At 38.0% G+C, this 72,089-nt stretch overlaps 1 protein-coding gene across 1 annotated transcript; it reads right to left on the bottom strand.

Moving 5' to 3' along the window:
* Positions 1 to 39,387: 39,387 nt before the first annotated feature.
* On the bottom strand, positions 39,388 to 43,576 carry LOC145166904 (uncharacterized). The gene is made up of 4 exons (XM_079085955.1): positions 43,200 to 43,576; positions 42,791 to 43,072; positions 42,578 to 42,714; positions 39,388 to 39,588 (listed from the first exon to the last, which is right to left on the bottom strand). Exons 2-4 carry the CDS (start codon positions 43,038 to 43,040, stop codon positions 39,487 to 39,489), a joined length of 489 nt encoding a protein of 162 aa, XP_078942081.1. The 5' UTR covers positions 43,041 to 43,072; positions 43,200 to 43,576; the 3' UTR covers positions 39,388 to 39,486.
* Positions 43,577 to 72,089: the final 28,513 nt, after the last annotated feature.

Raw genomic sequence — 72,089 nt, 5'->3', positions numbered from 1 at the left:
CGCCAAGACTTGATGGAATCCATAATTTTCTGTTCACGAAAAAATATGCACATTAAAAAAATCCAAAATTGTTCATCGGCCCTTAAATTAGTAAACATTTTCGAAAATTGGGCAGAAACTGTCACTTGCTGAAAGTCAGGGACCTAAAAAGTAATTCTGCATCATATTCCCTTTTATTTGTGACAAAATCTGGAAATGGTCCAAAAATGCCAAACTGTGAAAGCAATAGGGACCAAAAGTGTCAATTCGCTGATGTTGCAAGGACCATAAATGAAACTTTGGGTTATCTTCTTCCCCATTTAGACTTTGACATACGAATACAGCGACTCAAACGAATGGTCACAAGTGAAACCACAGATACGATTCCAATCAATTTCATCTACTTTCGTTCCAATCTCACTGATACAAATACGAAACCAGGTTCGTTCTGAGCACACCGATACCAAAGCGAATCCAAGTTTGTTCCAAGCATCACGATGCGAATCTGATTCCATGACCTTTCGCTTCAAATCAATAGATCACAGACCAAATGCGAATCCTTAGCCAAACCAAATCCAATCACAAGTTCGCTTTCTGTCCTCCCCTCTTTCGTTCCAAGCACAAACACACGAACCCAAGTTCGTTCCAGGTTCGTTCCAAGTCCGTCGATTATACCCCAAAGCGAACGTTAGCAGGAAGGACTTTCAAGGCAATTTTGACTTTTCTGAATGTGCCTTTGACTTTCAATTGCGAATAAGCACACAACCATTTTGATTCCGAGACCTGATTTTTAATTCTGAATTTTGTTCTTGTTCCGAATGCCAAATAATTCTGATCAATTCCTTTTATTCCAATCACGGGTCCTATTCCGATTGAAGATTTAAGTCCCAATTCCAATTGTGAAACCAATATGCAAGAACAGATGCGACAAGCTGCAATACTATCTTTCAAAATTAGATTGCTTTCTGATCACATTCGTAGATGAGAGCACCGTTTCAAACAAAAAAAAATGTCAAAGTTCCTGATTCAATCTTCGTAACTTTCAATTTTGACTTTTCTTGTTTGACAATTCAAATCCAATTGCCGACAAACACCAAATTTTAATATCCACGTAACCATTTAAGATGAAACGACAAATACATAATCATTATCAATTGTTCTTGACCGGTCTTCATTAGGAATCAACAAAACACCATTTAATGAGATTTCTTCAAAATAATCCTCAGAATGTAATCGAGAAGAGGAACAGATTGAGCAAATCGATTCAAACAACATAATCAAATAACAAAATCAAAATCGATTTTGAGAATGGTATTGCTTATGAATATCGACTCAAGAACAGAAGAATTTAAAGGACCAACAATTACATATTCAAGATGAGTCGATGCAGTAAACAATTTTAAAGAACAAGATCTATGGGTAGGTCAAACCATGAATAGTAAACGAATGCACTTGGGCTTAAGAATACATGAACAGTATATTGGATCGGTAGAATCAATAGTGCAGAAAAAAAAATAAGACTCAATTATTTTCCCTCAAACGTGAATCTATAGAAAATAATTGAATCAAAAGACTTTGATCTCAAAACAAATCAGATCCAAAGAATAGAAAAATACCATGATGAACACTAGAATACACCAAAAAACTTCATGAACAGTAGCTTGATTCCAAAACGCCAAAATACCTAAAATCTTCAAAAACTTGTGCAGAAAATCATCAAATCAAGAACCGATACTTCGAAAATCAATAGATCTTCAAAGACCTGCTCTGATACCACTTGTTGGGATTAAAACCCTAATTGTGATTTGATGAACAAGATGCGGAAAATAAGAACAAACACAAATATAAAGATATATCAAATGATCACTCGATTTATTCAATTATGAGGAACAGATTACACTTTAAGGAATAAGAATCTAACTCTACAAGAAACCTCACAACGTGGCGGCTACATTTTGCCTCACTCTTTACCCTAATTATGAATAATACATGACTATTTATAGGGAAAAGACAAGTCTTGGGCTTTTAACCTACACTTCATCAAGGGGGCCCATTGCCATCATCCATGGAGTACTTTGAAACCCTACACATTTTTTTCCTACTCTCTCCTAATGGTGGTCAATGATGGAATTCTCTCAGTTGTCACACAAGAAAGTTAGATGTTCTAGATTTGAAGTGTTATGTAGTTTTGAGCTCATGCATGGGTTTTTGGACTCTATTTCTCTCATTTTGACCCATGTTGAGTAAAGGACATGCATTGGACGTCCATGTCCTCAAATCAAGGATTTTTATGATGCATATGAGTATAAGGAAGCTTTCTGGAAGGTATGAGTATGGGGCTTAATAGATTAAGGGCTTAATCCATTAAAATGTTCTTGACAGAAACCACGACGTGGTGGCAGAGCTCCTCACAACTGTTTTTTTGTTGAATAGCCACAATGTGGCCAGTAGTTGGCCATGACGTGGTAGTTTGTCAAGTTAACTTTGACCTTGACCATTAACTTTTGACCAGTTTGACTTTTAGTCAAACTTAGAGAGGTTTTGAGTGATAGCTTAAGGTTTGGTTTGTGATTGTTTAGGAGGTTCATGTAGCTGATTCTGTGAGATTTTCGAGTAGAGGATTCCATCTCATTGATCAAGTGAGTTTTCTTACTATATTATATAGGACACTAGGTGTCGTATGTGCTTATTGTCTTTGTGAATCTTGATGTTATGTTTGCATGAAAGTCCGTGGGGAAGGCCATGATAACTGCAGGGGTGTTGTAAGACTATAGCTAGGCTGTAGCATTTACTTGGGATGAAATAGGCATGTTGACTGAGATAGGTCGTGCATGAGTGATTATAAGACGATGATGTAGCCCATATCATATCTCTTGGGATGAAATAGACCCATTGGTTGGAATAGGTCGTATTGCATGGTTACGATTATGTATGGTGTGCGGTATTTTTGGGAACTCGCTAAGCTGCACTTTCGATTTAAGTTTTAAATGTTTCAGGTACTTCCAGTAGTAAGGGAAAGTAGCCAGCTTGATTGCATTACATCCACCGATGATTTCCTCATTACGAGATTTTGGGATTCACTCTGATATTTTTATGAAAACTATATACTTATGTTTTTGATTATTTGACTTGTGATGTTTATGAATGGGTTTTATTACTTAAAAAGCAAAAAAAAAAAAAAAATCTTGGTGTTTTTGGGATGTTACAGTTGGTGATTTTAATGTTATCAACTTATTTTACTATAGTTAGTATTACTATTGAGATAAAATGAGTTCAATTTCCTGTTCGAGATTGGAGGTGCGAGGTGCCCACTCGGATTGATAAATGTGGACTCGGGAATATGGGTTTCCGAGGGAAGCGCCCATAGCAGGGTCAAAGGGGCAAAATTTTGTCTTGTAACTACCACCAACCGCCATTATTAGTTGGTGCTAATTTTGTCTTGTAACTTCAACGAACCTCCATCATCCATGTATTTAAGGAAGATTGATGTGGAAAATAACATATATAAAAATAAAAATTTGCATCATTACTCTATAGAAATTTGTCTCTGAAATTCACAAATCACAACATGTATTATGTGTTTCTAATTCTGATTAGGCTTGTAGTCATAACTAAAGTATTGGATTATCCCACTTCTGAATTTGTGTACCCCAGATAATAGGGACGAATTATAGATTTCGAAAAGTGATACAATCAGGATCCTTAAAATATCCAACTCAATTGTTGTTCTAAATCCCTAAAGTTTAATAAAAATATGTCATGAGAAAAAGGAAGATAGGTTGTTCTATAGAGATTTAGAAAAAGGTTGGTGAAATGGGAAGTTGTTTTTCTGTATGTAGGAGGTAGATGCATGCTTGTGAAGTCAGTGGTAGGTTCATTGCAAATGTATTACATATCAATTATCAAAATGCCAGAGCAGGTTATTAAAGAGCTTGAGTCACTTAGAGCAAAGTGTTTTAGAGACAATAAAGATGGGAGAAATTTATGTTTCATTAAATAGGACATGATTATAGAATAAAGAAGAAAAGTGGAATAAGGATTGGTGTAACATCCTATATTTCAACCCAATTTTTTTTTCATTTAAATATAAAGTATTTATTTAATTTACAACAACAAGGATCTAGATAAGACCATTTGATTCAAACATTTATGAGATTATCGTTGAATATTATCATGTGCGGAAATTTCCAATGGATGCGATGCAATCAAGTCGTGCCCCTCCTTTAATATAAGAAAACTTGAAAACATTTAAACCACAAACCGTAAGCACAAAGCTTCGTGAGTTCCTCGAATTACCACACATCACATCACCAATAAACAACTATGGGTTATCAGCAACCCTGGAGAGTACCCGAAGTCTAAGTGGGAAAACAGCATGCCCGGTGGGTTATCAGAAACCCTAGAGACTACCCGAAGTCTTAGTGGGCAAACAACATGTCTGTTGGGTTCTCAGCAACCCTAGAGACTAGTCAAGGTCACGACATACACAGTACCACATATAATAATAACAACAAAATAAGACCTAGTTGGTCAGCACGTATATACACATGAAATCATGCAAAAGTCACAAAGACAACAAACATCCTACATACACAAGTTAGTGGGTCGGCATTGGTGCCTTCGACCAACAAGCACAGTGAGAAAACTCACTGGAATCGAAGAACTCTGAAACACTACGATACAATCCCTTTTCTGCACTACTTGCACCCGCGAATCCACTAACACCAGAACCAGATAAAATCTTAATCAATAGCCCAAAATCCTCAAGATTAACCCAAGGTCAAGCTTTGTCAAAATTCAACGGTCAACGAAAGTCAAAGTCAACAAGTCAAGAAATCAACTTCTGGATGAGTCACCTAACGTACCCAGCTCGTACGCATGGCGTACTCACCGTCTAGAATCGGGACCCCATACGAGTACTCGCATCGTACTCGGTTAGATGGTACTTTTCCATTAAGTGCTTATTCTCTTAAGTCCTTTCACCCAACACTTAGATCTAGAACCATAACATCATTCTAAGTCATAAAGGTCCCACCTTTATGACTTTCCATGCCTAGAAAAGGTCCAAAAGCCAAAACCCTAACTTATTAATCCATTAAGACATCATAACTCTTTCATGGAAGGGATAGAAGGACCAAGATCACATTTTTATGGTTCCTTAAAGCTCCATAATGGATAAAGTTCCGAACTTTATCCATTAATTAGAATGGTCCAAACCACCAAGATCTAGTTTTTGAGTCTCAAAGGGACCAAAAGTGCATCTTTTTCAACTTAATCCGTTAAGTCTAAGTCTCCAACGTTTAGATCTGAACCAATATGATGTTTAGATGGATAAAGTTTCCAACTTTATCCAGTACAAGGTCACAAACTTTCAAGATCTAAACTTTATGCACTAAAGTGACCAAAAGCTCATAATACTCAAAACTAGCTAGATCTAACAAATACATTATCAAGATTCAAGCTTTATACCTCCAGAAGAAACATCAATGTGAGAAAAGTCTAGATCTACAAGCTCCAATGCAACCAACACTTCTCCAATGAGTTCCTTCTTCTCCAAGATGCACCAAGCACACTCCAAAGCACTCAAAAACACCTTCTTTAGCTCACAAGGCTCAAACTAGGGTTAGGGTTTCATGGGAGAATGTTGAAGGGGTGGAGGCTGAAAATGGAAAGGGTTTGGGGGAGTTAAGGAGCTTAAATAGGGCTCAAAACCCTCAAATTAGGGTTTGACATCTGATCGCGTATGCCCAGCGTACGCTCTTGAATACGCGACCTGATCAGTTAGTACGCCCAACGTACTACTACCTCCAACACCAGATTCAAACTGCTATAACTTCTTCGTTTCAACTCCGATTTTGGCGTTCTTTATATCTACGAAAATGTATTGAAGAGCCCCACAATATTATCTAGATATCTTGGACTAAAAAACTTCTCGAACAAAAATCCATATTTAATGCAAGACCCCAGCCCATGATATTCCCTTTTTGCCCTTCAGCCCAAAACACAATTCAAAGGTTAGGATCTCACAACCATCATTACCTCCTTCTACAAGGACTAAACTTCGCTTCCTTAAGGCCCAAAGACTTTACACAATCGACTTCCGGCCAACGGCCCTGAATAACAGAATGATCTGGAACAGGGTGTTACAGTTGGAAGCTGATAAGCTTTTAATGTTGTTATCATTCAAAATTAGAGATAAAGATTTATCAGTAATATAGAGGTTTTGTGGGCGAAGTGCATTACAATGATACATGATATGAATAGATTCAACCCCTTATATGATGGTGCTATAATGGGTGGTGTCTGGATGAGGATTGTTGGCTCGATAAATAACCTACATGATAAATGTATTATCATTCACTTAAATATAAAAAAAAGAGGTTGGCATTGGTTGTTTACCTTTATTTTGGAAATATATATGGATTGGGGAATATCTCTTGTGACATGTGTTTTCAATTTTTTTAAGAGAATAAGCTAATATAAAAGATCCTTTGATATTGAGTTAGTGGCATTGTAACTAGTGCAAAAGTATGAGGGGGGGAATTTTATAAGAGTAACTCATGATATTGAGCCACTTCTTATCCATAGTTCAATTGAATTATAAGGTAGATAAATGGCGCCAGGATTTAGATGGAAGTGATGATTTTATGGTGGCTATGGTGAGAAGACATTGATGATTGAATTCTTAGAGATGGTCAGGGCTCGACTAGATGATGTACATTTGTTCCAAAAAAAGTTAACATGATAATATGGAGATTTTTATTGGATCATCATGGAGATTATAGTGAAGTTATATAGTAAATGTATTGATATTTCATCAGTTCTTTGTCATATATTCTCTTTGAATGTCGAAGATGTGGGGAACTTGTTCATTAAGTATGAAGTCGTTGCTAAAATTTGGAATCGTGTTGCTATTTGGTATGAGAGTTGTTGCCAAATGTTCAATTTCTAAATAGAATTTTGATTGGGTTGATTTATTGCAGTTGTCCCGCACAAAAAAGGATGTTCTTGAAGCTATTATTTTGACCACGATGTTTGTTCTTGCGAAAGTACCAGAATTTAATCACTTTTTGAACGAAAACCATTAGAAAATACTTGTTGTTTGATAGATAACATTTTAACATGTTCTTCTAATTGGTTTACTTTTAGAATTAAAAAACCGAAATCAAATTGGGTTACATTGTTGAAAAATAGAGTTATGTTTATTATTTTGTAATTCGTTCTCTAACATCATGCTAGTTTTTTTAATCTATAATATAAAATACTCAACTGTTCAAGAAAACTATATGGAAAATAGTTGATAAACAACATTTTTTTTAATGACGGTTTATCTTAATGTTTGTTTAAGCTTGTGGAATTTGAACTTGGGACTAATCGCTCTAAGTGTTTATCACAAATGATCACTATTAAAAACATTTTACTACGTTGATGTTGATTAACCAAAACAACCAAAAGAGAAAATGTGAAGTTGAAAATATGGATTTTTATGGAATTTTAAGTTTTAAGAGTTTTGACAAAGGTGATCAAATGGACATGAAGAGAATGAAGGCAAAATTACTATTCTATATCTAATACTTCTTTTAAACTATACAAATGCCATGAAGTAAAAGCATGTGATTAAACGATATTAGGGACTGAAAAAAAAAAAGGCAAACTAGTGAACTATAGTTATAAGTTTTAACAAAACACATGGAAGAAACTTGCAATTTAGTCATTGTATTAAATTATGTCATTTTTAATAAAGAAATGGAGTAAGCTTGGAGTTTGGACGGTTAGGATTTAATTAATGGTTTATTGGCACTTCTCCCACCTGAGTGTTTCATTGTACACGTGCACGAGGCTTTAGCACGTGAGGGCTTGGTGGAGGTGTGTGTCAGGTGAGGATCTCAATCGCCAGCTACTTGGATACACGTGCGCTGCCACCTTCAACCTTCACTCCATCAACTTGTACATTAAAATACCAAAATACTAAAATTGAATGTTTTTTAAGGAACAATGTATACAAATTTAATGATCACTTGAAAATAAAATATGAACATAATTCTAAAACTTTAAATTTACTTATATTATAGAGCAAATGCAAGATGGTGTTTATGGTTGTCAATTTCTATGGTTTCAATCTAAAAAATTTTAAACCTATATCGATGGTCCAAAATCAGATATTGTTTTGGTATGTCAAATTTATTTTTTGTGAATTTTGTCCATAACAAACTTGATTTCCATTTTATTATTATTAAAAAAGGTAGGTCACACAAGCACCCCTAACCTAACCCCAATAAAATAAAATCGATTAACACATACCCCCATCTTCATTCGTGTTCATCTTTATCACGGTACTCATCTACATACCAATCATCGAAAAAACTTCATCCATGGGCTTTTGTGATCGGGAATCAATGAGAAATTGCTGACAATGGTTCCTGGTGCAAGAGGTAATCGAGGTACATAGTAGAACAAATCAAAATCGAGAGTGCAATGGGATTGCATTGGAGATGGCACCGATAAGAGGAAAGAGATGAGTACGAAGGGTATCATTTCATAATCGAGTTCCATCTTCATTGTTAGATTTGGATTTGAGTTTCGTTTTCATATATTTTTTTTCATTGATAACATACCCACCATGGTGGAATTCATCACGTGCACTTCAATATGAAGAATAAGAGAATGGATAACATGCTTGATTCAAATAAAATGTGACAACCCGTTATTTTCAAATCTGTAAAAGTCAACAAAAGTCAAACTTGTTAAATAAAAGACAAATTTGTTGATTTATTAATTTATTAAAGCTAAACCAATGTTTTAATATAACTAAACCTTTTATTGGATAAGTGTTGCAAAAATATGAACCAAATGCGAGGACCGAAATCCCCACCGAAAACCCTCGCAAAGGATCACTAGCCTCGGACCAAAAACCGATTTCGATCAGGACTGCAAACATGCGAAGGACCCACTGGCTTCGGACCGCAAACCTGTTCTAGGCCGAAATCTTCTTTTCTCGGGTAGAGTTCCACACCGACATCTGCCCAAGTTCTATCCGTTGTCACGCAATTCTAGGTGTTTATGCGAATTCCAATGTAAACATCCCATCACATTTCATCCCTATTTATATGTCTAACCGAAATCAACACTTCATTCTTACCCTTCTAGACCGAAATCTCGTATATCTCTCCTAAGAACATCACCCTTTCTCTCAAGTATCATCCGAAAACTCTTGGATCTTCATAAAATCTGACCGAAATCACCATCCAATCTCCTTATTTCCAACCGAAAACACCCCTATCTCCTTGGTTCCACCAAGAACACCAAGAACACTTTACATCTTCATCAAGTGACCGAAAACGTCTTTCATGCTCTCGGTTCATTTCTAACACTTCTTTTTGTAAGTGATTCTTACCTAATACTCTATTCCATAACATGTTTATCACTATTTTCACTAATTATACACATATTATGCGTGAAATACTACTAGGATACGGATATTTATGCGGGTTCTAACTTGTGGAATTATCACTACTACTCGGTATCCCTCGTGAGCACTCACTTAAAGGTGAGTTCATACCCCTATGTTTTACCATTTTCCAATGCTTTTAGGGGGAAAATACAAGCGAAACACAAAGTATTTGTGTTAACACTTAAATACGGTTACAAATCATCTCAAGATATTTAATGCTTTTATAAACTTTGTCAAACCATCTTAAACTTATTTTAACTACTTAAATTACTATTTTTATCAAACTATATTCATATATATATATATATATATATATATATATAATTATGATTTAACAGGCTTAGTACCAGTGTTTCTGCCTTAACTCCTGTTCCTTGTTTGGTTGTAGGCTTAAGATAGGAATGCTTGTCCGACTGTCTTTTAGATTATATAATTATACATGCAACATATATATATATATATATATATATATATATATATATATATATATATATATATATATATATAAGTATAAAACTTATTTCAACAACTATTTCTAACCCTTTTGTAACATGTCGAACAAAGGGGTATATTTCCTTGAATCATTTTCAGTACAAACATAACAACCTGTAACTATAACAGGTATAGTTTTGAAATCAATTCACACTATTTTCTAGTTCAAAGATACATTGCATGAATCATTACACAAGTATAAATTACTTTTCACTACAGGTACACTATTCATTTACAAGAACAAGAAAACATATACACACTATACGAAAACAAGTTAATACTAAAATGTGAGCCATTACTTCATAGTACCTATTAGAGTACATGCTAAAAGTCGTAAATTATAACCAAAGTTTTCTGGAGGGAGAGCGTGAATTTGTGTACAGATCTATACGGGACTGACAATCCCACACCTAAACTGTTAGCTACAGTTAGACCAGCAGGTCTGGGGTGACAAATGTCATAACATTCCGACGCCTGAAGAACGTCGTGCAGGCCACTAGTCATTTTAGTATGGTTATAATTGTTGGATTAGATGTCTAAACCCATAACTATAATTGGTAGGTACTTGACCCGAGAGTAGCATGGTCCATTTGGGTTGCCTTCAAGAGAACAATCTGATAGGTTGGATATTTGAGAAAGAGGCTATTTATGATTTACTAATATATTATAAGTATAATATATTAATTGAGAGATCATAATATTTAATTAGTATTGATCAAGAATTAATTTGGAATTAATTTAGTGATCAAAAGAGACTAATTAAATTAACGGGGACTGATTATGTAAATCAATGAAATATATATTGTTTGGGCTATTGATCCATGATGGGCTAAGTTTATGTAAGTATCCATGAAGAGTTAGCCCACATGAGATATGGATCGTAACCTAAGTGTATGGATTAGGGTTTACCCATGACCCTTGGAATCCTACACTATATAAATGTTACCCCTTAGCCAAAATCGGTTAACCCTAAGTATTCTAAGATAATCATAACCGATTTTAGAGTGTCTAGCCTCTGTCTCAAAGTATTCCTTTGTTCATGGTGTTTGTGAACCATTTGAGGCATCACACTTGAGGTGCTAATCTCTCGAAAGGCCAAAACTACAAGCTACAATAAAGTGGTATTCTTCTAACTTGATTTTATGATTCATGTACTAAAATTGTATGCTAGTTGTAGGCTTCATGCTTTGGAATTTTTATTGCATGTATAACTAGAGAAAACTTAGATCCAAAACTATTAGGGTTGTATGTGCACCATAAGAGTGTTATAGTACACAAAACCCAACAATAATCTCACTCACATTAAACATTAACTAAACATTTTGGTTTACCAAACAAACATCACTTCACTGGTGTTATTTTAAGTAATAAGACTACACATCATTATTTTCCATTACATGCATACAACAGAGTTCATACAAGTACGTTACACTATTTTTCTAGAAACGAAAACATACATTGATGGAAAACATACACTTACACTATTTCAGAGTACAATAACATACAAACATTTTGGTCTTAAGGCCTAAGACTACATTTCATTTATTATAGAAAATATTGGATTTTCTGGAGAAACACACTAACATTTTCATGAAACAAAGATAGATTTCTAATACTAAATGCTTATGAGCTCACCAACTTAAATATTGATACTCTCTTTTCAAAATAACTTGTATTCTCAGGGAACCAGTAGACAGGTACACTCACGCGGGTTTTTGAGAAGACGGAGCATATTCAAGACTCGTCTTTTGTTTTTGCTATACATTTTGGTGTCATACAATCAATACTAAGAACACAAATGTAATAACTATATTTTCAATACTATGGATGTTCTTGCTTGTTTTACTGTTACTCATTGTTATGATACTGTACATGACGTCATCCGCCCCTGAACGTTTTCACCGTTCAGGTTTGGGGGTGTGACAGATTGGTATCAGAGCATTGTTTATAGTGAACTAAGTATATCAATCCATATAATATATACAACTATAAACACAATGGGACTAAAACACTCTGACCAAGTATTATAACTGGAACAAAACAAAAGTATTATGATTGTTGAATAGTACGAGTAGGCCTTGGGATATATAATCAGGTCTGGGATTAATATAGCATGATCAACTATATCTATTCGAGAAGTGATTAGCATATGCCTAGGAATGGTCGTGGTGTTGTAACAAGTCTAAAAACTTACCAACTCTTACTACAAAGGAACACTAGAACTTAGCATAGATTTAAATACCATAGGAGTATTTATAGCACGATAACACCATTTATAGATTTATTAATATCTCTTACACCCCTATTCTCGCATAGATAACATGGCTGGATTTCATCTGCCGGGAGACCCGTACTTTTCCAATCAGGGGAACGGAGGATGGCTCGAAGAGGAACCGGAAGACGACCCTGTGGCTCCAGTAGAAGGAGACTTCGAGGAAGTTCTAATGGAAGAAGAGGATGAAGAAGAATTTCAGGAGGACGTCGACTCAGAACCAGAAGTCTATGATCCACCTCAAGTTGCCTAAAACCCCAACCCCGACAGAATTTCCAAGGCCCGACACCTCAGTGGGCAGTAAACTTAAAGAGGTGGAGTCATGAGCAGCCAGTTTTGGTTGCTAATTTCTCAAACTCTCTCCTACTTTTCTCATCATTAAACCTACTTTTAGCCCCCCGAAGTCCCAATATCATCCCAACACCTCAAGCAAGTCCCGAAGCCTCGAAGATCCCGAGAAAAAGAGTTTTCGAGCCGAAACTCTGCCCGCGTGAAGCTCGATTTTTGAAGATATCCCGGTTTCATCAAATAATATTACTATAAGATCCGTAGTGTTGTCCGATCATCGTTTTATCAAGTGAGTGTGTAGTCACTTTCTTCTAACACATAGATATGAAGTATCTGCTATAAAATGCGTGCTATGTGTTTTTATATCATTTGTTTATTTGATATGGATGTTGAATGAATATTTTATACATGTTTTAAATGATTTAAACTGTATATGGATTTTTATATCTACGAATATGTTGGGTAAAACATGGGTAGATTACGAATGAGGGATGAAAGACGGAATAGATGTATGTTGGTAGCTATGGATTTAGTATCGTATAGATGTACGTTGGTAGCTATGGATTTAGTACCGTATAGATGAATATTGGTAGCTATGGAATTAGTACCTTGGCAGTTATGGACTTAGTGCTTGTTGTATAAATCTTGGGTAGCGATGGACTTCGTGCCTATTCCTTTGGTTACCTTGGCAGCTATGGACTTAGGGCCTGTTGTATGAATTTCGGGCAGCGATGGACTTCGTGCCTATTCCTTAGGATAATCCTTAGGAATGAATGAGTGAAGGATGATTGATTCTTAGGGTAAATTCTTAAGAATTAAATGAAATAATGGGGATGGGTAATTGGGTTGATTGTTTGATGATTGAATATAATGATTATATTATTGTGGGTTGAAACCCTATATGCTCACCAGGTTTCCCAACCTGACCCACTCAAGCTTATTTTTATCACAGGTGTCGATATGAAGCTACTTTACACTGAGAGATTTAAAAGGGATGTAGATCACTAGTGTAAATGAATATAAGTCCTGTTTATGCTTATGTTTCTATATTGACGATGACATCCCAAATGTTTCAAAATGAATAAAAATACATTTCTTCGGAAATGCTTTGATAATGTATTTATCATGTTTTTTTGGGAACAAATTCCGCAACTCTTTTAAATCAAAAGATTACTCTGGTTTTATTTTAAAAACATAAATTAAATCGGTCTTTTCTGGCCGTGAAATTGGGGATGTCACAGTTGGTATCAGAGCATTAGTTTAAGCGAACTAGGAATTTGTAGGATTTCTACACTTAAACTTAGGATGCTAAGTGAAGATTGTGAGATGAGTGTCTGTTGTATTTTATACACGAGCACTGGTATATTTTAGGAAAGATGCCTAAAATGTTTTTATGTGCTAAATGTTATATGTTTGCCATATATGATATTATTTGTTCGGATCTATGGTTTGTTGCCGACCGGATCTAGAAATTTTATGTGCTCAGGATTCTAAATGTTTAATTACGATATTAGAACAGGCATGTAACTTTTCAGAGTAATAAGGAGGATTACATGTCTAAATCTTCTCTATCTATATTTTCGTCTCGATGCAATGAACGCATGCTTCCGTGAACGTAATGTCATGGTGAAGGCTTGTAGCAAATTGAGTAAATGGAGGAAATGAGAAGGCTTATGATGTTGAATGGTACCTATCGGAAGATATCGTAAGAGTGATATCTTGCCTTTAGAATACGTCTAATAAATAATACATGGTATGAGAGAAATACACTTTCGATGGGAAAAAAAATAATTTTTGGTATAATCGATAAAGTTATTCCATGGTCTGGAATTTCCAACATCAACCGAGTTGAAGCAAAGTTGATGATCGAAGATACGCATGGAAGAAGTCCTAGTAGAGTCTAGGGAAAATTATATGATTGTTTGGACACATTTGTATGTGTTAAAAATTGTTTATGTGATAGTAACTTGGAGAACTGCGAGACAATACTTGCGACGAGTATGAGTACGTGTGAATGGTAGTAGAGGCCTATACTATCGGAAGCACAGGACTCGGACTTGGATCAGGAAAACTCACAAGGTTACCAAGAAGCTAGTAATTGATTCCGTTTTGTTCATGTATGCCAAGACCATTGTTTCGGTAATGACTAACAAGATGATTGTTATTCCAACCCTAGCGGTCATATCAAATTGAGTCCGACTACGATGAGTATGTTACGTGGTTCAGAGAACCAAGTTCGATGTAACATCTAACTTAAGTCAGAAGATTGAAATCAATGCGATCAATAGAACCGCGCTCGTTGTTAGAGGAATTGGTAGCTAGAGATGCTACATGTTAAAATGTAATTATATCACATTAGAACATAAAGGAATGTATAGTTTGTTCTGGAATTTGACTCTAAGAGACTTGAGTCTAAACGTTGCATCACACGATGATAGGTCATTAAAATATGACACATCGATCCATGGTAGTAATAAAAGAACTTGCCTTAAGTTTGTTAAAGAAGAAGAAGGAGTCTCCAGGAAGGATCGAGATTGTGACTTGAAGGTCATAATTTGGAGTTTAACATAAGATAAAAGCAGGTGCAAGATTTGAGCACCGCCTGCAATCAAGAAGTCCTAGAGTTAGATACTCGTTCGAGGAAACATAGAAGTTACAGATATTACCTAGGATGAAGAGATAACGTATGGAATCATTATACCAGACCTATTTTGTTGATGATTTCGGGACGTAATCATCCTAAGGGGGAGATAATTGTAACGCCCGTAGATCCGGGCTAGTCAATTTAAGGACAATGAGCGTCAAAAATGACTTTTTGATGGAAGGTTATTTGGAAGGAGTAATCTTAACTAAGTTTTAATATATGTTACAAGGATTCCGTACATGTAAAGAATGCCGAAATCCGAGTCATAACGAATAAGTTATGACCTGTCGAAGTTTCGCGACAGAAACGGCACGACACTGAGCGACGTAAATAGTGAATTTACGATAGAACGATATTTGGGCTTAGCGATCTAAACGAAAGTCGTCGAATACGTTAAACCGAGAGCGTGCATAAAAAGAACGTCTAAACCTGACTTCGTATGACGAAGTTATGATTTTTCTAAGTTTTGACTTAGCGGTATGCAGCCCAAAGTTCGAATATGAGATCGAGTGATTTCTAGCCAAAACAATCTAAACGAGAATCGAAGATCTCGTCTATAGTAGTGCAACAGTAGAAATACAGACGAAAACGAACGACAGATGAAAGAGTTATGATTTATTAACGGAGTTTTCCTGTCCCGACCTACTAAAATTAATATAATAAAAATAAAGTCAAATTTAGCCGACACGTGGATGGAGTCTAAACGAGAGTTGTAGAGCATAATCTCACCTACACGTGGATAAAAAGAACGGCGAAAACAAAGCTCGTATGCGAAAGATATGAATTTCTGAAGTTCGGGGCACGAACTTCAACCTGTGTCAGAACTCACGACGTGAACATAGAGTTCACGACGTGAGCTCAGTGATCGACACCTTCAGAGCCTGACAGACTGATTTCGCGACTACGCACCTGATGACGACCAAGTTCACGATATGAACAAGCCTGGTTCACGACGTGAATAGCGAAATTCAGCCCTATAAATAGAAATCGAAGGCAGCCGGTTTTGGTTGCTAATTTCTCAACCTCTCTCCTACTTTTCTCATCATTAAGCCTACTTTTAGCCCCCCCCCCCCCCCCCCCCCGAAGTCCCGATATCATCCTGACAACCGAAGCAAGTCCAGAAGCCTCGAAGATCCCGAGAAAAAGAGTTTTCGAGCCGAAACTCTTCCCGCGTGAAGCCCGGTTTTTGAAGATATACCAGTTTCATCAAAGAATATTACTATAAGATCCGTAGTGCTGTCCGATCATCGTTTTATCAAGTGAGTGTGTAGTCACTTTCATCTAACACATAGATATGAAGTATCTGCTATAAAATACGTGCTATGTGTTTTTATATTATTTGTTTATTTGATATGGATGTTGAATGAATATTTTATACATGTTTTAAATGATTTAAACTGTATATGGATTTTTATATCTACGAATATGTTGGGTAAAACATGGGTAGATAACGAATGATGGATGAAAGACGGAATAGAAGTATGTTGGTAGCTATGGATTTAGTATCGTATAGATGTACGTTGGTAGCTATGGATTTAGTATCGTATAGATGTACCCGGTACATTGTCTACCAAGTTCCAAACTTGATTGTCATACATGGATTGGATCTCGCTGTCCATAGCCTCTTTCCATTTAGCAAACTCGGGGCCTGCCATGGCTTCCCTATAGTTGTTAGGTTCAACCAGATTTACCAGTGTACTATCACTGATAAATGTATCACCTTCCGCAGTAATATGGAAACCATAATAATGCTCAGGTGGATTCCGAACTCTAGTGGAACGTCTCAGAGGTATGGGCTCGTTAGTTGATTCAACAGGAGTTTCCTCCTCAGGTTGATTGCTAGGGTTTGAGGTTCCTTTACCGCTTGACTCTTGAAGCTCTTCAAGGTCAATTTGCCTCCCACTGTTTCCTTGGCTTATGAATTCTCTCTCACGAAAGACTCCTCTCCTTGCCACAAAGACCATATTCTCATTGGGTCTGTAGAAGAGGTAACCAAAGGATTTATGTGGGTAACCGATGAAAATTCACCGCTTTCTTCGAGGTTCGAGCTTATCATGAGTCTCGCGCCTCACGAAAGCCTTGCAACCCCAAATCTTGATGTGGTCTAAAGTAGGTACTTTCCCATTCCACATCTCGTGAGGTCTTTTGGCAACCTTCTTGGTAGGGACTAGATTAAGGATATGGGCGGCAGCCTCTAAGGCATACCCCCAAAATGAGATTGGTAACGAAGCTCAACTCATCATGGAACGAACCATGTCCAACAAGGTTCGATTGCGCCTCTCAGCCATACCATTCAGCTGTGGTGTCCTGGGAGGTGTCAATTGTGAAACAATTCCACATTCCTTAAGATAGTCAAGGAACTCGATACTAAGATACTCACCACCTCGATCGGATCGGAGCATCTTTATCTTCCTGCCCAACTGATTCTCCACTTCTTGTTTAAACTCTTTGAATTTTTCAAAGGTTTCTGACTTATGCTTGATTAAGTAGACATGGCCATATCTACTATAATCATCAGTAAAAGTCACATAGAAGCGATTAGCATCCCTTGTGGCGGTTCTGAATGGTCCACATACATCTGTGTGTATGAGATCCAACAAACCTTCACCCCTAGCACAAGTACCAGTGAAGGGTGACTTTGTCATTTTTCCAAGTAAACAAGACTCGCAGCTATCATCTGACTTTAAGTCAAATGACTCCAAGACTCCAGCCTTCTGGAGTTGGCCTATGCGCTTCTTGTTGACATGCCCAAGACGACAATGCCACAAGGATGCCTTATCTAAACTAGTGGAAGAATCAATATGCAATACATTATTTCCTAAGTTATCTACAACATTCACAGCTTCATATACACCATTGCAAGCTAATGCTTTAAAATAAAACACATCATTATAAAAAACATTAATAGCACCACATTCATTATCAAATGAAAAACTATAACCTTGTTTGTACAAGCCATGAAAAGAAATAATATTTCTCGCCGTTTCAGACGAGTAACAACATTTATTCAAATCTAATGTTAACCCACTACTTAGCAATAAAGAGTAAACTCCAATCTTGGCGACAGGTGATGCTTTCCTATTCCCCATGATTAAGTTTATCTTCCTGTGCTCCACTTCCTCACTTCTTCTTAGTCCCTGCAAATAAGAACAAATAGGAATTCCACACCCTGTATCAAGTACCCAAGAATTAATATGTGGTGAGTTATTAGACAATATAGTGTAAATACCTGCAAAGGAGGGCTTGATCTTCCCATCCTTTATATCCTGCAAGTACTTGGGGCAGCTTCACTTCCAGTGCCAATAGAAGCATTGTGCTCTTTTGGGTTGGAAGTGGGAGTAGCAGAACGACCTTTGGTTCCACTTGAAGAGGAGCCTTCAAGAGACTTTTCATTGGTATCCTTCGAAGGGGTCTTCCTCTTTTTCCCTTTTCCATGAACGATTGCCAGAACAGGGGCAGTGGTAGGAGTAGAAACAACATGTTTCCCTTTGAGGTTGCTTTCAGCAGTCCTCAAAAGTCCCTACAGCTTCCTCAAGGTGACCTCCTCCTTATTCATGTGATAGGTCATGCGGAACTGATCATAACAGGGAGGTAAGGAGTGAATTATGATGTCAATAGCCAGCTCTTCATCAAAATTCACATTCAGTTTGAGCAGACGGTCCATAAATATTTGCATTTTTTGTAGGTGGCCCATGATGGACTCTCCATCCTTCATCTTAGTTGTTATCATGGAGGCGATTATTTCATACCTCTCTTGACGTGCACTCTGATGGTACCTTTCCATCAGATCCTGGTGCATCTCAAAAGGGTAGAAGTCCTCATAGGACTTTTGGAGTTCAGGTGCCATAGTGGCAAGCATGATACAAGCCACCTTGGTGGCATCTTTCTCATGTGCCCTAAAATCAACAACCTCCTGTGGAGTAGCAGATGACTCATCAAGTTCCTTCAGCTCCTTGTCAAGGACATATTCCTTGTCCTCATAGCGTGTGACCATTCTAATGTTCCTAATCCAGTCATTGAAATTAGTTCCATCAAAAATGACCCTCCCACAAAGGTTCATGAGAGAGAAGGGATGTCGTAATCCAAGCCATAAAATATTTGAAGGTAGGTGAATGACGATTCACCAATTTCCACCATGAAAAACAAAATAAGTTATTAAGTTTTAATGAATTGAAATTCCTAGATTCTTTTGAGATTCATTGAACTTTTCAATGGCATGTTTAAATCTCGATTGTGCCCTCTCAAGTTTGTGACTGGGATGCCGAGGATCACAAACAAGGTGTGAATAACCCTGCAAATTAACTTCGTACCCTTAATTTTATCACCTAATCGATGTGTCAGTTAACCACACGCGCTCCACCAATCTATGATAAACATTAAGTTACCCTTTGCCACTCTTACTAGTCCATGTTAGTGTGCCGGTTAACGACACATGCTCCACTAACGAATTGGTAAGGTACAAAGTGTAATTTCATGGGCTAGCACCAAATTCACATTTTGCTAAGTAACTAAGATTGGGAATTTATAAAAGGTTTAGTTACTTTATATTTATCAGTATACTTTTAATGAGAATTATAGTCCTTGTCCTACCTGTTCGGCTAACGACCCTCCACCAGTCAAGGAAGCGGTGGGTGAGAGTGGACACCCATTAAGCTGCCATTTTATAGGCAACAACCTTATACCCCCCTTATAGACTGGCTTCATGCATGAGGCCTACTAACGGTAATACTGACTTGATCTTATATATATATATATATATATATATATATATATATATATATATATATGTGTGTGTGTGTGTGTGAGAGTGTATTATTAACTTATAATATTATAAAGTATAAGGGTTGAATTTTAAGCTTTTAAAACTCTAGGGTTTTGAATTAAAGTGTGTGTGAGACTTTACAAATTCCAAAACTTGAGGGCAAGTTTTGAAACTATTCAAAAAAATTTCATTTCTATAACTTATGAGTTTTAATGGTTTTATAGAAAAGACTTTTGGAATTCCATAACTTGAGGACAAGTTATGGAGTCCATTAATTGGCATTTAGATCAAGAATTACTCTAACAAACAATTTGCAAATAATTCCTATGATCTACTAAAACTCATAAGCATGAACATTCATATCAACAAATTTCAAGAATCATATAAACATATATAAAACTTGAAACTTTGATAAATATCATTGAAATTGGATTAGCGTAATCATTACCACATCAAAAACAAATTTTACAAGTCCAAAATAGTTTAGGGTAATGATTCTAATCTAATTCCAGCAACAAAACTCGAAAATCTGCACACAGGGCCTCCTACTCGCCGAATGCATGAACCTACTCGACGAGTAGGATGAATTTTCCCTTGGACTCGTCGAGTCCCCCCATGGACTCGGCGAGTCCACTGAACAATGAGCACAATTTCGACTTTTTCAAGCAATTTTCATCAAGTATAATGAAAACAAGCCTAGGCTCTGATACCACTGATGGGTTTTGAGCATTCTAACACTCCTATGGTGTACATGCAACCCTAGAAACCTTGGATCTATGTTTTCTCTAATATACATGCAAATTTGATTTTTTCAAGGTTCACATCCTAACTAGCATGTTATGGGGTACTTGTAACATAAAATCTAGTAGAATGACATACCTTTTTCTTGTGGTTGATTTCTTGTAGTTTTGAGAGCCTAGCACCGATAATGTGGATGCCTCAAGTGGAATCACAAATCACCACACAACTTGGAAAAGCTTGAGATAATAGTAATGCACACTAGAAATCGGCCCACCTTCTTTATCACACACACTAGTGCCATTTCAAGTGCCAAAGACTTCTTTATATAGTATGGTGGATTATGGTTACATCCATGTAAGCCCTAATACCCATAACTTATCATTTCCATAGGATCCATGGGTTAAAAGCTCCATGGACTATCCATGGACTTCAATGCAAGCTTAGCCCATCCTAAATAAACATTGGCCCATTCTATATATAAAAGAGAATCCATATCTAATTAGTTTCCTTTTGATCACTAAATTAATTCTTGATCAATACTAATTAAATAATATGATTTCATATTAATATATTATAACTTATAATATATTAATAAATCATAAATATACTATTCTCAAAAGATTACCCATACAAATTGTTTCGGTGAAGTGTAACCCAAATGGACCATGCCGGGTCGGGTCAAGTACATACCAAATATAGTTATGGACTTAGACACCTTATACAAAAGAAAGCTGACCCAGTCATCTAGCGGAGTATAGATGACGATCACACACTATTCTAGACAGTCTAGTGGAACGTTAGCAGGCTCGCAACCTGTAGGTGTTTGTGAAAGATGTGTTCACCCGGTGTACTCCATCCCCCTCATGGTTGCCTTACTGACATATATTGCTAAGAAATCCCCTGTGCAGTATTGTCTTCCCGATGATGATCCTTAGGCTAGGTCCCTTGAATTAGATGCTTTAGGGACAGAAAGTGAGGATAACGGGAATGGGTAATCGGGTTGAATGATTTGATGAAATTAAAGAATTTAATTATTGTGGGTTGAAAACCATATGTGCTCACCAGGCTACCAAGTCTGACCCACTCAGTTTCTTGTATTACAGGTAGTGGCAAAAGAGCACATGAATGTTGATCTGATGAGAGATCTATGGATCATAGGCCATTAGAATAATAGATATTTATAAGGCATGTACTATTTCAGTTTATGCTTATGTGTTGTATTGACAATGACATCCCAATGTTTTTAATATAGTTAAAATACATTTTTCGGAAATGCTTTGATAATATCTTTATCATATTTTTGGGCACAAATTTCGCAACATTATTCTTCAAAAGGATACTCTGATTTTCAAATAAAGCATAAACAAATCGGTCTTTTCTGGCCGTGAAATTGGGGATGTCACATTTAGCTACATGTTCCTCAGCTACTTGTTCCTCAATACATGCCATAGGATACATTTAGTTGTTGGATTCCCTACCAACAGTTAATACTAGCTCACATATGCAAGTAACCTTAAAAAAACCATCCATCAACACCAATTACCCTCCTACATCCTTCCATCTAACCATCTTTCACACCCTTCAGGAAAGCATACATCATTTTAAAGTAAAATATAGAATCAGGCATATGATTCACCTGTATTGAGACTGTTGAACTCGGGTTATCCCTTAATAACTCAACACCATAATTCCACAACTTTTCATAGCGTCCCACCAAACTGATTAAATTCTCATCTTATGCAAAACTCTTGGCATTTCTACACTGCCCAACAATTTCATTCAGAACAAAAAAATTCTTCACTAATGCTACCATTTTCTTGTAACTAAGGCGGGGCCTTTCCAAAAAGTCATTGATTAACATATTATGAATCCACATGTATGTCACAATAGTACCCAAAATAAGTGCTCCACGACAACTATGTTCATTAATTAGATATTTGATATGGAATGAATCTTCACTACTCATCGAAAATAACCCATATTCTAAATGCACAAGTTGCCTTTCCTTCCTTATTTTTACAGCACCTCATTAACTATCTAGTTGATTAATTTTTTTCATAACACAATGCAAAACCTTTAAACATAACATAATTTTGTTAACATTTACTTGAGTTCATATCGTTCAGAGGATCTTATACCTAATACAAGTACCATTATATCCTATTTCTGGTTGGGATCATAAATACGAAATTGTACCACCTCATCATCTACCCCTCCTTCTGGAATAAGATTCTTCTTGGACAAAAAAAGATCAAAAGATTTCAGAATTTCTATAACCTCTTCTTCAACTTCATGGTCTACCGATATATCATCTGACATGATTGAGTCCACATCATCTTCATATGTTTCACTAGCATTGTCCCCTTTTTCGGATTTCTCTTCTTCAATCCATTCCATAATTGTCTTGTGGTAGTGATCAATGTAGATATTGGTTTTACAATCATTAATATATCCAACATCAAGAAACCTCACATAATCATCTTTATATCTCAGCTCCTTTAACCCATCTATTATGGCCTGATTCGGAAGATAATAATACATATCACAACATTTATCCTTTATCAATTTTCGAAGGTAGATATTAACTCCATTTTTGTAAATTTCTACCCATAACAATAGTCTTATAAGGGTTGAAGTAAATCAAAGGCTTATGAACAAACACTCATTGGTGGTAAACATTTATATGAAGTGCACCATCAGTTGAGAACAACATTCTTGATGTAAAAGCCAAAGTCAAAGATCACCAAGTCACGTAAGAGAACAAATACAATATATAAACTATAAATGCAAAATTTTATAACTTTACATATGCAAAATGACATCTATACAAAATAAGATATCCAAAAGTTAAATTGTTATACTTTTTTTTGAACGTTTTTGAACATAAGTGTTAGTTTGATTACAAGTTGAAGTCATTACAAGAAAAAGTAAGGCATAATGTATGACTCATTACAACAATCTACTTTCAAGACCAATATACCCTCTGTTAAGAATCATACTAAAACTACAACTTAGCAAACAAAGCTTGGTCTATTAAAAAACATTCAAAAACACCATCAAAATGTAACACCATAAGCTAAGTCTTTCAAGAACATTCAAAAAATGACATTACAATTCATATGTGGACACGAGAAATTAGTAGAAAATACACCATAAAAAACAACATTTTATGAAAACACATAAGTTGTAATATGGAGAAATTCGGAATCAAAAACATACGTATTTACATAATCCTTCACAATGTGTAGAAATCGATTTCAAAAGAGACAACAACTTACATGAAGAAGAACATAACATGTTGTAGATGTAATGCCTATTCCAGGTAAATGTTTCATTTATGTATTTGGTTAAATTAAAGATGTAAAATTATGAATATTGAGATGACCATGATGTGATGAAGGATACCTCACAATGTGACCATCAATGTAGAAGCGCACATCCATTTTCGTGGGTCACGACCAGGGGCGTTCCAAACATATTTTGGGCCCAGGGCAAAAGACAAAAATGGGCCCTTAAAATACATAAATGTCATCAAATTTTTTATGATAAATCAATAATTGAAAGAAATTACTTGTACTATCTTCTAAATATAACAATTTCCATAAAAACATTTGGTCCCCTTTAAAAGATGGGCCCTGGACGGTCGCCCCTATCGCCCACCCTCTGGGACGGGCCTGGTCACGACATGACAAGCAGGTGGTCATGATGTGAAGGTCACCTGAGGGTTAACCCTAATACCGGGTTTTACGCCTATATAAGGGAATTGAGGGCTAGGGTTTACACACCCTCGACCTCCATCACCTCCCTTCACCCTCAAGAGAACCCTAATCCTCCATTGTTGATTATGAGCCCCTTTTTTGTGATTTCTAGCCTAGAAGAAGAAGAGAAGGAGTTTTGGAGCACCTTCTCAACTATCAAGCCTCTTCCTCGTCACCTTGAGCTACCTTAGGACTCTCATAGGTCCTCAAGTTCCTGCCTTTTTAGCTCAAGCATGTTAGATCTCGATTTTTGTCCACTTTTCTCAATGTTTTAGGAAGTTTGAATGATGGGATCTCATAAAGTTGGCAACTTTATGAGTCCTTGAGACTACTTTGTGACCCCTTGCTCAAGATTTGGAAGATTAGTGAGTTATGGATTCCATACATGAGATTTGGTCTCATCTTCCCTTCATTTTGATTTAGTTTGTGTTCAAGACACACATTAGACATGCATGTATAAAAAGCAACGATTTTTATGGTCCTTTGGGTTGGAGAAATCCTTCTGCAAAGTTTGAATGCTTAACTTGAAGGAGTAAGAGCTTAATGCTTTAAGCTGTCTAGAACGGTTCTCACGACATGACGACGGACTATTTCGTGGCTAGTTTTTCCTTAACTTTTTCATGACGTGACCAATGGGTAGCCATGACGTGGCGATAAGTTGGGGCTGACTTTGACCGTTGAATTTTGATCATGGTTGACTTTTGGTCAAATTAGGGTTTTAGGGTGTAAACTGAGAGGGTACTTCTATATTGATGTTAGGTATATCATCGTACCTGTCTACTCTGTTTGTGAACTATTGTGTTTCTCTTCTATCCGCGAGGTCGGTATTCTCATTATATTTACCTGTGTGGTAGTGTATACATACTAACTAGCTGGGTCTTAATTGTTAATTGTTGTTATATGTGAAACTGGGTTACTCATAAGTCTTGTACTGTTGTGAGTCCGTGGGACTGCTGAAAGTCTCAAGGGTTGTTGATAACCCGTGAGGTGTGTTGTTAATCCACATGGCATGTTATTAGCCCACTGGGATTGCTGAAAATCCCCAAGGTTGCTGAGAACCCATAATTGTTTATCATGTTGTGTTGTATGTGATATTTTGGGAAACTCACTAAGCTTCGTGTTTACAGTTGTGGATTAAATGTGTTTCAGGTACTTTTGATGATCGCGGGTGTGACAACCGTCATTTTCCGGTTAAGTCAAAGTCAAATAAAGTCAACAAGTCAAACCGGTCAACTCAATTAACCCTTGTATATTAGGGTTTTACATCGTGTTTACTATTGTACAACACACCATCGTAATGCAAGTATCACTTTAAGTCTTCCTATGTTCAGAAAAATCTAAACCCTAATCAGGGTAAACTGCTCAGTAAAACATTAATACATACCCTTCGGGGGCGTATAACGCTCATAACAAGGATTACCGGGTCTTGCGAACCTTGCATTTCAAGGATAAACACTCACAAAAGTCACAAATAACGTCTCTCTAAATCTCTCTCGCTCTATCTCTCTCTCTCTCTCTCCCAAATCAATCTCAAATCTCTCCCAAATCTCTCTCATAACCTCCCTCAACTTTTTATGATCATTTAGGGCACCCCGACCCTTAACTTAGTCAAAAACCGCTCAAAACGGGAAGTTTATGCAAAAAACAGCTCTATAGAAGCGAAACCCTCTTAGAGGCGAAACCCTAAGAAGCCTCCTGGACGGAAGCCTCTCTTTAGAACCGAGACTACTCATTAAGGACCGAGACTAGCTTAAGAACCGAACTCTTGAGGACCGAACCTGCCATGGACCGAACCCGAACTTCGGAGGACCGAAGGTCCCATCGGACCGAACTACCCTTCGCTTCTGATCGCCTCCATTCGCCCCATTCAGCTTCGGGCCCGAAGGCCTGGTTCGCGTCTCCACCTCGGACCGAGGGCTAGGTTCGGGTCTCACCCTCTAAGGACCAAACCTTCGGCCTGACTTCGGATTTTACCATTTCTTCCCGGTTTTCGAACCCGATCTCGTTTTAAGCCCGTTTTCGATGATTTTCGCACGGGATTTTCGTATAAATCCATATTTTATTATTTTTAACTTTCCAAGATCATAAAATATGCATATTCTAAGGATTCTTGTATTAAAACCCACACTTTTCTTAAGAGCAAAGGCAAAGTACAAAAGGTGGAGTGTTGACTTTTCCATAAAGCAAAGACACAAGCTACCTCCCATACCCACTCCATGACACCCTCAGTCACTATTCACATCAGCCTTGTCCACTCATTGTACTCTTATCCTTCCCCCACAAGTCTCCTTAAACTGTAACATCCCAAATTCCAAAAGTATTATTGAAGGGCTTAAAGTGTAAATAAAAGAAGAGACTCGACGTGTAGGTATGCTTACTCGCCGAGTCGGAGCGGGATTCTGTCGCGGTTTAAGTGGCCAACTCGCCGAGTCGGCGGCTTAGACTCGACAAGTTGGTGCTGTAGAGAGAAAACCCTAATCCCGGGGGTTGTGCCCTATATAAAGAACATTATAACCCACCCTTAGCCTCTTTACTACCCTTTTAAGATCCAGAAACCCTAAAATCGAGTGAGCCTCCATTATTAGAGAGAATAGAGCTTTGGAGGAGGAAATCTTGGAAAGAGGCTTGAAGATCAAGAGGCTTGCTGCAAAGGAGTGGTGTAGATCCGGGATCTACTTCAGTTGGAGCTTATATTGGAGGTAATAATCTGTTGCTTGGGCTCTTTTGCATCTAGATCTATTATTGTTTGAGATTTGGGGCATTTTTGGTATGATTGAGAGTTATTTCCGGTTTGGAGGATAGATCTGAGGTTGCTACCTCAGATCTAGACTTGAGCAGGTCCAGAATGTCATAAAGTATCTGTCAATGAGTTGTTGGTGAAGCCTATTTGTCATAAACCCTAGCCCTAGAGTGTTTTGGGCCTATATCTCCTTGGTTTCACGTAAATTTTGCCACTTTATGTGAGGGTTAGACTATAGAAGAGTGGATCTATGGATTGGAGCCCCTGCATGGTTCGAAAAGCCACTGTATGGATTGAGAACTAGAGAGACTCGGCGAGTCACATGGGTGTACTCGACGAGTTGTATGAACATGTGCATGGACTCGGAGAGTTGGAAGAACAACTCGACGAGTCTGTTGAAGATTGCCTTGGACTCGGCGAGTCTGTTCTTGGACTCGGCGAGTCTGGTCGCAGAACCCCAATCTCTTCTGGTTAAACCTCGAAGCAGTGAGTCGGGAGGTGACTCGGTGAGTTGAGCAGGATGGGACTCAGAGATCGTTGGACTCGACGATCTTGGGGTGACTCGGCGAGTTGAGTCATGTTCTAAGAGTTTTCAGAGTATAAGGACTCGACGAGTCAACGGGTTGACTCGGCGAGTAGGGTCAGTCATGAAGTTTGACTTTGGCATGGACTTTGACTTTGACCTTCATGGGTGTTATGGTAATTGGTTATTTACGTCAATAGATCATTGATGGCTATAGGTGTTGGAGTTTGAGGCAGTGCTTCGGGATTGTGCTTTCATGGTTCGGCTCGGCAGTTGCAAGGTGAGTTATCCTCATTCTACCCAAGGGTCTAAGGCACCAAGGCCGGCCCTTTGATTTGTTATTTGAGTTAGTTACTGCTGTGTTATGTTAGTTGGCATCCTGGTAGATAGGATGGTTATATGATGGTACGCTCTGTTAGATCGGTATTCTGGTAGATTGAATGTGGCTATGCTTAGTGACCGGTAGTTGGTCTGACTATATGTATGTTGGTAGGAGATTACCTGTTACATGTGCACGTGTTGAGCAGTAGTAGAGGGTATTCCATCCTGGTAGGATGATAGGGCCCTAGTATGTCGTTCTGTAGATTGTCATGTGATTATTTGATAGGTGCGCATGTTTGATAGTAGGTGGGCATTCCAACCTGATGGTTGTGGGCCAGGAGTATTCCATCCCGGTAGGATGATTGGACTCATAGTAGGTTGGCACTCCAACCTGATGGTTGAGGGGCCTGGGGTATTCCATCCTGAGGGATGATTGGACCCATAGTAGTAGTTTTTGTATGTATAGGAAGTGGGGCATTCCAACCCGATGGTTGTGGGCCAGGAGTATTCCATCCCGGTAGGATGATTGGACTCATAGTATGTTGGCATTCCAACCCGATGGTTGAGGGGCCTGGGGTATTCCATCTTGCGAGATGATTGGACCCATAGTAGTTATTGTTGTACGTATAGGTGTATGGGCATTCCAACCCAATGGTTGTGGGCTGAGAGTATTCCATCCCGGCAGGATGATTGGGGTCGTAGTATGTAGGCAATCCAACCCGATGGTTGAGGGCCAGGGGTATTCCAACCGGAAGGTTGATTGGACCCATAGTATGTTGTTCATTGTTGTACGTGTATGTTTATGTGTGTACGGGTATTTTGGGGGAACTCACTAAACTTTCGAGCTTACGGTTTCAGTTTATTGTTTCAGGTACATCAGGTGATCGTGGCAAGGCAAAGGCGTGATCGTACCGCTCCTCATATTTCATGATTTTGTGATTTGGTTATGGGGATACTCTGATGTTTAAACTATTTTGAAAACAAGATTGTATGAACTTAATGGTTTTGAAATGAAATAAAATGTTTTAATTTGGCATGAATTTTATGGGTGTTACAAGTTGGTATCAGAGCCTTGGTTTGAGTGAATTGGAGGAACACTCGTGTAACTCCAGTCTCAAATCAAGGAAAGGATTTTTCAAAAGGTTTTCAAAATAAGTAAAGGAGGATGCAGGGTGTACGATCAGCCGGAGCCAGTAAGTAGACCCCAAAATACCATACAAGTTATTTGATATTATGTGATATGTTAGAATAGCATGCTAGTAATAAGATAGGGATCCTCAGGACTCGTATGATAGAATTGCCTGATCTTTGATGCCTTATCTTATGTAGAGTACCTTAATTGATTGTTTGTGACTCTTTCGCGTGTGAACTAACTATTGGGTGAATACTCTAAGTCACATGCTACATGGGTTAAATGGTCTTAGGGTAAGGGATTTGGTCCTGCTGCGCAGCTCTTGTCTGAGTCCAACCGTTGTGGGGTTAAATCTTTTAGTCTAAGATTGTTAAGTCGTGTGGTATGTGATTGTATTCATGCAATAGTTAACTGGCACCAATGGAGGGTCGTGTGGCAGTTCATGGATGGGTGGGTAGTGAGAGGACGGGAGGCCAGTGATGAGATATTTAGCATTCGTCTAGAGTGAGGATTTATCGCTCGCTATGCATAGGTATATTGTAGGGTGTTGTGGTGATACTTGAGATAGATATGGGTATGTGTGGAAGGTAGTATGGGCTCGTACTACTGAAAGCACAGGACCCATACACGTATCAAGGAAGTCACAACCCCCAGGGTTGGGTTGGAGTCGGTTCCCATGATTATGGTATGGATTATTCGAGACGTTTTGAGATCGGGTCCGGATCAGGATCGAGAACTGGCAGTCAGGATAGGCCGGTGTTGTCAGAAAGATCGTGTCAGGAGGGGATCATACGGGAGTAGGTGATCGAGATCGTTCGGGGACAGATTCCGGAGATGATTGGGTCTTTTAAGACCGTCATGGTTGAGTATTTCGATGAGCGCTATGCAGCCATTGCCGAGACGGTTGTCGTGGCAGCTTTAACAGCTGTAACGACGACAAAGGGAGGAGTTGGTCGAGCTTCCTAGTTCGGGGACATATTCTGATGAGCAGAGGGCTGCAGTTATTTGGATCGGGAAGATGATTTGTACTCGTTATATTTCCGCGGGTTGAGCGGGAGAGGTTAGCACGTGGGTTTCTAGATTTGAGGCTCGGGGGTTTGCTCGAGGCCGGAATGTGAGTCGCGGGAACTCCGGAAGGGAGTGATGATTATGTTCAGCTGGGGTTCTGCAGTTGGAAGATGAATGGTTAATTGATGGATTGGATTGTCGTTTTATAGGGCAAGGATTGTGCCCTTTCAGTTTTCCGAGCTCGAAGGAGTGAGCAGGCTTGTGACCCCAGGATCAGGTGGTATTCTTGCTCGGGGTCAGTTGGTTGAAGGGGTTGGCGATATTATTTCAGTGCCGGTGAGCTCAGGACGGTCGACGTGGCATAAGTATTTGTGAGGTCCGGTTTGCCTTGGATCTCTTGTATCGGGCGGAAAGGATTGATTATGCGATCTATTGCACTTTTGGGATTGTAGACTATGTCTTGGGAGTAGTTATAGCCCGGTTTAGGGCATAGGTTGTTTCAGCTACTGCAGTTCAGCGGTGGGCGGTTGAGCTGGTAAGTGAGTCAGGGTGCGAACCCTGCAGAGAATGACTTCTAAAGCCCGAGAGCGGGAAGCTTGTTTGGAACACCTTTAGGAAAAGGGGTATTAGGTGTGAAGTCGGCGGATAGGGTTCCACAGAAGGGTTATCCATCATCGTCAGGATTTAGTGGTTTCAGCAACCGTTAGTGATTTACAAATGAAAGCGCCAAGGGAAGTGGTTCGTTGCTGAGGTATTATTTGCAGCATTTATCTTTTGGTCTCCAAGACATGAGGGTGGGACCATTCAAGCATTACTGACTGTCGGTTGCACTGGGATACAGAAAGTGTTCATCTGATTATTAGAAGTGTGTGATCAATTGGGAAAGAGTTGGTTGTCATCGGATCGATTGTGGGAAAGTGAGAAGGGTTGGGAACTTCCCCAATGTCCATGTATTGTGAAGACTTAGTCGAATCTAAGTGGGGGAGAATTGGAAAATTCTCCGGTGAAACAACATGCATCCAAGGATGGTTAGCTTTTTGGACTTCAGCAGTGTTTTGCTGAGGGTGTGGATCGGTGAGAGCAAGTGGTAGGCAAGTGGGATGGAGAACAGCCCATGGTTTTTCGGAAAAGGTGTCTGATTGTTAGGCCTAGGGATAGGTCGGGAATTGAGTATATGGAATGGAGTTGGAGTTCGGAACCCCAATAGGGCTAGAACAGTATGCATGGGAGAGATTCCCAGGAAGAATGGTTCAGGATGGTGTACAACAATTTTGAGTGGTCCGGATAGACTGAAGGCCGGTGGGCGTACCAGTCAGGCCGAAGGCTCGACGAACGATCCAGACAGGCTGAAGGCCCAGAAGGGCGGTCCAGACATGCTGAAGGTTCTAAGAGTGGTCCAGATAGGCTGAAGGCATGGTGAGGCGGTCCAGTCATGCTGAAGACTCTGTATGTGTTAGTAGACCTGTATGCGGAGAATGAGTGAGTATATCGCTGTGAAATAGCAATTGATAAGGTCTGGCCCCAAGTATTGATCATGATAATGGAGTTAGCTAAAGGCTGTGTATGGGCTTCGTTAGCTGTGTGATCGGATTCAGAGTATATGGGAGTTAGGGAGTAGCAGTTGCTCTGCATGGGTGGTGTAAAGTGGAGTTTTAGCACCATGACACTTGTTGATGGGGTAAAGGTCGTTGGGTAGACTTCCTTGAAGAATGGAAGGAAAAGGTATGTGGCCCCGGGAAGGAGTGTTGGTCATCTGAAGGGAAAACAGTAGTGTAAATGGATGATCGAAAGTATTTCAGTTATTGATAGTGAGCACTGAGATTGTACCAGTTGTATGGAAGCACATCCAGGTTGGATGTTCGTTGAGGTTGTGGAATGGTTAGCGCTGATGTCGAATCAGAGGAGTTTGGAAGTGATGCAAGGGTGGATCCTTGGGATCCAAGTATGGTTGTAGGCATGGGTTATGTGAGTAGCGGTATTCCAATCTAGGGTATTCCATCATGAGGATAACCGGACCCTATGATTGATTGGACCTGGTGTGTTTGGTATTCCAACCCGAGGGTTGATTGGGCCAAACATGCATGAGAATGCGAGGGTATACCATCCTTGGGATGACTGGACCCGTTATAGGTGTGCCTGGTATTCCAGCCCGAGGCTGATTGGGCCAGGTACGAGTGGTTACGGGTTATAGTTAGTTGATTATGGAAGCTGAAGGATGCAGTATTCTGTCAGCGCGTAAGGGATAGATTCATAGGGGGAACAGGATTCGTTCCAGGCTGCAAGTTATCCGGGTTATCGCCAATTTTGGGCGAAGGAAGATAGATTAGTGTCTCAGCAAAGCTCAGTGGGTGATTGTGGTATCTAGCGTTCGCAGGGCGCGGAAGTGCGTCCCTGATATGAAGTGATAATATCATCGGGTGTTATATGGTTGATATGTGGTGCTATTGAGTTGAAAGGCCGATGGTCGGCTTGGAGTAGTGGCAAGGATGCCACGTGAGAAGAAGTCGTTGTAAGAGAGATGCAGTAGTAGGGTTTGCAAGAACCTGAGTTAATTGAGAAATCGGAGTCTGCAGTGCAAGGGGTTTGTTCTGGAGCGTATACTGCAGTAGACTTCGAGGACGAAGCCTAATTTAAGTGGGGGAGAGTTGTAACATCCCAAATTCCAAAAGTATTATTGAAGGGTTTAAAGTGTAAATAAAAGAAGGGACTCGACGTGTAGGTATGCTTACTCGCCGAGTCGGAGCGGGATTCTGTCGCGGTTTAAGTGGCCAACTCGCCGAGTCGGCGGCTTGGACTCGACGAGTTGGTGTTGTAGAGAGAAAACCCTAATCCCGGGGGTTGTGCCCTATATAAAGAACATTATAACCCACCCTTAGCCTCTTTACTACCCTTTTGAGATCCAGAAACCCTAAAATCGAGTGAGCCTCCATTATTAGAGAGAATAGAGCTTTGGAGGAGGAAATCTTGGAAAGAGGCTTGAAGATCAAGAGGCTTGCTGCAAAGGAGTGGTGTAGATCCGAGATCTACTTCAGTTGGAGCTTATATTGGAGGTAATAATCTGTTGCTTGGGCTCTTTTGCATCTAGATCTATTATTGTTTGAGATTTGGGGCATTTTTGGTATGATTGAGAGTTATTTCGGGTTTGGAGGATAGATCTGAGGTTGCTACCTCAGATCTAGACTTGCGCTGGTCCAGAATGTCATAAAGTATCTGTCAATGAGTTGTTGGTGAAGCCCCTTTGTCATAAACCCTAGCCCTAGAGTGTTTTGGGCCTATATCTCCTTGGTTTCACGTAAATTTTGCCACTTTATGTGAGGGTTAGACTGTAGAAGAGTGGATCTATGGATTGGAGCCCCTGCATGGTTCAAAAAGCCACTGTATGGATTGAGAATTGGAGAGACTCGGCGAGTCACATGGGTGTACTCGACGAGTTGTATGAACATGTGCATGGACTCGGCGAGTTGGAAGAACAACTCGGCGAGTCTGTTGAAGATTGCCTTGGACTCGGCGAGTCTGGTCGCAGAACCCCAATCTCTTCTGGTTAAACCTCGAAGCAGTGAGTCGGGAGGTGACTCGGTGAGTTGAGCAGGATGGGACTCGGAGATCGTTGGACTCGACGAGTCTTGGGGTGACTCGGCGAGTTGGGTCGTGTTCTAAGAGTTTTCAGAGTATAAGGACTCGACGAGTCAATGGGTTGACTCGGCGAGTAGAGTCAGTCATGAAGTTTGACTTTGGCCTGGACTTTGACTTTGACCTTCATGGGTGTTATGGTAATTGGTTATTTACGTCAATGGATCATTGATGGCTATAGGTGTTGGAGTTTGAGGCAGTGCTTTAGGATTGTGCTTTCATGGTTCGGCTCGGCAGTTGCAAGGTGAGTTATTCTCACTATACCCAAGGGTCTAAGGCACCAAGGCCAGCCCTTTGATTTGTTATTTGAGTTAGTTACTGCTGTGTTATGTTAGTTGGCATCCTGGTAGATAGGATGGTTATATGATGGTATGCTCTGTTAGATCGGTATTCTGGTAGATTGAATGTGGCTATGCTTAGTGACCGGTAGTTGGTCTGACTGTCTGTATGCTGGTAGGAGATTACCTGTTACATGTGCACGTGTTGAGCAGTAGTAGAGGGTATTCCATCCTGGTAGGATGATAGGGCCCTAGTATGTCGTTCTGTAGACTGTCATGTGATTATTTGATAGGTGCACATGTTTGATAGTAGGTGGGCATTCCAACCTGATGGTTGTGGGCCAGGAGTATTCCATCCTGGTAGGATGATTGGACTCATAGTAGGTAGGCATTCCAACCCGATGGTTGAGGGGCCTGGGGTATTCCATCCTGAGGGATGATTGGACCCATAGTAGTAGTTTTTGTATGTATAGGAAGTGGGGCATTCCAACCCGATGGTTATGGGCCAGGAGTATTCCATCCCGGTAGGATGATTGGACTCATAGTATGTTGGCATTCCAACCCGATGGTTGAGGGGCCTGGGGTATTCCATCTTGCGAGATGATTGGACCCATAGTAGTTATTGTTGTACGTATAGGTGTATGGGCATTCCAACCCGATGGTTGTGGGCCGAGAGTATTCCATACCGGCAGGATGATTGGGCTCGTAGTATGTAGGCATTCCAACCCGATGGTTGAGGGCCAGGGGTATTCCAACCGGAAGGTTGATTGGACCCATAGTATGATGTTCATTGCTGTACGTGTATGTTTATGTGTGTACGGGTATTTTGGGTGAACTCACTAAGCTTTCGAGCTTACGGTTTCAGTTTATTGTTTCAGGTACATCAGGTGATCGTGGCAAGGCAAAGGCGTGATCGTACCGCTACTCATATTTCATGATTTTGTGATTTGGTTCTGGGGATACTCTGATGTTTAAACTATTTTGAAAACAAGATAGTATGAACTTAATGGTTTTGAAATGAAATAAAATGTTTTAATTTGGCATGAATTTTATGGGTGTTACATAAACCCACACACAAAGAACCTATACTACTCACATTCTCTAGATCACAAACACTTCACCTAAAAGCAAATACACTTTTCTCTCTCATTTTCTCTCCAAGATTTCGAGATTCCAGGAATTTTAAGCTTTTAACCCTCTTTTGGTAACTAAATTTCATCCTTCGCCTTATTATCCCATACTTCTTCACTCAAGTCATGGATTTCTCACACAAATATCGTCATATTTGTTGCTAGATCTTCAAATCTTCAGGTATCTCCCAAGTGTTCTTGACTTGGAAACCTCTCTTCTTCCACCTTCATCTCAGGGAATAACTCAAGGTGAGTTCATACCCCCACATTTTCATGTTTTCTTCAAGTTTTAGGGGGAGAATACAAGTTAAATACCAAGAACTTAACTAAACTCAAACATCAGCTTTCAACAGGAAAGTTTAGTTCCAATCACGGACTGTCTATCATTTCAGAAACGAATTCGGACCAGTCTGTGAATATGAATATTTTCACACAAGTTAGGGACTTCTAAAAATCATAATAAAAATTATGAATAAACTAGACATAGTTTCTAAACTCTCAGAGTTTACGGATTCAGTTTTCGACTTCGTACGATGTTTCTATGATGTTTTTAAAACAGTGCAGAAAGGTTAAAAACTAGTTACATAGCTTACAATATTAATAACACTTTGTAGTATGTTGAGCAAAGTGCATAACAATAAGTTTCTAAATGTTGAATGTGTTTCTTGTTAGTTTATCATCATAAACAGAAATTAGTCATTCATGATAAGGTTTTCCATTCATTTCGAACACATATAATAAACTACAATAAGTATAGTTTATGGATTTTTCGATAAAAGCATACTACATGAAAAAGGATTTACTCTCAAAACAAATGGGTTTTTCATATACTACATGATAAACTATAATAGTAATAGTTTATGGATTTCATATCACTAATTTATTTCATAAGGGTGATTTCACTTCCACCACGGAAGAGGTTTTATATTCAAACTATATGTAAACTAGTTAACGTAAGTTGTGAGACAATTCTTCCATCGTACTCTTAGAGTACGGGTTCAAATTCCTGTAAGTTATAAGCAGAGTCTTTTGTAGGGAGAGCGTGATAATTGTGTATAGATCTATATTAGGATTGACATCCCACACCTCGCTGCTAGCTACAGCAGGACCTGCAGGTCTACGGGTGACAAAAGTCATAAGATCTTGACGTCTGAAAAACGTTGTTGCAGGTTAATTCCCGTTATAGTATGGTTATAACGACTCACATAGGGAGTTAACAATCTTTCAAGTTTACGGGGAAATTCTAATTTAAAAAGGGGTTTTATCTATTTAAAACTACAAACACGTTATAAGTACAAAACACACCCATATTCTCGGTCTTGGGATTTAGGACTACATGACTTTTATAAGAAAAATATTGGATTTTCTTTGGAAACATATTACTATTATAAGCATTATAAGTACAAAACACACACATATTCTCGGTCTTGGGATTTAAGGCTACATAACTTTTTATAAGGAAAATAAGGGATTTTTCTTGAAGTATACATTATAAAGTACTAGGTTTACACTAAATGACTTTCATGATATCAAAACTACGTTTCATCTAGAATTGTTAGACTTCAGCTATAATTGCTAAGTGTACATGTTAGAGTTATATATGAATTCAGTCGCAATCAACTTAGAATTGGTGGGCCCGCCTTACTTTCTGTTCCTTGTTTGGTTGTGGACCTAGGGCAGACCCATTATATTCGACGGTTTATTTAACTTAAATTTTATATAACTCACATACACTGGGTGATTATAGAATGAATCTACGGGTCTTTCTAGGGTACATTATTGCATAACATAGGAGCGTTCATTTCACACTTAATAAAGAAAATATTGAATTTTCTGGAATCATACTCTATCGCTTTTACAAGGAAAACGGCTTCTTTCTCAAATAAAACTCTTATGAACTCACCAACTTAATTGTTGACACTCTTTCAAAACTACTTGTATTATCAGGAAATCAATGAAACAGAAAATCAACAGCTTTTGAGGATGGGACGTTAAATCGTCAAACATTTCATTTTTGTCATCATAGTGTAATTGATTTGAAACATGTAAACACATACTATGGTATAACTTTTTCAATTATATTTATGATGGTTGTATTTACTTTGAGCACTATTATACTCGTTGTTGTGATACTATACATGAAGTCCTCCAGCCCCGGACGTTTCCGTCATCCTTGGTTTGGGGGTGTGACAACGGGAAGGCGAAGGCTTGACTATACATTCCGACTTGCAGATTTTATGATTTCCGCATTTTGATACTTTGATTTGGGATGATTGTATTTGGTATACCTGCGTTTTATCGACTTGGTTTTTATAATACTTAATGTTTTATCTATATTAAAATTGAAAATTTTTGTGGTAAAAATTAGGATGTTACAGTAGAAAGAAATCGATTTCACAAAATGGTAAGGATGGTTGATCAATCGAACACTAGAGATGTTCACTCCCTCCCGTCGTTAATGAAAACTGATGTACAATTCCCTAATTCCAGCTAGAGTCACTTGATCCACATTCCACGTAAAGTTCCATGCCATTTTTATTTTCTTTTAATTATTTTAACAGGTTAAATCTAAGGGCTTAACCTACACATGCCGACTACCAATAGGTAAGATTTAAACAAAAGGTATATTTCGATGGTGTTTTTTTATACAAAGCCCTTAGTTGAATGGTGTTTTTTAAAAGAAAAAACTTCAATAGTGTTTTTTAAACAAACAAAACTTTGATAGTGTTTTTAAACATTTTTAAAACATATTTATCATTTTAAGTTATTTTCCTTTTTATAAACCACATAAAATATTTTTGTCAAATAAAATTAAATACAAAGTTAATTACCTTACTAATATGTAGGTAAAATGGTAAGAGTTTAATAGTTCAAAGGGAAAAAAAGTCTTTATATTTTAGCTCCATTGACAAAGAAGTTATCCCTGATTTTTTTTTTTGTAGTTTAACCATTGAAACTGATAACACTTGCAAAACAACCATTGTAACCGATTAGTGCCAGTTTTAATGGTTAAAAAAAATCATGGATAACATTTTTGTTAATAAAATTAAAATTTAAATACTTTTCTAGAGATTTTCTTTTTTATATATATTAAATTTATTTGAAAAAAAAAACTTATATTTATTTATTAAAAAACTCAAAATAAAGACAATTTTTTTATTAAAAAACACAATAATGATAATTTATATATCATTTTTGGAATTTTTGTGATTCTTTTTAATAAATATTATTATTACAATCATATAAATATCATCTACATCCTATATTCTTAAAAGGACATTAAAAGTGCATTTTTAGGCCAAATGTGCTTTATTGTTGAATTTTTAGGTCTTCGATGTAAACGTTTACCATCAAACTACAACTTACCGAAGATCCTTTAACAATCGAACGACTAAAAAAATAAAGACTTATCAGATGTTATTTCTAAATAGAGCTCCATTACACACATTATGTGACCTAGAAACACATGTCTTACGACAAATCAACAAAAGACCGTTTTTTGTTCATTAATGCCTTATTTTTGTCAAAAAAAAATCATTTCAACTTTTATCATGTTTTGCACCCTTTTAACCAGTCATCATTGTCATAAAACTCCTCATATTCACACATCAACACCACCACCACCATTTTCCATCAACAACGTCATTTTCACCACAAAACACTATCTACCACATCATCATTATTCTGTTTTTTAATAAATATAAAAATATATATGAATTTTTTAATGAAATACACGTAGATGGTATCTTTATTTTATGTTTTTTTAATAAACAAATATAAGATTTCTTCAAAGTATATAATATAAAAAAGAAAATCTCCAAAACAATCTTTAAACGTTAACCTTATTAACGAAAAAACCAAATGTAACCGGATACAAAAGTTGTTTTACAAGTATTTATCGGTTTTAATTGTTAAATTAAAAAAAAAAATAAATAAATAAGTAGCAACTTTTTATCAATATAACCAATAAACGAGAAACAGTACAGTAAGTAGTAGTATGATATTTAATTTATTATAATGTTAGCTGTGTTAGATCTGGATAACTTCAAAAAAAAAAAACATTTTCACATAATTGCATTTACACATTTAGTTTGGAAAACGTTACATCTTTTAATAACAACTCAAGAAATAAAGAGTATTTTCCAAAAACTTGTTAGAACACCTCTTGTATAAACATTAGTCCCTTTTTAATGATTTAAAATTTAAACCCTATCCAAACATCCGATTAATAATAAAAGTAGTTAATTCTAATTATTATAGATGACATGAACAATTACAGAAGATAGCGTTAAAACGGATTACAACAAGAGAAAGAGAAATTTTTAGGAAAGTGCGACTCAATTCCCAATCTCTGAAATACTGTTTAAAGCTGGCTTCCATTGTCCTCCACCACCCCCATGACTTTGATTTCCATTTCGTCTCCTACTATTCCTCTCCCCCTGGCAATACATCAACTCATACTTATTTTACTTTTTCTTAATTCAATAATTTTATTTAATCTTTTATATACTACAGGAGAGAGAAACATGGGTCTTCCTCTCCACTCAAAAAAAAAAGAAAATTATATATATATATATATATATATATATATATATATATATATATATATATATTAGGGGTGTTCGCGGTGCGGTTTGGTGCGGTTTATACTTAAAACCGCAAACCGCACCGCATATGCGGTTTGTTATTTTCGGGAACCGCAGACCGCACCACAAATACGGTGTGGTTTTATGCGGGCGGTTTTGCGGTTTTTGCACGGTTTATGCGGTTTCATAAACATAAATATTAAATTTAGTTTTAAACATAATAAGTGTGTGGTGCTTGCGGTTTCATAAACATAAATATTAAATTTAGTTTTAAACATAATAAGTGTGTGGTGCTTTATATTCTATGAAGAAAAGATTAATTACCTGTATAAGCATCTTCTTAATGCATAACATCAAAATATTTTACAATGTTTTAAAATTATAATACGAACTTATGGCACTGTAAACACATATTTTTGATATAGGTGGTTTTACATTTTGACTTATGTTTATCAATCGCAATCTAATAAACATTATTAAGGGTATTAAAAGTGGTAAACATCTAGTGTGTTGTGTGTGTTTATATATATATATATATATATATATATATATATATATATATATTATGTTGCAGTGCAGTTTGAACCGCGATTTGGTAACTATAAACCGCACCGCATAGTGCGGTTTATGAAAACTACAAACCGCACCACGAGCGTCCAAAACAGCATTATGCGGTGCGGTGTGGGCGGTTTGATGCACACCTATATATATATATATATATATATATATATATATATATATATATATATATATATATATTGCAATTTTTGGGTTTTAAACAGAATTTTTTTTTGAGTAAATTACACGAATGGTCCTTATGGTTTGGGGTAATTTACGCACTTGGTCTCTAACTTATTTTTTAACTCGGAAGGTCCCTACTATTTGTTTTTATTACGCGCTTGGTCCCTACTGTTTGTTTTTGTTATGCGCTTGGTCCCTACTGTTTGTTTTTGTTACGCGTTTAGTCCCTGTCTTACCTAAAAAACTATTATTTAAACAGAGAAAAATGATAGGGTATGTGAGGTGAGAGGTGGGATTGGGGTGTGCTTATTTAAATAAATTAAAAAAATCAAGGGAAAAATAGTCTTTTTAGATAAGCCAGGGACTAACAAAAAGAAACAGTAGAGACCTTCCGAGTTAAAAAAATAAGTTAGAGATTAAACGTGCAAATTACCCTAAACCATAGAACCATTCGTGTAATTTACTCAATTTTTTTATAAAGCCTTAAATATTTTTTTGAATTTTAAATAGAAAAAGTCTCAATTAATTAATTTTACACTTTACCCGATAATTTATTATTTTCTTTTTGTTAAAATAAAAGGTATAAAATCATAAATATCCTAACAAAATATTATTCTTTAAAAAATGAAAAAAATTGAATGTTTTTTTTGTTGTGGGGGAACTTATAAAAAATTGCACCAAAAAATGACATGAGAAAGAATTTTTAAAATGTCTGGTGTGAAAACAAAATAACTTTTTAAAGATTACCTTAAATAGAAAGGCGCCAATTATTGCAAAAACCGATGATCATTTTTGGAAAATAGAAACTTTTTTTTTCTAAATATATATAATATAAGCAATGCTAATTATTAAATATGTTTACTATTTTAGGTTTTTAGCAATTTAAAGAGATTTATTTACTTATATACATAATCATATTAGTTTTAAAGGGTGGCAATATTAGTACAGCAATATTATGCCATGACAGCAAGAACAAGCACATGGTTTAGTAAAAATAAAAATATAATCATAAAAAGGAGTTGTTGTAAATCTGGTTATTAACTAATTAATTAAAGTCATTTAATTTAAAGAAAATTACACTTTTCGTCCTTGTATATTGCTGGTTTTTCCAATTTTAGTTTAAAAAGAAATTCTGTTGCAATTTGGATCATTATTTGAATTTTCTATTACGTTTTTGGTCTATGATTGAAGAAAATGACTATTCTTTTTGGATTAATTTTTTTAAAAAAAATCAGTTATATTTAAAAGAACTTTTTTCAATCAAATTACAAAACTCATTTATACTCAAGGAACAAAAGTATAAATTACTCTTTTAATTTTATAAGTGACTTCTGTTTTTTATTCTGCCTTTTCAGCTCAGCACTACAGTTTTTTATTAAGAAACTGAGGATGACGTGTTAACAGCTTATTTTTATTATTTTATTCATTAAAAAAAGATTCATTGAAAAAACCAAAATCAAATTGAGTTGACAAGTTTAGTTTGGTTTTTAAGCAACGGAGTTTCGTTTGGTTTATCATTTCGAAATATTATATAGAAGAAAAACAATAAACTACTCAATAATTATTTTTTTATTATAATTTGAACAATAATTCAAAATTGTGACAAATCCTAGTGAACCCAATAATGGCTATTCTATCTAATGAAATATGTTTTTTTGGACATTTATTTATCAAAGTAGATATTTTAAATAAAAAAAATGCAACCAAAAAAATCTGTTGAAAATCGTAAGTTTTGACGCATGGATAACATTTGGGGATGAAAAAATTGCCAATAAAAGGAAAATGAACTAAGAAATCTTTTTTAACGACTTGATCTTACACAAAACTTTCGAAGGATGACGTTGTATTCATGGGTATTTAAAGGAAAAAGTGTAGGTAGTGTTAATGGAAGCGAGGGATCTTTTAAGAGTTTGTAAATTTGGAAAGATTCATTGGCCCTTTACAGAATCAAAAGGACATGGACCACACAGATACGAATGTCACAAATCTCAATATCATTGGGCCCAGAAAGGTAACCACTCGCAATTTTCATCATGAAACTACACAAATTCGACGTGTAATTGTGTAAATGATATGATATGAAGATCGATTGATTGATTACCTTGATGGAATTGGTAATCGGCACCGGAGAAATAGTATCGGCGTTGTCCTTCTTCTTCCCTGGCTCAATCACTCCTCTTTCCATCAATAACTTCCCCAGTTTCATGCATTTTTTAGCTGCAAATTCTTTCAATACATCTACAAAAATGGTGGAGAGTTGTGAATTTATTGAGAATGCAAGGGAATTTAGGTTAAATAAGAAATTAATGGTTACCTTCGTAGCTAATGAGTCGGTAAACTTGGCCGATAAGTAAAGTATCATCTGGCCGGAGAAGTTTGAGTTGCTTCACCGGCAATCCTTTATCCGATCTCACTACCGGCGACCTAAGGACTTGTGCGACGTAATGACGTGGATTCGAGTTCATGACTTCATGAGCACTGATCGACCAGTAAATCCTCTCGATTTTGTATCCTGGATGAACAATCACCACCGTCGCCGCCTCCGCTGCTTGACAATTCCCCATCAGATCCAGCTACTCACTCGCTTAATCAAAATCTGTCAATCCGAAATACAAATTTGATAAGGAACTTCTGTTTCTGTTATTCTGTATATGATGATTTATAAATGATCGAGAGAATAAGAAGGATGCAGAGATATGGTGAATATTTAGGGATGTACGTACCTGTGAAAAAATGTTGGAAAAGATCTTCGTACAAAGCTTCAGAGTAGTAAATGGAGGAGACGTATACTGAGTTACTGACAAGTGACGAAGTATTCACATTGATCGATGAGTATTCGGAGTAAGATACGAGTTACGAGTGTGGAGATTTTCGATTCCACTGGTGATGTGATTGACGAAGAAAGGAAAATAGGTAGCTATGGGCTACTATGGCAATGGTGGTCAACTAATTGAAATTCGGGAAAGCAAAATTTACTATTAACAGTAGTACGACTCTATTATCTTCATACATGTCTCGCTCATAATCTGCAACTCGATCTGTGCTCTCATCAATGGAGTGTAGGGTGGTGTTAGTATGCAAATGGAGATGATGCTTGATGGAATGGAGATTGTTGTGAGGTTATGGAGGCTTATTAATTGTACTGCAGCAGTAATGGGCCGGGCCGGGCCGGGCCGGGCAGAATGGAGGTTTTTACTATTGGACCTGGTTAGAAACCCGGTTTAGAAAATGGTTTACAAAACACTAAAAAATTCGATTTCTATATAGTAAAAATATTTATTTTTCATCTAACAATTTTTTCAATTTGTTGTTAATACAAGATTTTAGAGTCATCTCAAGATATCTTTTCACCATGTCTACCATCCTACATTGTCCGAGCAACATTTTTGTGAAAATTACAATTTGAAAAACTATTGGTTTGAACCCATAAATGGTCCTAAATGCTAGAAAAACACTATTGCATCATATGGCAAAGTCAAGAGTTTTGCATATTCATCAATTTTTAATCAACCATGAAAATTTCTATAAATTATAACACTAAACTAAGTTCGATAAAATTCATAATACTGACAAAAACATAAGTTTTTTCAAAACAGTTTTGAACCAATTCTAACTGGTTTAATGACTTCTTCATAAAGCATTTTGAAGGTTACCTAAAGAGAGGAAGATTCACTAGTGCATCAAAAATACTCAAGAAGCATAGATATCACAAAAATACTCAAGAAGCATAGATATCCTATTGATGTATGCAGGTTTCATCGAAAGCAGACATGTAAATATGATTCTTCTCTTATTTGGAAGATCAAGTAAGTTGCTCTTACTGATAAAATAAGGATTGTAGGTTTTCAGTAGAGCTAGTGGAAAGTTAGTTAGTTGCCCACATCTAATATGCGACAAACACATTAGTTATATGTAGTTGGTGTTTCTCAAGTTATGCATAATGTCAACATGAGTTTTAGATACATAGTATCGTGATAAGATCGGGAAAAACAATGATAGAATTAGAGTCTATGGTAAATAGACATAAATAGAATAAGCATGTTCGACATTGGATTTTAGAAATAGTTCAAGATACATGATTTGAATTTTATAAAGTCGCACCAATGTAAATGGCATGTGTGTACCACATCTGATAAGTTACATGATTCAATAGACCATTTTTTTCATCAATCTACCACAAATGATATGTTATGTACTTGGTCTAATATTCAATATGGTTAAAGCGTTTTTATTGAATATTAATTATATATTGGTTTGGAGAGTGTTATTAAGTTTTGATATAACAGATAATAGTTAGTTTATGGAGGCCGAAATGGTGAGATCAGTAGAAAGTTGTGATATTAAAGCAAACCTCAATAATGTTGAGATAGTTGTCGATGTTTTCAGTCGGTTGTTTTCTCATATAGTATGAAACAGCAGATAGAATGAAATCAATCTTAAGAAGAGAAATGTGACCATTCTAATAATATGTGTCAAAGTATACTTCATAACTTTCATATCTAGTTTTAGAAACCACTTGGAAGGGATATGTTGATGTTTTAAGAAAATAGAGTGTTTCCAGGACATTAAATATATTTTGAGATATATTTTTGTTTATTTGAAATACATGCATCTAAGGAACATTTTTTTTAATAAATCCAACACATCTTCATTCATGATATTCATGGTAAATCGAATCAAATGAAGTTAGTTGTTCCTAAAATTTTCACTCAAATTAATACACTAATATGTGACCTAAAACCATGTCTTTCTTCACTCAGAATAAAATTGTTTTCTTCACTCAAAATAAGATTGTTGATGGTATTATGACTAATAACTCTTAGAAGTTGATATCATTTGTTTAAAAGGTTTTTGTATTTGGATATTGGAGTCATAAACAATAGTGTTTTTCAAATATAATTTGATATACGAGGTACAATCGTATTTCATCAAGCATCAGTGTGTTATGGATTAGCATGTCTATTCCTTGGAACGGACCATGGATTTTTCGAATTTCTATGGGAGTGGTTGTAACGTATGACTAATGTGAAGGTTGGCGACATTCATGAGATAGATTTATCTTAGTTGAAAAAGCGAATTCATATGTATTCATAGTTGATGGATTTTGGATTGTCAAATTTTCAAATTTTCACTTCATGGATTGATGTTATTAGATGAATCTTGAGTAACTAGTTCAAGTCTTCATTCCTTTTTACCTGAGGTATCTATATGTTTTAGAATGGGCATAATGTTATGTCTTGATGTATTTTAAACATTGTTATGAAACATGTCAATTACAAAGGTTGCACTCATACATGATATGAAACTCAGGAAGAACACAAATAGTGAAATATGATATTCGTTCCTATAATTTTTGGGTGGTCTTCATTGAACGCCCTGATGAAATGAATAAATCTAAGTGTATGGCCACACCCAAATGATTATGTTCGATCGCATTCATTCAGGAATCAAGAAACCTCTTTATGGACTTTATGAGAATGGATATATCTAAGACTCACGTCTCTCTCTCTCTCTCTCACTCTCTCTCTCTCTCTCTCTATATATATATATATATATATATATATATATATAGAAGTAAGTTCAAATAAAAACAGTAAATAGTGTGAGAACGTAAAAACACTATGTTTATGTTATTATTCTGTAATGAATTTTGTATATGTGTATTGTTGAAGTAATTCTAATATAAATTTTAACTTTCGATTAGTCATATATTCATTACAATGTTATTATTATATTATAAACTTATGTATGTGCATTTTTGTAGTAAATTCTAATTTTAATTTTAACCTTTGACTATTCATTTATTCTTTGCTGAATAATGACATAAAGTTGTCGATACAAAATTCATTGCAGAATAATAACATAAAAATGTGTTTTTACGTTCTCACACTATTTACTGTTTTTATTTGAACTGTCCCCTATATATATATATATATATATATATATATATATATATATATATATATATATATATATATATATATATATATATTTCAAAAATGGTACAATCATTTAAAGAATTCATGTTTGAGTAAAAAACTTTATATTTTTTTTCATGCCAATGTTAAGAGTTTTAAAACAACTTTAAATGCATCATAAAAGACAAAAACCATTTATGTCACATAAAAAATATTATTGCCTTGTATACCGTGTTGTATGAAAAATTAGATCAACTCAATTATTCATTACAACATTCTTATTGATCATATATATATATATATATATATATATATATATATATATATATATATATATAACCTTTGACATAATAGGAGTTACAATAAAATTAAATATTTAAGTTTTTTGTTTTCTCTTTTATTCTCTAAATAAACAATTCTATTTACAATATTTCATTTTTCACCTATTAATTATTTTATATTTAAAAAGTTGTCAATCACTAATATTTTAGTATATTTCTGTCAGCTTAATGTAACATCTTGTTTCGGGTCGTTTTGTGATTTAAGGCTCGTGCGCCGTAATCCGGGTATGAGAAGGTTTTGAGGCTTTTAAGTAGAAAGTTTTAGGCCCTTTTTGGATGTGGATAAGGTAGGTTGTTTGATAAAAGAGTTCGGGTGTGCTTTAGAGCCCAAGGGTATCGGCAAGGACGTTTGCTCGGTCTTTTAAGGAATTTGGGTTTTTGTTCGGGAAGTTTTAAGGCTATGGTGTGTCGTTAGAAGCGTGGGGCTTCTCTCCACCTTTTCGTGGATATAAGGTTCGTTGGAAATGGACCTAAGACGAGGAAGTTATGGCAATTTGAAATAATTGGCAGATTTGGTCCTTAATGGAAAACGCTAAGTGGCACGTGCCTGGGTGAGTACGCCCAACGTAAGCTGGGGGTACGCCCAACATAATGAGCAGAGTGCCAAACCCTTATTTTTAGGGTTTGGGCACTATTTAAACATCCTTATGAGCTCAAGGCTCTTTCATTCTCAGCCTCCAATGTCCTTGAGACCCATTTTCGAAACCCTAACCCTCCCAAGAGTGTTGTGAGCTTATTTTTTTTCTTTTCGTACATTTTGGTACATGTTCTTGAAGAAGGTGGTTGGTGTATGTTTGGAGTTCAAGGGAAGACTTTCAGATCCAGACTCTCTACTCCATTCTTAGCTCATTTGAGGTATAAAGATCTGAGCTTGCTCTTTAGAAGTCTAGATCTATGATTATGTAAGAATTGTCCTCTTTTGCATCCCATGGGTGGGATCTAGTGGTTATTACCAATTCAAGAGCTTTGAGTTGCCACTCTTCGCATTTCTAAGGATTCAAGATCCTTAAAGTTGGCATCTTAAGGGTTAAGAGTCATCCATGCATGTGTTAAGGTGCTTAACATGAGTATTAATGGTTATTGTTGGAAGTTGGGTCCCATTAAGACATGCAAACTGATAAAGTCGCCAACTTTATGAGTTAAGGGCTTGTAATGAAGCTTCCCTGAGGATTGGATGCAATGCGTATTGATTAAGTTCCCCGATCAAGTGTTACATGTACGTTGAGCGTACCAAGGGAGGTGTAACACCCATAAAATTCAAGCCAATTTAAAACTTTTTAAATCATTCAAAAACCAATAATTATTACAAATTTGTTTTCAAAATGGTTTCATATCAGAGTATCCCAGAATCAAATCATAAAAACATAAGGAGGTGCACGATCATGCCTTCGCCTTCCCGCGATCATCAGAAGTACCTGAAACATAATCAACAACTGTAAGCCCGAAGCTTAGTGAGTTCCCCCAAAATACCAACACCATACAAACCATAACCATATCATAACAAACGGCATGCATATAGAGTCCACAGTATGACTGGACCGCCCTCACCGGGCCATCAGTCTATCTGGCCCAATCTCAGAGTCTACAGTATGATTGGACTACCCTCATCGGGCCATCAGTCTATTTGGCCCACTCTCGGAACCTTCAGCATGTCTGTTCCGCCCTATTGGGCCTTCAGCCTATCTGGACCGTTCTCCGGGCCTTCCGTCTGACTGGTACGCCCTACCGGGTCTGCAGTCTATCCAGGCCGCCCTAGGTATGTTGGCCTACAGCACAAAGCAGGTCCGCCTCAACCCACCCCCAATCATAAATCAACACAAAGATAAGAAATGCGAGCATATACAAACAGTCAAACCGATCTAACAACTCACTAATCATAGCATCATCCTGCATACCAGGATACTGACCTAACCGGTCACTAATATAGCATCATCTTATAACCAGGATACAGATCTAACAGATCACTAACATAGCATCATCCTATAACCAGAATACAAATCATAAAGGGCCGGCCTTGGTGCCTTAGACCCTGTTGATATAGTGAGAAGAACTCACCTCACACTGCTGAAGTCCCGCGGATAAACTCTAGCTGCTGGGTGACAGATTCCCGAACTGTCAACATCAAAACGACACCCAATTAATAATTGGATTCCAAGACATAAACCATAATTCCATGCTTGGGGTAAAAGACTATTTTACCCCCAACCTAGCTTGATTCAAGCCCAAGGCCCAAGCTCACACTCCAAAGGCCCAAAAAAGTCAAACAACAGACCAAAGCCCAACATATGGCCCAATTTTCCAATTGGGCCCAAACCCCTCACATGGTCTGATCTTAAGGTCCAACCATTTGTTCTAGTCCAAACACTTGGCATTCCAATGGTCCAATATCTCATAATCATCAAGGCCCAATTATGGCCCCATCTATGGCCCAATTTTCCAAATTGGGCCCAAGCCTTTCCAATGGGACTTATCCTAAAGCCCAATCCAAATATTCTAGACCATATACTTGTTCTTGGATGGACCATCAATAGCCCAATCACCAAGCCCAACAAAAGGCCCAACTCAAGGCCCAAGCAAAATTAGGGTTTTCACATAAAATGACGATTAGGGTTAAGTGTTCTCACTTAACCCATTAAGGAATTAATCCATTAAGTCAATCATTCTACTAGGTAAATCATACGGTGTGATCGGGTGTAATTCATAATTCAATTCCAATGGCCCAAAATGCGGGTCCCGATAAGTCCAAACCAACAAATCCAAAATTAGGGTTTTCTAAACCCTAATTAGGGTTTCCAACCCAATCGCAATCCAATTAGTCCATTAGTTAAGATTTTAGGTTAATTAATTGTTAATTAAGTCGGGCACCACCCACTACCACCTCGGGTAGTGGTGGTCAACGGCGGCTCACGGCGGCGGCCACCACCTCACGGTGGTGGTGACGAATTTCCTTAATTATTCCGGAAAAAATACAATTGTACAACATAATATAAAAATGAACACACACACAAAATAACACACACACACATACACACTCATCCACCCTTATGGCGGCAGGCGGTGGTTGGATGCGACAGCCACCACCTCACGGTGGTGGTGATGGCTTTTTCTCGTGTAGTCCGGCCAAGAAACGGTACACACGACACATCTTTGCCCGGAATATGACACAACCACCTGCCTGGTGGCGTATGGCGATGGCAGTGGCCTGAGATGGCGGAAACAGCGGCGGCTAACGGCGGCAGAAGGTGGTAGCCACCACCTCACGATGGTGGTGGTGGTGAGTTTTCTTCGGTCTCCTGGCTAAGCAAAGATCCATACAACATTAAGCTTATGAAATACATTCATACACCCACCAAATCATGCATACATCCACCTCCTCACGGTGGCTGGTGGCGGCGGAAGAAGATGATATGGCGGCAGTCACCATGGTTGGCGGCCATGGTGGTTTCTCACGAACTTCGGCCAACATAAAACACACACACACATCCCAACTGACAACCACATCACGCATACCTTCACGAATCCACTGAAACACATCGAACACAATCTCCCTCGAGGCAGCAGGCGGCGGTCAGAGAACATTGACGCAACAAACCGGCCACAAGGCGGCGACGGCGACAGCGAGCCACAACGACAGCAGCGGCGGACGGCAAAATTCCTTGGCGGACATTGCGTGATACCGTCGACGTGAATGGTGGCGAACAGAACGAACAGAAGAAAAGCGATGAGGCGCGTCCGAGCATGGTGGCACACAGCCACGGCGTCGGTCTTCGGTGTTCTTGGCTTCATCGGCGGCAACGTGGCGGTGCCGGCCGGAGGGAAGAATGGGGTTGGCGGCTGGAGGTTCACCCTCTAGGGTTAGGGTTTGGAGAAATGTGACGGGTTTATATACTCCCGTCCAATGATCAAACTTCAGCCATGTTAACATTTTTAGTCCCTCCTCCTCTCATTCTTTTCAACTTAAGTCCCAATAATTACCATGCAGCCCCTTAGCCTCCAAAATCTATCCAATATAAGTCCAAAAGATACCAAACAGCCTCTAACGTCTGAAAATCCTTACAAAATACATCCCGAAATTACACTTTAACCCTCGAAAGTCCAAATTATATCATTTGGCTCCCTGAAACCAACACCCCGCTAAATATTATTGATTTTAGGGCCATTATAAAATAATATAAAATATAAATTTACATCTTGGCGTTCCGGGTTTATTATTTAATTACTCTATTTCAAACGGTATGTTACAACTCTCCCCCACTTAAATTAGATTTTGTCCTCGAAATCATTCCTTACCACTCCTGGCACGCCAAATAACTTGAGCAACACGACCACAACCACAAGCATACCCTAGCCTTTCCAAGGCATCCGTAACCAACCCTTGCAGGGTTCTGAAACCCGAAGATGAACGAATTCCTTGCAATATGATCACATTTACTCAATCCGAAATCTGAAGTCTCGAGATGGTATGGCTCCCTGACAAACCGCCCATACTGAATCATTGCCGAATTCATTGCACATAACTCCCAACTGGCTACTCAACTTTTGATAACCTGAGGTTCCTACTAGAAGACAGAGTTACATGCCAAATTTCCCTGCAGTACACTTATACTTAACAGAAAGCTCAACCGGAAGACCTTATTCCTGCCCGGTTGCTGAACCAACGAGCAATCTTACAGTCGCTCCACGCGACCTCCGAAGGAAACTTCGACTAGCAATAACTGCCCTAGCTATATCACCACTCATGGCTCCATCAATCCTTCTGGTCTATCTAATCATAATATCCAGACAACCTGTCGCCACCGAATCCAATGCGAAAAGTGAATGCTACCATGATAACTGTAGTCTTACATCATGCTCGGTCTCCAACGACCTACCGATTCCTGTTTCCAATCACGCTGTGGTCTACCCACCATCTTGAGAACTGGCCCACCCTGGACTAATCATCTGAAAGAATCTGTGAATGCTATGGTTCATCCCGCAGTCTCATAACACTTTCACCCCAACTGACTACTAGTGAATGTTACGGCTCCCTCGTAGTCTTACAACACTTTCACCTCACCACATCCACAACCTTATGCATTACCCCCAATCTATCAATTCAAATACCCTCAGAGTTGAGTACACACTCGACCGAACACCCGAACTGAACTCAATTCATGACTGGAACCCCAACCTGATTCCCCAAATTCTGCTATCAAGCACCAAGAAGACACGATTCACATGCTAGGGAGTTTTATCGAACTCCCAACTCACACTATCCTCAATCTATAGAGCCGCTTGGGCCGTCTTTCTTCTTGACAAGGATGCAAAACTTATCCCAGTTTCGAAACCAATCCTGCTTCCGAATCTCGGGACAACTCTCCCCCACTTTGAATCGACTAAATTCTCAAAGCACACGGGAATTGAAGGACTTCCAATCCTTCTTGCCTTACAACGATCGACCTGATGACAACTAGCGCCTACCAACTAGTGCTCCATCACTAGCCAATTCCCAAAGACCACACAACTCCTCAAGACCAGATGAACATCTCCAGAATCCCAGTGAAACCAACAGTCTCTAATGCTTGAAATGATCTCACACTCCGATCTTGAAGCCAAAAGACAGATGCTCCCACAAATACCTCAGCAATGAGCCACTTCCCTTGGCACCTTCACTAGCTAATCAATAACGGTTACTAAAACCACCGAATCCTGACAATGTTGAATTACCATCCTGTGAATCATTGTCCGCAGACCTTCCACTTAATACCCCTGAAGCGATATCGACCATAAGCCAAGATAATACTGAACACTCCCAATCCGCAAATAGGGAAATTACCTTTCGTTAACCACTAATACTTCACGGCATGCAAATGACATGTGTCATCACTTGAAGATATAACCCAACACAAGCAGGGTAACAAACCCAGAGACATACTTTCCCAAACCCTTGGAACGAAAACTCAATCGTGCAGTTTCCCGCAAGTGTTGCACCAACTCCGGCCCTGCTGGCCTCTCACAAGCTGATCCAAATATTAGGTCTCTTCTCGGGACTCTCCAATATATGAACCTGACCTGGTCCCATCTTCCCAATGTGCTCCAAACCAATCTCCCGCTCTCGGGCTTTAGAAATCATATCATTCAGGGTCTCGCACCCTAATTCACTCACCAGCTCAAACGTCCACATCTGAATTGCAGTAGCTGAAACAACCTTTGCCCTAAACTGGGCTACAAACTATTCCCAAGACATAGTCTCCAATCCTAAAAGCGCAATAGATCACACAATCAATACTTGTCGCCCGATACAAGAGATCCAAGGCGAACCGGACCTTAGCTCCTATGGGTAGGGACTGTGATCGTGTATGCCTCACAAGATACTCATGCCGCATCGACCCACCTGCGCTCACCAGCGCTGAAATATTGTCGCCAACCCCTGCGACCAACTGACCCTGAGCTGGAATACAACCTCACCTTGGGGTCACGAGCCTGCTCACTCCTTTCGAACTCGAAAAACTGAAAGGTCACAATCCTTTCCCTAGAAAGCGACATTCCAATCCATCAATCAACCATTCTACTTCCAGCTGCAAAATTCAAGCTGATCATAATCATCACTCTCTTCCTGAGTCCCGCGACTCTCATCCCGGCCTCGAGCAAAACCCCCGAAGCCTCAAACCGAGAAACTCCTATGCCAACCTCTCCCACTTAACCCGCGGAATGTAACGAGTACGAAACATCTCCCTGAATAGATCCCAAGTAACTGCAACTCTCTGCTCATCAGAATACATCCCAGTAACCAGTCTCCCCAATCCTTCGCCCCGGACCTCAGCAGGTTCAGAGCGTACCTGACCTTCTGGTCAGGAGGACATGAACATGTGAACAAACACCCCTCCACGTCAGATAGCCACCTCATGGCTATGATTGGGTCCTGAACCCCATCGAAAGTCAGGGGCTTCGTGTTATCGAAGTCTCAATACTAGAAAGCCCGACCAGCCCCACCACCTGCAGCTGCTACAGCTGCGGAGGCTGCATCGGTAGTCGTCTCAGCAATGGCTGCGTAACTGTCATCAAAGTATTCCATCATCGCGGTCTTGATAGACCCAAACATCTCCGGAATTTGACTCTGAACAATCTCAATCACCTCCTCCCGAATGATCTCCCTGACACGATCCTCTATCAATGCTGGCCTATCCTGGCTGCCAGCTCCTGATCCTGACCCGGATCCGGTCTCAAATCGCCTCGTAGTCACCATTCTGATAATACACCAGAAAGATCCCAAGTAATCCATATGGTAACAGGGAACCAACTCCCAATAAAACCCTAAGGGTTGTGACTTTCTTGCTACGCGTATGGGTCCTGTGCTTTCAGTAGCACGAGCCCATACTACCTTCCACACCTACCCATATTTGTCGCAAGTATCATCACAACGCCCTTACAATACACATAAGCATAGGCGATCGCTCAATCCTAACTCCTAGAGGAAGGCAAAATATCTCATAACTGGCCGACTGACCCCGCACAACCCACCCATGAAACTTCCACCAACCCTACAACACTAGTGTATGCTAGTCATACATAACGCTGGACCCTATAGACTTTCGAATATCTGATCCTACCCTAAGCCCTTAATCAGACAATAACATGAAATAAGGCCAAACCAAACATTCTCAGGCTACAAGATCTTAATTATGTACAACTATGATGTATACACTACGTAACTACAGTAATTATGCCAATTTCATATAAGGAAAGCCCTAGGCTATCAAGCATCATATAATCAGGCAATTTTTGTTGGATTAGGTGTCTAAGCCCATAACTATAATTGGTATGTACTTGAATTGATAGCAGCACAGTCCTTTTGGGTTGCCCTCAACCTAGCAACTGGACAAAGAAATTATGAAAGGAGAGATATTAATTTATAAGATTAATAAATTAATATATATATAAATGATTTATTAATATGTTAATGGATTTATATATTAATTAGAAATCATTATGTTTAATTAATTGTTAGCCAGAAATTAATCAGAATTGATTTTGGGGTTAAAAGAATTAATTATAAGGTGCAGGGACTAGTTTGCAATTATCTAATAGTTGAGTGGAAGGCTCTAGAAACCCCCTTGGAAGAGGGTGGACGAAATCTTTAGGGGAAACCCTAATAATTTCGTCCATAGGGGCTTGGATAAGGCCCTTGGGTTTGCTTAGGCCCTAAGCAAAGGATAACTAGGGTTTCCCTTAAACCCTAGATCCCTCAGCTATATAAGGAGCCTCCTGGTTCATGTTTTTGGTGACTCTTTCTTTGGAAGAAACCCTAAGGCCGAGATTTTGCATACTCCCTCTCCCCTCTCTCTTCTACTTTCCTTCTTGCTAGTTTGGGTGTGATTCCATTAGAGGCATTACACTTGTGGTGCTAAAGCTTCCAAGAAGATCAAGATCAAGATCAAGGGAATATCAATTGTTTGCTATAACAATTGAAAGGTATGTAAACCCTAAACCCTAGTTTGTTAATTTCGAAATTAGCCTCTCTCCTCTAGGGTTCTTGTTTTGCAATTCAAAGTTGTATGTTCAATAGTTAAAACATAGATCCAAAGTAGGTTGCATGTGGACTTAGGAATTGTTTCTAGTTTATTTGTTGTACCTAAAACCCATCAGTGGTATCAGAGCCATTGTTGTTTTAAATTGAATTGCTACAATTGTTGAATTGCAAATTAGGGTTTATAGCTATTAAACCCTAAAGGCCAATTTTTCGATTTCTAGGGTTTTGGATCAAAGGGTTTTTTTTCGAAAACCCTAGCCTCCAAAGAACCCTAATCGAAATTAGGGTTAGGGTTTTGAAAACCCTAGCCTCCTCCCTTATGAATTTCGAAATATGCTAAGAGGATAACTAGGGTTTCTTGTTTTTGGATAATTGTTACTTAATTAGATTAATTGAATAATTATCCTTACCCTAATTTTCGAAATTTAGAGGGATAAGGATTAGGATTAAATTAATTGATTAATTTAATTAGATAATCCTTACAAGATTTAATAATTTGATTAATAGTTAATTAAAAGATAAACATTAAATCTAGTTAATTGGTTTATTTAAATTTAAATTTAATAGTTTGAATTTCGAAATTTATATAAACCCTTGAAGTTTTAAAATGTTTTAAAACACACCCTATATATGTATTATGATTAAAAGTTTAATATTATATATGTATAAGAATATGGTCAGTCAAATCGCTAGTATGCCTCATTCACGAAGCTAATCTATAACGGGGGTATAAGGAAACTGCCTATAAAATGGTAGTTGAATGGGTGTCCACTCTCACCCACCGCTTCCTTGATTAGTGGAGGGTCGTTAGCAGAACGGATTTGATAGGACAACTACTTCTCATTAAAAGTATAATGATATTAAAGAAAGTACTAGAACATTATTTTCAAAATCCCAACTCTAGTTACTTTAGGAAAATGTGAAAAGTATGCTAATCCATGAAATTGCACATTATGCTTTATTGGTCGTTAGTGGAGCGTGTGTGGTTAACCAGCACACTAAAAGGCACTAATAAAGAGTAGTAATGGGTATCTCATAATTGTCATTTTGATGGAGCGTGTGTGGTTTACCAGCACATCAATAGTTAATGATAAAGACAATGAGGTTACCAAGCACATTTGCATGGTTATTCACATCTTGTTTGTGATCCTCGGCATCCCAGTCACAAATAGAAGAGCATAATCTGAGATTAAAACATGCCATTGAATAGTTTCAATGTATCTCAAAAGAATTAGGAATTTCACTTCGTTTGTTTCGTCTAATGGTGGAATTGGTGAATCGTCATTCGCCTACCTTTATGAAGTTTGCACTTGGATCTCGGCATCCCATTTCTAAGTTGTGAATCTTCATAGTTGGATCCTAACCTTGATATTATATCTTTGGGTTATTCTATTAAGGTATCTTGAAATCTAACTAAAACTTTCTTTCTTTTCAGATTTCTACTCCTGGAAACACTTCTACTTCATCCTCCTCCAACCAGAACTTCTCCTTGCTCAATATATGCTCCAAAGTCGTTATGGATGGCTCAAACTATAACGATTGGATGCGCAACATCAAGATGGCTCTTCGTTTCGAGAACAAAGAATATGTTCTTGAAAAGGAGCTCAAAGAGCTTGATGAGAATGAAGCTACTCCTGAAGATCTTACTGCCTACAAGAAACATTACGATGATGCTACCAAAGTGGCATGCATCATGGTGGCAACTACGTCCCCAGAACTGCAGAGGTACTATGAGGACTACTGGCCTTTCGAGATGAACAAGGACCTTATGGAAAAGTACCATAAGTGAGCTCGCCAAGAAAAGTTCGAAGTAGTCAAGTCACTCATGGCTTGCAAGATGAAAGATGGGGAGTCGGTTGTGTCACGTGTGCAAAGAATGCAACGCTACATAGAGCGTTTGATCAAGCTCAATATTCACTTTGATGAGGAATTGGCCATTGACATAGTCTTGAACTCACTTCCTGAATGTTATGGTCAGTTTATTCTAACTTACCATTTGAACAATACTGAGCAGACCTTGGCCCAATTGCACAACTTGTTGCAGACAGCTGAGGCAGGGATGAAGGGTAAAAGTATACCCTCCACACCTACGAGTGCCCCTGTTTTAGCTATTGGACAGGGAAAGGGGAAAAAGAGGAAAGGTCCTCCCAAGCAAAACTGGAAGAGCAAGGCTCAAGCTGGGTCATCTAGTAATAGCCCAAAGGCTAAGCCCAATGGTTCCACTCCCCATGTTTCTGATCCAAAAGAGGTAGTTTGCTTTTACTGCAACCAAAAGGGGCATTGGAAGAGATCTTGCCCACAATATCTGCAAGATATCAAGGATGGAAAAGTGAAGCCATCTTCGGCGGGTATTTACACTATTTCTGCTAATAACTCATTATCTTCTCGTTCATGGGTCCTTGATACAGGATGTGGTTTTCATATCTGTTCTGATTTGCAGGGTCTAAAGGAAAGTGAGGAGATAGAGCGAGGAAGGATAAACCTGATCATGGGAAACAGAAAGTCTTCACCAGTAACCAAGATCGGAGTTTATCAGCTTCTGCTTAGTAATGATGTTAGATTAGATTTAATAAATTGTTGCTATTCGTCTGAGATGACGAGAAACATTATTTCATTTCATGCATTGTTCAGACAAGGTTTTACATATTCTTTTAATGATTTGAATGGTTCAATTTCTGTTTATAAGAATGGTGTTTTTATGTTTGAAGCTTTGCCTTGTAATGGTGTGTATGAAACAGTGACTTGTGTTGATAGCCTAGGAAATAGTGTACTTAATATTGACTTGTCTAATAGTGTAGACAAGGCATGCTTATGGCATTGTCGTCTTGGACACATTAACAAGAAACGCATAGCCCAACTCCAAAAGGATGGAGTGTTGGAATCATTTGACCTAAAGTCAGATGATATGTGTGAATCTTGTCTTTTGGGAAAGATGACAAAATCACCATTCACAGGGTCTTGTGAAAGAGGTGAAGGTCTGTTGGATCTCATACACACGGATGTGTGTGGGCCCTTCAGATCAATTACAAGAGATGCTAATCGATTCAAAGTGACTTTCACTGACGATTATAGCAGATATGGATATATCTACTTGATCAAGCATAAGTCAGAAACTTTTGAAAAGTTCAAAGAGTTTAAGCATGAAGTCGAAAATCAATTAGGCAGAAAGATAAAGATACTTAGATCCGATAGAGGCGGGGAGTATCTTAGTATCGAGTTTAACGACTATCTGAAAGAATGTGGGATAGTCTCACAATTGACTCCTCCTAGGACACCACAGTTAAATGGTGTAGCTGAGAGGCGTAATCGAACCTTGTTAGACATGGTTCGTTCTATGATGAGTCGGGCTTCGCTTCCCATTCACTTCTGGGGGTATGCCTTAGAGACAGCCGCCCACATCCTCAATCTTGTCCCTACAAAGAAGGTTGCCAAAACACCTCACGAAATGTGGACAGGGAAAGTTCCCTCGTTAGCACACATTAAAGTCTGGGGTTGTGAAGCTTTCGTAAGACGAGAGACTCACGACAAGCTAGCAGCTAGAAGTGAGAAATGTGTTTTCATTGGTTACCCAAAGCAGTCTTTTGGATATTTGTTCTACAGGCCTAGTGAGAACGTGGTCTTTGTAGCACGAAGAGGAGTCTTTCTTGAAAGAGAGCTCATATTCAAAGAGGACAGTGGGAGCACTATTGACCTTGAAGAAATTCAAGAGTCAACCAATGAAGGAACCTTAGATGACACTAGCACTCAACCAGAGGAAACAGTTCCTGTTGAACCAATCGATAACTCATTACCTCTTAGAAGATCCACTAGGGTGAGTGTGCCACCTGAGTTGTATGGTTTTCATATTACTTCAGATGGTGACACATTCATAAGTGATAGAACACTGGTAAACTTAGATGAACCAGTCACTTATAAGGAAGCAATGGCAGGCCCAGAGGCTTCCAAGTGGAAAGAGGCAATGGACAGCGAGATTAAGTCCATGTATGACAACCAAGTTTGGAATTTGGTTGATAGTGCACCAGGTCGTAAGACAGTTGGGTGCAAATGGATCTTCAAGAAGAAGACAGACATGGATGGAAATGTGCACACATTCAAGGCTCGACTGGTTGCAAAAGGTTTCACTCAAACCCTAGGGGTTGACTATGATGAGACCTTCTCACCAGTAGCTAAGATTAAATCTATTAGGATATTGCTCGCCATAGCTGCCTTTCATGATTATGAAATCTGGCAGATGGATGTCAAAACTGCTTTCCTTAATGGGAAGTTGGCTGAAGATGTTTACATGAGTCAGCCAGAGGGTTTTGTTGATGCAAAGTTCCCCAATAGAGTGTGCAAGCTTGAGAAATCCATTTATGGATTGAAACAAGCATCTCGCAGTTGGAATCTTTGCTTCCATGAGAAAGTCAAAGAGTTTGGTTTCTCTAGAAGTGAAGATGAGTTCTGTGTGTATATCACGGCTAGTGGGAGTATAGTAACTTTTCTGGTGTTGTATGTCGATGACATATTACTCATTGGTAACGACGTTCCAACCTTGAAAGAAGTTAAGTCTTGGCTTGGAAAGTGTTTTGCCATGAAAGACCTTGGAGAAGCTGCCTATATTCTTGGGATTAGAATATTGAGAGATAGAAAGAAGAGACTAATTGGACTTAGTCAGAGCACATACTTGGATAAGGTACTAAAGAGGTTTAGTATGGAAAATTCCAAGAAGGGAGAGCTACCTATCCAGAGCAATACCAAATTGAGTAAGACTCAATGCCCGAGTACAGATGTTGAAATAGATGACATGAGTCATGTACCTTATGCTTCCGCTGTCGGATCGATCATGTACGCTATGACATGTACTCGCCCTGATGTGGCATTTGCTTTGAGCATGGTCAGTCGCTATCAGGGAAACCCAGGTAGAGCTCATTGGATAGCAGTTAAGAATATACTCAAGTATTTGTGAAGGACAAAGGACTGGGTTCTTGTGCTTGGTGGCAGTGATACTTTGAGAGTAGATGGTTACAGTGATGCCAACTTTCAGACGGATAGAGATAACTTCCGTTCTCAGTCGGGCTGGGTATTTTTACTGAATGGAGGAGCAGTTACTTGGAAGAGTTCCAAGCAAAATACGATGGCTGATTCTACTTGTGAATCAGAGTACATTGCAGCAAGTGAAGCGTCGAAAGAAGCAGCTTGGTTGAGGAACTTCATCGGGGATCTCGGAGTTGTTCCAACCATCCAGGAGCCTATGGAACTGTTCTGCGATAATGAAGGAGCGGTTGCCTTGACAAAGGAACCGAGAGATCATGGTAAGACCAGACATATCGACAGAAAGTACCATTTCATTAGACATAGAGTTGAAGAAGGCCATCTTATAGTAAAGAGGGTGTCATCTGAAGATAACCCAGCAGATCCCCTCACAAAGGGTCTGAGTAGGGCTAAGCATATTCAGCATGCTCGGAGCATAGGACTGAAAGATGATATTAGTTTTAGTAGTTAGATTAGTTTTTGAAACTTGTAACAAAGTAAATGTAATTGACTTTTGGTGATTAAATAATAAAGTATTATTTATAAGTTTGGCTACTACCTTTTGTCAATTGTTTATTATTGTGTTTCATATTTTGCATGTTTTACTTCCTGAATAATGAGATTATTCAAACTCCACAGTCGCTCGTACTCTTGGAAGTAAGTAGTGAATTAAGACTGTCATGAATTGGATTGCAGATTGTCTAAGGATAGACATGGCAATAGAATTGCTGCAACGTTCATGAGTACTCAGAAATTGAGATTTGAGTATTGGATAAACCCTCGTTCAGAGTATTACTTCATGGAATTCATCACGAGTAATACTGAGACGATAATATCTTATAATCTTGAAACGAAGATATATGAGTTGTAATTTACAAGTCGGTTGTGCATTGGTGATACGAAAATGCATCAGTAACTTGGTGTTATAAAACGTATTGTCATGCATAATTTGATGAGTAAAAGATACAAGCATATGAGTCAACGTCTATTCGTTCCTTTTGCCCTAACAGGAAAAGCGATATCTGTGGGCCCCTCGATGATTTGGTGTTGACTTATGTGCTGGGCCCAGCCAGGACTAAATTGATGTGTTCGATTAGAAGTCCTACATCATCACAAATCAGGAATCGGGAAACATAGATTCTAGACAAAGAGATTGATTACATTCCATGTCTTATGTCTAGGGATATCTAGCAGAACGAAGGATTATATGATCACTTATCTTAGGACACGTAACTGACTGGGTCAGAGTTCGGCAGCAGCTTTTGGAAGCTACAATTTGCTGGTCAAATTTAGAAGGCATACTAGCAATTATAGTTACAGACTTATCCAAGTGGGAGACTGTTGGATTAGGTGTCTAAGCCCATAACTATAATTGGTATGTACTTGAATTGATAGCAGCACAGTCCTTTTGGGTTGCCCTCAACCTAGCAACTGGACAAAGAAATTATGAAAGGAGAGATGTTAATTTATAAGATTAATAAATTAATATATATATATATAAATGATTTATTAATATGTTAATGGATTTATATATTAATTAGAAATCATTATGTTTAATTAATTGTTAGCCAGAAATTAATCAGAATTGATTTTGGGGTTAAAAGAATTAATTATAAGGTGCAGGGACTAGTTTGCAATTATCTAATAGTTGAGTGGAAGGCTCTAGAAACCCCCTTGGAAGAGGGTGGACGAAATCTTTAGGGGAAACCCTAATAATTTCGTCCATAGGGGCTTGGATAAGGCCCTTGGGTTTGCTTAGGCCCTAAGCAAAGGATAACTAGGGTTTCCCTTAAACCCTAGATCCCTCAGCTATATAAGGAGCCTCCTGGTTCATGTTTTTGGTGACTCTTTCTTTGGAAGAAACCCTAAGGCCGAGATTTTGCATACTCCCTCTCCCCTCTCTCTTCTACTTTCCTTCTTGCTAGTTTGGGTGTGATTCCATTAGAGGCATTACACTTGTGGTGCTAAAGCTTCCAAGAAGATCAAGATCAAGATCAAGGGAATATCAATTGTTTGCTATAACAATTGAAAGGTATGTAAACCCTAAACCCTAGTTTGTTAATTTCGAAATTAGCCTCTCTCCTCTAGGGTTCTTGTTTTGCAATTCAAAGTTGTATGTTCAATAGTTAAAACATAGATCCAAAGTAGGTTGCATGTGGACTTAGGAATTGTTTCTAGTTTATTTGTTGTACCTAAAACCCATCAATTTTATCATGCAATTCCTGAAGATCCCTAGCCTAGTACTAGCATGCTGTTCTAACATATCACAAAACCAAATAATCTGTAAGGTATTTTGGGGTCCACTTACTGGCTTCGGCTGATCGTACACTTGCATCCTCCTTTAGTATTTTGAAAACCATTTGAAAATCATTTTAAAAATCTTGTCCTCAGTTTGAGATTGGATACACACGAGTAGTTCCGCCTTAACCCACCCCCAATCATAAATCAACACATAGATAACAAATTCTAGCATATACAAAGAGTCAAACCGATCTAAAAGATCACTTATCATAGCATCATCCTGCATACCAGGATACCGACCTAACCGATCACTAACATAGCATCATCCTATAACCAGGATACAGATCTAACAGATCACTAACATAGCATCATCCTATAACCAGGATATAAATCATAAAGGTTCGGCCTTGGTGCCTTAGATCATGTTGATATAGTGAGAAGAACTCACCTCACACTGCTGAAGTCCCGCGGATAAACTCTAGCTGCTGGGTGACAGATTCCCGTACTGTCAACATAAAAACGACACCCAATTAATAATTGGATTCCAACACATAACCATAATTCCATGCTTGGGGTAAAAGACTACTTTACCCCAACCTAGCTTGATTCAAGCCCAAGGCCCAAGCTCACACTCCAAAGTCCCAAAAAAGTCAAACAATAGACCAAAGCCCAACATATGGCCCATTTTTCCAAATTGGGCCCAAACTCCTCACATGGTCTTACCTTAAGGCCCAACCATTTGTTCTAGTCCAAACACTAGGCATTCCAATGGTCCAATATCTCATAATCATCAAGGCCCAATTATGGCCCCATCTACGGCCCAATTTTCCAAATTGGGCCCAAGCCTTTCCAGTGGGCCTTATCCCAAAGCCCAATCCAAATATTCTAGACCATATACTTGTTCTTGGATGACCCATCAATAGCCTAATCACCAATCCCAACAAAAGGCCCAATTCAAGGCCCAAGCAAAACTAGGGTTTTCACATAAAATGACGAATAGGGTTAAGTGTTCTCACTTAACCCATTAAGGACTTAATCCATTAAGTCAATCATTCTACTAGGTAAATCATACGGTGTGATCGGGTGTAATTCATAATTCAATTCCAATGGCCCAAAACGCAGGTCCTGATAAGTCCAAACCAACAAATCCAAAATTAGGGTTTTCTAAACCCTAATTAGGGTTTTCTAAACCCTAATTAGGGTTTTCTAAACCCTAATTAGGGTTTCCAACCCAATCGCAACCCAATTAGTCCATTAGTTAAGCTTTTAGGTTAATTAATTGTTAATTAAGTCGGGCACCACCCACTACCACCTCGGGTAGTGGTGGTCAACGGAGGCTCACGGCGGCGGCCACCACCTCATGGTGGTGGTGAAGAATTTCCATAATTATTCCGGCAAAAATACAATTGTACAACATAATATACAAATGAACACACACACAAAATAACACACACACACACACACTCAGCCGTGCTTGTGGCGGCAGGCGGTGGCTGGAGGCGACAACCACCACCTCACTGTGGTGGTGATGGCTTTTTCTCGTGAAGTCCGGCCAAGCAACGGTACACACGACACATATTTGCCCGGAATATGACACAACCACCCGCCTGGTGGCGTATGGCAATGACAGTAGCCTGAGATAGCGATGACAACGGCGACTAACGGCGGCAGAAGGTGGTGGCCACCACCTCACGATGGTGGTGGTGAGTTTTCTTCGGTCTCGTGGCCAAGCAAAGATCCATACAACATTAATCTTATGAAATCCGTTCATACACCCACCAAATCACGCACACAGCCACCTCCTCACGGTGGCTGGTGGCGGCGGAAGAAGATGATATGGCGGCAATCACCATGGTTGGCGGCCATGGTGGTTTCTCACGAACTCCGGCGAACAGAAAACACATACACACATCCCGATTGACAACCACATCACGCATACCTTGACGAATCCACTGAAACACACCGAACACAGCCGCCCTCGAGGAAGCAGGCGGCGATCGGAGAACATTGACAAAACGGACCGGCCAGAAGGCGGCGACGGCGACAGCGAGTCACAATGACATCAGCGGCGGACGGCGAAATTCCCTGGCAGCCATTACGTGATACCAACGACGTAATTGATGGCGAACAGAACGAACAGGAGAAGAGGGATGAGACGCGTCCGAGCATGGCGACACACAACCACGACATCGGTCTTCGATGTTCTTGGCTTCATCGGCGGCAACCGTGGCGGCGCCGGCCGGAGGGAAAAATGGGGTTGGCGGCTGGAGGTTCACCCTCTAGGGTTAGGGTTTGGAGAAAGGTGGCAGGTTTATATACTCCCGTCCAATGATCAGACTTCATCCATGTCAACATTTTTAGTCCCTCCTCCTCTCATTCTTTTCAACTTAAATCCCAATAATTACCATGCAGCCCCTTAGCGTCCAAAATCTATTCAATATAAGTCTAAAAGATCCCAAACAACCCCCTAACCTCTGTAAATATTTACAAAATACATCCCGAAATTACACTTTAACCCTCGAAAGTCCAAATTATATCATTTGGCTCCCCGAAACCAACACCCCGCTAAATATTATTGATATTAGTGTCGGGTTTTAAGCACTATAACACTCCTATAGTGCACATGCAACCCTAGATGCTTTGGATCTATGTTTTCTCTAATTATACATGCAATAAAATTTCCAAATCATAAAGCCTACATCTAGCATACAATTTTGGTACATGAATCATAAAACTAGTTTGAATAATACCTCTTTATTGTAGCTTGTAGTTTTGGCCTTTCAAGAGCTTAGCACCTCAAGTGTGATGCCTCAAATGGTTCACAAACACCATGAACAAAGGAGAACTTTGAGAGAGAAGCTAGACTCTCCAAAATTGGTTATGATTCTCTTAGAATCCTTAGGGCTACCGATTTTGGCTAAGGGGTGACATTTATATAGTGTAGGATTCCAAGGGTCATGGGTAAACCCTAATCCATACACTTAGGTTATGATCCATATCTCATATGGGCTAACTCTTATGGATACTTACAATAACTTAGCCCATCATGAATCAATAGCACAAACACTATATATATTACTGATTTACATAATCAGTCCCCGTTAATTTAATTACTCTCTTTTGGTCACTAAATTAATTCCAAATTATTTCTTGATCAATACTAATTAAATAATATGATTTCATATTAATATATTATACTTGTAATATGTTAATAAATCATAAATAACCTCTTTCTCAAATATCCATCCTATCAGATTGTTCTGGTGAAGGTAGCCCAAATGGACCATGCTACTCTCGGGTCAAGTACATACCAATTATAGTTATGGGCATAGACACTAATCCAACAGTCTCCCACTTAGATAAGTCTAATAACTATTATTGCAAGTACGACTCCAAAATCCCGACTAGCAATCATAGCTCTCAAAATCCGCTGTCGAACTCTGACCTAGTCAATGACGCGTCCATTAGATAAGGGATCATATATTCCTACATTCTAGATATCGTATGAACTGATACATGGATTATAATCATTCTCTCTGTTCATGTGTTGTTTCCCGATTTCCGATTTATGACGACCTACTAATTGAACAAATCAAATCAGTCCAGGCTTAGCCAAGCGCTTAGGGTTGTCATCACTAAATCATCGAGGGGCCCACATATATCGCTTTTATCCCACATTGGGTAAAAGGAATGGATAAACTTTGACTCAAATGCTTGCTTGTACTTACTCATCAAATCACACACAACAATATGTTTTATAACACCAAGTTACTAGTGCGTTTACATATGTCAAAACATGCAAAGTGAAACACAAGAATAATCAAATCCAATGTGGTCTCAAAACTTTTGAATATAAATAAAACACCTTTTATTTAATCACCATATTGATTACACATTATTCATTGTATAATGTTTCGATTTATCAACTTAATACTTGAATTAAAACAATAGTCATCCCATGCTCCAAGCATGCACACTATGTTTACCTATGGTCCTTACTTTGTGAAATATATAAATTGTAAACATTTCCAATGACACTCATTTCACAATTCCAAATCCTTATTGTAAGTGTAAGAATACCAAGTCCTTGCCACTTACTGTAATTTGTTAGATTCTAAGCTTATATGCAGTGATCCTTTTGTAATGACTATGTACACAAGTCACAAAGACTTTGCCAATTACAAAACTTCACATTGGAGATTGTTACAAGACAATTCCATAGATACGAAGTCTCATATTCAAAGCACATTCCTTGAACATCCTTCTTGCATAAAAGTTTCTAACTTACTCATAGATTCTTGATATCCAACTCCCATTATGGAAACTTTTCCATAATTTCCATATGACTATCTATTCTTAATAGAATCCCATCTATTCAAAATCATATCAATATGGTCCATTCATTACTATACTTCCAATTGTCCATAAGCAACCAATCTTTGGCGAACCTTGGATTGTTCTTAGCAATTGTTTAATAACTTTAGTCACATCCGGTTCTAGTCCTTTTCCCCTCTTAATGCCCTAGGTATTTGGAAAATTAGAACAGGAGAATATTATAGCACATGCAATCGATCCTATATCCGAAGCATATGGGACACGATTCATAATGTCTTACATAAAGACCTGATACTTTACCAGTCTCTTGCTATAACATTTCCATATATAGAATTTTCTTATGTCGAATCTTTTCAACATAACATTCATATATGTCCTTGACTAAATTTGATTAAAAACTCAATCTAAACTTTTAGAATTGAAACGAAGTATAAGTTCCTCTCCCTTACTATAGCGAAACAACTTTTCAAATTTTGCAACTTTGCAAATTTGTAACCTTTGTTTCCCATAACTAGTATTGCTAACTTGCAACATTTCACATGATAATCATGCTCCCACTAGCATATCAATTATTTTGTTACTAGTATAACATTTATGCTCCCATTAGCTTTGACATGTATCCAGAAATCAGCTGGACTTCTAGAAATCAATACTTTATTGACTTTCTTACCAAAGTTCAGATTTCTGATACGAGGTGCTTAGATAAGCCTTTAGCTAAGCTCACACACCTTTTATAAGAAAGCTTACATGTGTGTCTAAACTATTTCAGAACTAACAGCAATAAGTTCTGAATGTTCAAACTATTTGCCATTTCTCACGATTCGAACTATGAAGAGGGATGTCGTAATCATAATCGAATTTGATAATGCAAATATCACAATTGCTAACCCTTTAAAATATACTTAGGGAAAGTGTTTCCTCACAATCATTTTCATGAAGCGGAGAGAAACCTTATGACACTTAGACTTTATGGTGTATGTGTTCCTATCCATGTGAAATTGCTATTTCCAACCATTATCATTAGATAAGGTCTATTGCAGATTCAAACTCATATGGACTGAACATGTTCAATCTTAATGTCTTGCCACCTGGCAGCCCAAGGGCCTACCATTGCTTCCAAGTTGTTAAGCAAACAATTGAGCACCCATAGAAATCACATGAATAGTCAACTTTAACTGGAATGGGCACATAAACAAGAATATGTCAACACGATAGGTTAAAAAACCTCAAGTCGTGGGCTAGTGATTAATAATAGGTTTACTCTTGATTTGTTCTTGAAACTTTTCAAGATCTTTAAGACTCCCACTGACCTCTTGACATATAAGATTCTCTTTGTCAAGAATCATTCCTTGACAGTCAAATATTCAAGAGTTAGTGCGGTTTCTTATCGAGACAAACACTTCACACAATTGGTCTTAGTTGGTCTTTGTCTTATCCAAGACATCACAACTCACCAATTTCAAATGTACAAGAGTAAGAAACATTTTACTCTACATTTGATAAGTATTATAAATCTTTCTTAAGATTATGTCACTCAATGTACAATCTTGGAGTATGACTCTAAGACTTGATCTTGGAACGAAGTATGACTCACCTTAATTGATTTAACCATTTCAACAATTCTTGATTCCTCTTCTTAGCCATACAAGTGTACTAAGGTGTCCTTAGAGGATCAATTGTGATATGGTTTTCATAATCATTAAGATGATCATAAAACACGATACTAAAGTACTTTCCTTTCCTTTCAGATTGGAGAAACTTTTATCTTTCTGCCTATTTGATTCTTCTTATTCGATCTGTTATACATTGAAACTTTTCCAATGATCTAAAATTATACTTAATCTTGTAAGCATAGCCATATTTACTAAACTTTATTAAATCATGATGAATAATCTTATCGTTCTTTGTGGTGGACCTGACCAGTGCACAACTATGTGTACTAGATCCCCTAGTCCTTCACTAATTAGTCCTAATTTCCCAAAGATGAAAGTTGTCATTCATCATACAATACAAGTTGCATGATTCCAAGTTTCTATTCAATTGAAACTTGGGTGATGAGAATCTTTCCTTATTTGGTAAATATAGACACTACCACAAACGAAAGAATCAAATCCATATTGCTAAAAATATATAAACACCAATTTTCACAAATGTTATTGCAAGGAAATATAAAATAAGATAAAATTCAAATTTTTATTTATTTATAGAATGTGGATAAACTTGTCCTTACAATGCAAACACATATAAAAATTATGTTACTACATATTTCTAAGCAAATTATCATAACTCCTAGCATCAGCTCAAAAATCCGATCATCGAACCATGCAATCAAAATTCATCTCTTCGCGATCAGATTCACCTTACTATTTCCTTTAAGCTTCCTTCTTTCTCTTTGATTCTGCAAAACATCAAAATGTAACTTTACATCATGTAATAAGAATCAATAAATTGGAACTTAATAGAGTTAGATAATGAGCTTACCTGAAGTGGAACCATACAATTTGATTCTACCATCTCTTAGATCTCTCAGGTAGTCAGGGCAGCTTCACAACCAATGCCCCTTCTCTTGGCCATAGAAACAAACAGACTCTTTTGGAATGGTACACAGGACAATCTCAGACTTAGCATTTCGCTTTCCCTTGGAAAGAGAAATCTTTTCTGGTTTTCCAATGGTTTCATTTGTCAATGTCCATGGAAGTTTGGGAAGTAGATCTTCCAATCAAATTTGCATTACCAGTGCACCAAATCATTGCTGATTCAGCAGCAATTAGCAAATATGTAAGATCGATAAGGGACATGTCGCGGTCATTCATATAGTAGTCTTTAACAAACTGACTATACGACTCGGGAAGTGACTGAAGAACTGTGACAACCGTCAATTTTTGGCCAAGTCAAAGTCAACTAAAGTCAACAAGTCAAACCGGTCAACTCATCTAACCCTTGTACATTGGGGTTTCCACTATATTTCTTATGGAACAACTCGCAATCTTAATATAAAGTATCACTTAGAGTTTTCATGTGTTCGGAAATTCTAACCCTAATCAGGGTAAGTGATGAATCTACTCGATAAAACATTATTTCATACCCCTCGAGAGCGTATAACATTTATAACAAGGCTTAACAGAGTGTAAGAACCTTGCGTTATAAAGCCAAACACTCAAAAAGGTCACAAAAGAAGTCTCTCCAAATCTCTTTCACTCTAACTCTCCCAAAACTCTCTAAGTAGGAGAAATCTCTCACAGTACGTGAAATCTCTCCCAAATCTCTCTCTGTAGGAGAAATCTCTCCAAGAATGTGAAATCTCTCCCAAATCTCTCTCTGTAGGAGAAATCTCTCCAAGAATGTGAAATCTCTCCCAAATCTCTCCAAGTATGAGAAATCTCTCCAAGTGTGTGAAATTTCTCCCAAATCTCTCTCAAAATCTCTTTCAACTTTTTATAATCTTTCGGGTCATCCCGACACTTAACTTGGTGAAAAACCGCTCGAAACGGGAAGATTCCTTGAAAAATAACCTTAAAGAACCGAAACCGTCCTCTTAGAACCGAAGCCTCTCGGACCCGAAACCTCTTGGAACCGAACTGCTGAGGACCGAGCCCGAAACCCCTTGGAACCGAACCTTCTCGGACCGAAGCCTGCTAACCCGAACCCGAACCCTTCTGAACCGAACCCTCTCGCCTTCGCTTCCGACCTTCGCCTTCGGGCCCAACAGCATCAGGGACCGAACCTCGGCCCAGTACCGAGAAGCCTCGCAGATTCAACCTTTCTTCCCGGTTTTCGACTACGACTTCATTTTAGGCCCGTTTTCCATTATTTTTACGCGGGATTTTCACCCAAAATTATATTTTAACATACAAGACCCCTTAATTCATAATTAATCACGTTTTTTAGTGTAAATCTTATCCAAGATTAGTGGGTAGGATACTTTGGGTGGAGTGTTGACTTTGCTTTAGTGTATGACACAAGCAACCACCCATGCCCACTCAATGACCAGCCCTTGTCCTTCCACCATACCTGGTCATTTCATTATCCTTTTCCCTCTCTTTCCAGCCAAGAACTTTGACTCAAGGGTAGGAAAACCCTTATCTCTCCTCCCCTTTCACTCATACTTCACCAAGAAGCAAAAACTCATTCTCTCTCACTTCTCTCTCTAGATTTCGAGATTTCAAGGCTGATTTTCAAATTCTTCATCTATCTTGGTAAGTAAATCTCTTCCCACACTTGATTTCCTTACACTTCTTCACTCAAATCATGAGTTCCTTACACAAATATCGTCATATTTGTTGTTAGATCTTCGAATAGCATCATCTAAGTGTTCTTGAGTTGAACACTTCTTTTCTTCATCATCCATCTACTGAAATCACTCAAGGTGAGTTCATACCCCTATCTTTTCATGTTTTTCTTAAGTTTTAAGGGGGGGAATACAAGTTAAAACACCAAGAACACAACTAAACTTATTTAACAGCCTTCATCAGAAAAGTTCAACTCCATTCACGGACTGTTTTGGTCAACTTAAACATTTTAGTTTTCAAAACTGTATTAGGTGCAAATAGTTCAGGTTCATACCTTTAAAATGACTACTTGCACATCTCCATACGATTTTTCTACGATTTATGGTGATTTTTACAAAACTGCCTATCATTTCAGAAACGAATTCGGACCAGTCTGTGAATATGAACATTATAACACAAGTTAAAGACTTCTAAAAATCATAATAAAAATTATGAATAAACTAGACACATTTTATGAACTCTCAGAATTTACGGATTCAGTTTTCGACTTCGTATGATTTTTCTATGATTTTTCTAAAACAGTGTAGAAAGGTAAAAATCTAGATAACAACTTATAACTTTCATCACACTTTGTAACTTGTTGAGCAAAGTGTTAATCTTTGAAGATTTCATATTTTACATGTGTTTCTTGTTGTGGTATAATTATATAACAGAAAATACTCATTGGGTTGTAAGAATCCTCCATTATTACCATTAGTACAAAAATAAGGCATGATAACACATAATTATATTTTTGCTATACATTCGACTTACATAGAAAAGGGTCCTTATAAATCACAAACAAACGTGCTAGAACTATAATATGTATAGTTTATGTTCACTACCACTACCACTATTTGATAAACTATAATATGCATAATTCATGTTCACTATCACTACCACTATTTGGTGAATTATGATATGTATAGTTTATGTCCACTACCACTACTTGATGAATTATGATAAGCATAGTCTCGGTCTTTGGTTTTTA

Source organism: Lactuca virosa, chromosome 3 (assembly GCF_052849685.1).
Source record: "Lactuca virosa cultivar CGN04683 chromosome 3, Lactuca_virosa_CGN04683_v6, whole genome shotgun sequence".
NCBI lineage: Eukaryota > Viridiplantae > Streptophyta > Magnoliopsida > Asterales > Asteraceae > Lactuca > Lactuca virosa.
This window is presented reverse-complemented; position numbering and strand designations above follow the sequence as displayed.

What these genes read in the sequence shown, in the direction of transcription:
- LOC145166904 (XM_079085955.1), bottom strand. Translation starts at nt 43,040, where the DNA reads ATGGGGAATTGTCAAGCAGCGGAGGCGGCGACGGTGGTGATTGTTCAT. An exon ending in CCGACTCATTAGCTACGAAG is followed by an intron (nt 42,715 to 42,790) that starts GTAACCATTAAT and finishes CCATTTTTGTAG; the next exon opens with ATGTATTGAAAGAATTTGCA. An exon ending in CGATTACCAATTCCATCAAG is followed by an intron (nt 39,589 to 42,577) that starts GTAATCAATCAA and finishes ATGTATTGCCAG; the next exon opens with GGGGAGAGGAATAGTAGGAG.